The 60,948-nt window shown below is 44.9% G+C and overlaps 2 protein-coding genes across 3 annotated transcripts in view; both read left to right on the top strand.

Annotated features, from left to right (window-relative positions):
- NKX2-6 (NK2 homeobox 6) overlaps positions 1–2,496 on the top strand; it is a 4,448-nt gene extending 1,952 nt beyond the window's left edge. The window contains exon 2 of the mRNA XM_005899025.2: positions 1,871–2,496. Coding sequence (XP_005899087.2) covers positions 1,871–2,496 — 626 coding nt within the window. The remainder of the gene's footprint in view (positions 1–1,870) is intronic.
- Positions 2,497–34,653: 32,157 nt separating this feature from the next.
- Positions 34,654–38,486, top strand: NKX3-1 (NK3 homeobox 1). 2 transcript variants are annotated; one of them, XM_070376101.1, is made up of 2 exons: positions 34,654–35,026; positions 37,610–38,486. In XM_070376101.1, the coding sequence occupies exons 1-2, from the start codon at positions 34,714–34,716 to the stop codon at positions 38,026–38,028; spliced, it is 732 nt and encodes a 243-aa protein (XP_070232202.1). In that variant the 5' UTR covers positions 34,654–34,713; the 3' UTR covers positions 38,029–38,486. The 2 variants fall into 2 exon arrangements, with proteins under 2 accessions (XP_070232202.1, XP_070232203.1); XM_070376102.1 differs by having other exon boundaries at positions 37,622–38,486.
- The last annotated feature ends 22,462 nt before the right edge of the window (positions 38,487–60,948 follow it).

Genomic DNA, 60,948 nt, shown 5'->3' on the forward strand with positions numbered 1-60,948 from the left:
CAGCTCCAGGATCTAAGCCCAGGGGCCATGGCAGCCACTGATCACACGTGGAAGAGACACTCCTGGGGGACTCTGTGCTCCTCCTCCACCCCCACCTTGCTTTCAGGGACACAGGGTGACAGGGACTCCAAACTGTGACCAGGAGGGATTGAGGTGGCCTGAATCCCCTCGGCCTGAGTGGTCAGCAACTCCCAAATGGGGTCTTGCTGGCTCCGCAGAGTCACTGAAGGCCAGTAGTTACATTTTGATTTGCTAAGAAAACAAACCCTTGTCAATATTTTTCCTCTTTGTGGGGAGAGATGTTCTCAGTTTGTCTGAACACAAGCTTCGCTGAGGGAAGGTCTTGTTTCCTCAATCTGAAATGCCAAACAGTTCAGTCCCACAGGAGACTGTGCCAGCTGGCTGTGGATTTGAGCCGGTTCCGACAGCACTGGCTCTAATTAGGAGCATCCTGCTCTACCTCACCACGCACACACATGCACTCCCCATTCCGGTTTTCTCCTCTCATGAATTTCATGAAAACTTAGCACTGCCTCCCTGCTTGTTCTTGCTCTGTCACTCAGTTGTCTCTGACTCTTTTCGACCCTATGGACTGTCAGCTGCCAGGCGCCTCTGTCCGTGGGATTCTCCAGGCAAGAATACTGGAGTGGGTTGCCATTTCCTTCTCCAGGGGAATCTTCCTGACCCAGGGATAGAAACCGAGTCTCCTACATTTCTTGCACTGCCAAGCAATGCAAGCAGATTTTTTTTTTTTTTTTTTTTTACCACTGATCCACCTGGGAAGCCTCCCTTCTTATCCTTGGGTAAAAACAGAGCTTTGCCAAAATAGGAGAGATGTACAATAAAAGGAAAGGAAGCTTGCATTTTGTGGGGCTGGGCACAGCTGCCCTGGGGTGATATTCGAGGAGCTCTGCCTCTTCCAAACAGGAAGTCAGGGAGGAGCCAATGCTACCTGCTTGCAGGGAGGTCCCAAAGAGCAAAGAGCCCACTTTTTAAAAAAAGAGCCAAATGTGGATCTCAAATTTATATACTTGCAAAGAGAACCTTAGTTTCTGAGCCAAAAATCAGAAGCCAAAAATTATTTTGTTTTGTTAATTTGGATTACAAAGCATCGTGTTCGAGAAACATGCGGTGGGTCCCTGATGACAAAAGAAGCAAGGATGTCAGTATAGGTGGGTAGCACTGGAGCCCCCAGCACTTGCATTAGAAGCAGGGGCCACAAATAGATAACCAGGCTCTCTCTCTCTCTTCACTATGAGCAATCTAAGGTTAATCTCTATCTAATAGACTGGCAGTAAAAGTTTCCCCAAACTTACCCACACTTGAGAATTGCAGTCAAAGTGAACAGCTCGCATACAGACATTCTAAGAAGAAAATGAAGCTTAGAGTCTTGATCAAGAGTCTAACCTTGGGGAATCGGCTGTACACTGAGAAACACAGAGAGTCACAACTTGCATTATGCTTCCCTGGTGTCTCAGTCGGTAAAGAAGCTGCCTGCAATGCAGGCGACCTGAATTCAACCCCTGGATCCAGAAGATCCCCTGGAGAAGGAAATGGCAATCCACTCCAGTATTCTTGCCAGGAGAAATCCCATGGACTAAGGAGCCTGATGGGCTACAGTCCATGGGATCGCAAGAGTCAGACACGACTTAGGGACTAAACCACTAGCACCAATCATCATCACGGGTACAAAAGAGACAACTTGGGGGAAAGGAACATTTAGAGCGACTTGGGACGGGGTGAGGGGGTAAGCAGAAGGAAGACACCGGCACGCAAGGTGAAGGCTACCAGGGAGGAGGGGCGTCCCTTGGAAAAATCGCTCCGGTGAGCCTTAGGCTGGCGCTGACAGTGTTCCTTCCTGTACTTTTAGAGTCCGTCCTCAGCGGAGCCTCGTTCCCCGGCGGCGGGACCCGGGTGCCTGAGCGCTGCGCAGGGGACAGCGGCGGCGGCGCGCGCGGGGCCGGCGCGGAGCATCCCACGGCACGGCCCCGGCGGAAGCCGCGCGTGCTCTTCTCGCAGGCGCAGGTGCTGGCGCTGGAGCGGCGTTTCAAGCAGCAACGGTACCTGTCGGCCCCGGAACGCGAGCATTTGGCCAGCGCGCTGCAGCTCACGTCGACGCAGGTCAAGATCTGGTTCCAGAACCGACGTTACAAGTGCAAGAGACAGCGCCAGGACAAGTCCCTGGAACTGGCGGGCCACCCCCTAGCGCCGCGCCGGGTGGCGGTGCCTGTGCTGGTGCGCGATGGCAAGCCCTGCCTGGGACCTGGCCCTCCCGCTTTCCCCGGCCCCTACGGGGCGGCAGCGGCGCCCTATTCCTGCTACGGCCACTACGCGGGCGCTCCCTACTGTGCAGGCTACGGCGGCGGCTACGCGGGCGCACCCCCGGGCCCCGCACCCCCAGTCCCCCAGGCCAGTTCGGGCTTCGGCGCAGGTGGGCCGAGCGCCAGCCCTCAGAGCCCTCTGCCCGCCACACTGCAGGGTGTCAGGGCCTGGTGAGGCGTCTTATCTCGGATATGCCACCCTGACCAGAAGCTCAGTCCCGCCTCCCCGCTGTCCGGTCGCGGCCGGGACGAGGGACCGCCGCGGAGGAGGAAGCAGGCGACCCGATGGCACTTCTCTCCCGAGCGGTGCCTGGGACTGCGAATTGCCCCCGGAGCAGCCATCCAGCTGAAGGCCCTGGGGGCGAGCTCCTCCCAAAAGACTCAAACCCTGGCCTCCGCCAGCCGCCCACCCAGCGACACCCGGGAAGGAGAAAAGCCGAGGGTGGCTGACAGTTTCGGGGGTCAGATTAGTACTGAGGCAGGAGACTTTTCAGGCCTCAACCCCAGGGCCTGCGAGGCTCTTTTATTTGTGTGCGGCAGCCCCGGAGGATGGCGAGATGATGGGGATGTTGTAGAGGGTCTCGACCCCTCAATTAAAGGCAAGAGGCGGGAAAGAAGGAGAAAATGAGCCAGGGGAGAGGGATGAAGAGCCTGGAAGAGGAGGACCGAGGAGCAAAGAAGACTTGTGCGAAACACATGCTCCTGTTGGGGTTAGTCTGCGCTGAGCACCCCCTTCCAGGGCTACACTCCCTGGGACTCAGTGTTAATCTAGGCGAGCGCTTTTTTTCTGGAGCCACAGTTGTTCTCTAGAAGGTATCCACCACTCTCTAGTTCTTCCCTCACTGTAAGTGCATCTTATCTCCTGTCTTCAGCTCAGCCTAAATATATGTGTCTGTGTGTTTGTCTTGTGTATATGCCATTAGAATTTATCCACTTCTCGATATCCGCTAAAGAGCTTAGAATAAAGTAAAAATGAAACCCAGAAATTCTAATCTTCAGTACACAGCGAATTCCCTAGAGAGACAAAACTCGCTTTCAGCTCTTGGAGGGGTTACCTCTCTCCACCCCCTTCCCAGCCTGCTCCTATAGATTTTCTTTCAGAAGGTAGCAGGCTTCTAAACTTTCCATCAGGTAAGGAGCTTCCAGTTGTCCTAATATAATGGGCAGGAAACCTGAACTTTAGGGGAAATTATAACTCCCCCAGGCACAAATATGATTGAAACCATGCTCACTGAAGACTGAAAACAAACTCATTTTATTAATGGGGACATGGGTATCAAATAAGTTGTCTTTGGTAGGTATTAGTAGGAAAATCAGACTCATTTCTTTTTTTCTTGGATATATATATTTTTTTTTCTAAGACAATGAAAAAGTATGCATTTTCATCCCCTGGACCACTAACTTATCAAAAGTTGCTGCTGCTGCTGCTGCTGCTGCTGCTAAGTCGCTTCAGTCGTGTCCGACTCTGTGCGACCCCATAGACGGCAGCCCATCAGGCTCCCCCGTCCCTGGGATTCTCCAGGCAAGAACACTGAAGTGGGTTGCCATTTCCTTCTCCAATGTATGAAAGTGAAAAGTCAAAGTGAAGTCGCTCCGTCGTGACTCTTAGCGACCCCATGGACTGCGGCCCACCAGGGTCCTCCGTCCATGGGATTTTTCAGGCAAGAGTACTGGAGTGGGGTGCCATTGCCTTCTCCATATCAAAAGTTAACTTCTATTATTTAATAAATTCTAATATTTAAATTGTACCAGCCCTGCATTTTCTCGTTTCTGAATTTGCCCTAGTTTTGTGTGTGTGTGTGTATGTGTGTGTCTGTGTGTGTTTTACCAATGTGGAAAACACAGACTGCTTGGTACTATGTAAACTACGCCTGACTATTGACAGCTTGTATCTCTTAAAGTTTATGTGTAAGTTAAGAACAAGTGTAATTACTCATATTTCTCTTTACTAGAATTTCCTTACATTCTCTTCTTTTTGCTTCCATCCCTTTTCTCTTTTATTTCTCCATAAAAATCTGTTAATAAAAGTGTGTTTAGAAACCACCCTGTGGGGTCTTTCAATTATAGTCAGTCTTATATGCCTGGGATTAAAAAGTACAGTCTGTATATTTTAAATTGGGAACTCTCAATAAATACTCCTTGGTCAATTAAGCTAAGACTAGAAAAGAGAGTGACTACAATTAAAATCACCATTATGAGAAATCTGTCAGAGTGTTGTCATTCTTCTTTCACTTTGGGGGCAGGAGTTATTCCTTACAAGAGGAAAAGTTACTCTTGGACACTGGCCTTAGATTTATGACAGTTGAGTTAAATTCTGTACTGCCACTGAACAACCATCTCTCTGGCCTTCAGTTGTTCAACAAATTGTATTAAATTTCCCTGAGATCAGATTCTAGACTACTATATGTTAATTTTTAAGACTCTTTTGTTCTTCTTTGGGTAAAGTTCTTACCTAGAAATATAAGTCATCCTTGTATGGATCTAGCAAAGTACTCGGTACAGAGTAGAAAATTACTAAATGCTATTCTCTTCACCCTCCACTCTCTTGCAACCCAACAAGTGGTTACCAGACAGGTGTTGTTCTTTTCGTTTCTTTCTTTTCTGGATATATAGTTGATTTATTAGGTTGGCCAAAAAGTTTGTAAGATTGTATGGGAATTTTTGGCCAACCCAATACAATGTTGTATTAGTTTCCAGTGTACAGCAGTGTTGTTCTGAATAGACCTTGCCTCCCAGCGCCCTCCAGGCTTTGTGCCACATGGAAACACCCAGAGGGAGAGCGATGGCTGTGGTCAAGTCTGCAAGTGAAGAGGACGGGAGCTTAGTTCAATCATTAGTATCTCACTCATCGCTGAACATGGAACACAAGAGAAAATAAGATTTGGCTGCTGCCCTTAAGGAATTTATTATCTAACTGCATGCCAGAGACTAACATGAGCAGGGCATCTAAAAATACGAGGTGGGATATGCTACATGTCAAGGGCAGACAGACAGTAAGCTCTCTAGAAAGAATGAAAATCCCATGTGAGCTGGGATGCCTAGAGAAGGTGTTTAGAGGAGGTGGATTCGCCTGGTGATTGGGGGAAAGACACTGCTTACTGACGAAGGTCTAGGACTTAGGGATGAAGAAAGTAACCCGGCACATACCAAAGCTTGACCCATATTTTCTAGTAGTGGGAGATGCAGTTCAAGGGCAGCTTCTGCGACTTTGTAAACTGCATTCAGTTGGCTAAGGGAGAGCGGGAGGCAGGAGTGGGTCTTGTTTTCACAGACACCCAAGATACTCCATTGACCTGGGACATTTTCTGTTTTGCTGTCTGGATTGCTGTAGCAAGCATATTCACTGGCCCCAGCAAACAAGCAAAACCCATAACAAAACCTCGTCCATTTGCAACCCGTGTGATTTTTTCCCTTAGATAAGAGCTTGGAAATTTGAGATTCACAGGACACTAAGATTTCTTTCCAAAAGGAAAGGAGAGCAAAGGAAAACTCTCTGTTCCCATCTCCCTACTTTAAGTGATCCTGTCAGGATCACTTTAAAACACATCCCTCTCTCAGCTCATCAAGCCCACCCCCATCATCTGCCCATCTTCCGTCCTGTAATCTCTCCTTCACACTGAAAGCTGCCCCTTTTTGTGTGTCTTACCGAGAGCCGCTTATCCAAGGCAGGGCTTTCACCAGGGAGCCGCTCTGTAAGCAATCAGTCTCTTATCTGCATCGTTCAGTCCCGTCACTCCAGCCGCCTCTTAATGTTCACAAGTTTCCCAAATGGGAAGTAATTGACCTCTAAACAAAACAAAAAAGCTCTCAGAGAGATAGCAGAGGTTCCTTTCCTGACCGTCCCAGGGCTAGGGTCTCACCTAGGCCAGGTGGATAAGTCAATAAAATTGCAGACTTCCTGGCTCCCTGTCCTTCCTCCCCCTCAACCCCCCACCCTGGCCCTTGAAGCCAGCTTCATTTGATACTATCTGCAAATCCGATGCAACATGAGTCAAACTGTAGACCTCAGGGTGGCCAGAGATTTCTGGTATTATTTTCCCCATAATTTTGTCATTATGAAGATAAATCATGGAGAAGTGAAGTGAAGTGAAGGCGCTCAGTCCTGTCCAACTCTTTGCAACTCCATGGACTGCAGCCTACCAGGCTCCTCCATCCATGGGATTTTCAGGCAAGAGTACTGGACTGGGTTGCCATTTCCTTCTCCAAAAACTTCGAGGAGCATATTTAAAGCTTTAAAGATTCAATTTGAAAGTGTTTATAATTACTCAGCCATAAAAAGGAATGAAATTGAGTCATTTGTAGAGATGCGGATGGACCTATCTCTGTCACACAGAGTGAATTACGTCAGAAAGAGGAAAACAAATATTGTATATTAACATATATATGTGGAATCTAGAAAAGTGGTATAGATGATCCTATCTGGAAAGCAGAAATAGAGACCCAGACATAGAGAACAAATGTATGGACAGAAAGGGGGAAGAGGGTGGAATGAATTGGGAGACTGGGATTGATATATATACACTATTGATACTACATATAAAATAGAACCTACTGTATAGCACAGGGAACTCCACTCAGTGTTCTATGACATAAATGGGAAGGAAATCCAAAAAAAAGAGGATATATATATATAGATGTATAGCTTTGCTGTGTAGCAGAAACTAACACAACTTTGTAAGGCAGCTATACTCCAATAAAAAATCTTAATGTAAAAAAAGAATATCCATACTTGTTTGAAAATGTTATTAAAATACTGCTTCTTCTTACAGCTACATATTCTATGTGAGCACGGATTTTTTTTCACATACTTATTAAAACAATGTATTGCCACAGACCGAGTACACAGATATGAAAATCTAGCCGTCTTCTATTAAACCAAATATTGAAGAAATTTGCAAAAATGTGAAACAATGCCAGTCTTCTTAACTGTTTTTTTTTTTGTTTGGGATAATATAATTATATTAACATGTACTGTGTTTAACAGTTTTAAATTAATAAACAAATATGTTAATCCTTTTAAAAAGCGTTTGTACTCATCAGTTTATACTAGGTCATCAGCACATCAGTCCACTAACTTGCCCTTTTCCTTTTTCACAAAACAAGGGAACTAATTCCCAGGCATAATAGCTGTGCTCCCAAATCCCACCATCCAGAAAGAGGCCTCTTCAGAGAGACGGAAGATGATGGAGGATCCGAGTTAGGAGTTGCTGGACTTCATTCTTCTGCAGTGTGACTGGGTGTGTCTCCTGCAGACATGCTAGGTGAACTTGAGCAAGCTTTGTATCCTCTATGGGCTTCAGCCTCTTTATAAAATCAAGGAGGTAGATCTCTGAGGTTATTATTCTAATTTGTAGTGGTTCTTTATTGATTCAAATGCTTTTTATGTTCTTTTAATTGTAGGTTAGATCATATATCCAGAAGACTACATATAAGACACACACACACGTAATTACTGCAAAACAAACACAAATGTACACCTTCCCAAGTCAAGAAGTAGGGGGTGCCAGCTCCCAGAAGCCCTTCTCGCCAAAGCCCTCCAAGAATCCAGACCTCTTCCCTCCTTCCTTCCCCAAAGGAGATACCAGCTATTCTGACTTCCGTGATAATAATTCATAGGCTTCTCTTTATGGATTTACTCATATGGAAACATCCCTCAACAATGTGGTTTAATTTTGCCTGGTTATAGATGTTGCATAAATAGACTCATAGTACATGTATTATTTTGTTTGACTGGGGCATAGTTGATTTACAATGTTGTGTTGGCTTTTATATTCACTATAAAATATATTGGCTTATGTATTTTGTATTCTTTGTATTCACTATATAAGGAAGTGAATCAGCTCTGTGTATATATACATCCCATCCCTCTAGGACCTCCATCCCACACCTCTAGGTCATCACAGAGAATGGAGCTGAGCTCCCTGCACTATACTGCAGAGTTCCACTAGCTAGCTATTTTGCACATGGCAGTGTATATACATCAATCCCAATTCAATTCATCCTGCCCCCCCTCCACCCTCCCATTCACACATCCATTCTCCACGTCTGCATCTCTGTTTCTGCCCTGCAAATAGGTTCATCTGTACCATTTTTGTAAGAGATACCTAGACTTCCCAGGTGGCGCTAGTGGTAAAGAACCCACCTGCCAATGCAGGAGACGAAAGAGACAGAGGGTCGGGAAGATCCCCTGGAGAAGGGCGTTGCAATCCACTCTGGTATTCTTGCCTGAGAATCCCACGGACAGAGGAGCCTGGCGGGCTATGGTCCATAGGGTTGCACAGAGTTGGACGTGACTGAAGAGACTTGGCACACACGTACCATTTTTCTAGATTTCACCTATATGCGTTGATATATATTTATTTTCTCTTTCTGACTTACTTCACTCTGTGTGACAGACCCTAGGTCCATCCATTCTTTTTTATAGCCTAGTGACATTCCATTGTATATATGTGCCACATCTTTATCCATTCCTCTGTTGAAGGACATTCAGGTTGCTTCCACGTCATGGCTATCGTAAATAGTGTTGCAATGAAACATTGGGGGTGCATGTGTCTTTTTGAATTATGGTTTTCTCAGGGTACGTGCCCAGTAATGGAATTACTGGGTCATATAGTAGTTCTGTTTTTAGTTAGCATGTGTTCTTTAGTGACTTGCTTCTTTTTTTCAACTTGATATTTGTGAGATTCATCTGTGAGGTAGGTAGAATTTATGTGTGCTCATTCTCATTGCTGCATTATATCCCCATTGAATGTATGTGCCTCAATATACTATTTACTGAAAATGCAACCAGCTGGTTGCTATAAACACAGGATACTGCTGGAAGTCTTTACTCACAGGTATGGCTGCTGTATTCTCTAGCTGGAATTGGTCATGGCTTCTAAGAACTGTTATGCTTTACAAAGCAAGGATCCATCTGCATACAGATTTCTGTGTGTGTGTGTGTGTGTGTTCAGTTGCTCAGTCATGTCTGGCTCTTTGCAGCCCCATGGGCAGCAGCCCACCAGTCCCTTCTGTTCATGGTATTTTCCAGGCAAGAACACTGGAGCGAGTTGCCATTTCTTTCTCCAGGGGATCTTCCCCACCCAGGGATTGAAGTGGCATCTCTTGAGTCTCCTCCACTGTCAGGTAGATTCTTTACCACTGTGCCACCTGGGGAGCCCTTCTACCTATATAACAACAACCTTTTACCTTCTGTATGAGTTCCTTGTGTACGCACCACCTCCATCCAAAAGGCAGAGCATTTTACTGTTCCCATTTGCAGAGAAAGAGTCCGAGGGTCAGAGAGATGACAGCCACCCTTTAAGTTAGGGACAGAACTGGGACTAGACCCCAGACTCCTCCCCCGGTCCTGGGTTACTTCCACTGAATACTCAATAAGCAGTTCATGTCCTCACACAAATCAGGTGACTGTTAGGTGACACTGTTTTCTTTATTTCCTGGGGAAAAAAAAGCTTAAAAGGGATGTTTTGTAAAGCATCCAGAGGGGACAAATATGAAGTAAGAGAGGTGGGATGTGGATGGAGAGACATAACTGCCTTTTTGGCGCTTGTGAGCAGACAGAACGCTGGCTTTCCAGGTCGTGCTAGTGGTAAAGACCCTACCTGCTGAGGCAGGAGAGATAAGAGAAGCAGGTTCAATTCCTAGGTCGGGAAGATCCCCTGGAGGAGAAAATAGCAACCCACTCCAGTATTCTTGCCTAGGAAATCCCATTTTCCAAATCCCCTGCTTCCAAATCCCTCTGGAAACAGAGGAACCTGGTGGGCTACAGTCCATGGGGTTGCAAAGAATCAGGCAAAACTGATGTGACTGAGTACGCAAAAAAACACAAGATGCCAGGGAGGTGGGAGATGGATGGACAGATACAACTGCCTTTTCAGGCACTTGTCAGCAGACAGAATATTTGAGTGCTCTGACTGTGGCACACCCTTGCCCACATTTGTCTGCATTTTCCTCTGACTCTGTGCCCCCAGAGAGGCTGATTCATGTTTTCAGTGGCCAGCTCCTGAGAACAGAGAGAATTTAGACTGAGCTGTTTCTCCTCATTCCCACCTCCCCCCACCTGGGGAGAGAAAGCTCCGTGGGAAGTCCCTCTGCCTTCCTTTTTCTCTGTTTAGACTCTGGCAAGCCCTCCCCAACCCCCCATCCCAGTCATCCTGATAGAAGGATGTGGTCTTAGTGACACAGTCCAGATTCCACTGGAGGAAAAGCTGATATACCCGCAGTTCGGCTACAGACCTCAGAGCGCTTTCTGAGTTAGTCCCTCTGGGGCCGTCCTCATAAGCTGGTCTCAGTCAGACCTGCTTCCTTCCCATGCAGACATCAGTAGCTTTTGCTTCCTCCCGTCACAGGCCCAGCTTAATTGCCTGAAACCCTAGGGCCCAGGAAATTGGATCTGAAATTAGGACTTCAGTGGGCCAAAGGTGAGCCTTTCTTTTTTTTTTTTTCATTTACTTTAATCAGAGGATAATTACTTTACAATACTGTGATGGTTTTTGCCATACATCAAATATGAATTAGCCATAGGCATACACGTGCAGGACAGCAAAGGAGACAGAGACATAAAGAACAGACTTTTGGACTCAGTGGGAGAAGGAGACGGTAGGATGATTTGAGAGCCTTTCTCTTGGTGGCCTCTGTTTCCTGTCCCTCGCTGGGCCCTCTGGCACCTACCCTGGACATTCTCTGTAGCTCAGGTCTCCCAGGACCCGCTCCTAGAGCATCTTGGACCTCCCTATCATAATGCATTTACCCTCTGTCTGTTGTCCCATCTAAACAATCAGCCTCATGTCTGCCTCAGACCCTCGTGTGCTTCTGATACACCCTGTGCCTGTCATGGAGAAGGGGCTCAATACTGTTTGTTGATTGAACAAATGAGTGAATGGTTGCTGTCTGGCTTCCTTGCATGGCCCCACAAAGTCTGCATTAAAGAGTTGGGCTCTGACCTGGCTCCTTGGGAGTCAGTACATTCTGGAAGAAAGACCCCCTATATGTGGATAGAAATCTGACTCCTGGCAGGAATCATCTAATCTCTGACATCAGGGACCCTAAGAATTTCTGTCAGCCAGGGATATGGCCATGGTGAAAAAGAATCCTTCTGTTTAATCCTAGCCACTCTCCTGGAGGTCAACTTAATTTTAATTAATAAATATTAAGGAAGATTAGGGGCTTCCCTGGTGGCTCAGATAGTAAAGAATCTGCCAGCAATGTGGGAAATGCAGGTTCGATCACTGGGTAGGGAAGATCCCCTGGAGAAGGGAATGGCTACGCACTCCAGTATTCTTGCCTGGAGAATCCCAAGGACAGAGGAGCCTGGTGGGCTATAGTCCATGGGGTCGCAAAGAGTCAGACACAACTGAGCAACTAACACTAACAAGGAAAATTAGGTCGAACATTGTGGGGGGACGTACAACCAGTATCATTTTCAAAATATATACAAAATCAGAGGAATTCAAGGATGCAGAAAACAGAGTCCCTATCTTCAAGATCATAAAACTATGGGTAAGACAATTACCTATTCAGCCAAATATGCTACAGGAAAAACTAGAAAAGGTACATTATGAACATATAAATCATTCAATTCACTGAACATGCTGTAGAGGCTTCTAGATACCATCCAATATCTGTTTCCTCCTTTGTTCTTTAGTAATAGAACCCCAGAGTTTTAGTTAAGCACAAAACCTTTTAGCTAAAGATGATATTTCCCAGAGTCCTTTGTAGCTAGGGGTTGCCAAGCAGCTAAGTTCTGGTTAAAGGGATATAGGGCTTAGTGGCTCAGCAGTAAAGAATCCACCTGCAACACAGGAGACTTGCTGGAGACAAACTTTCAATCCCTGGGTCAGGAAGATGCCCTGAGTAGGAAATGACAATCCACTCCAGTATTCTTGCCTGGGAAATCCCGAGGACAGAGGAGCCTGTTGGGCTATGGTCCATGATGTTGCAAAGAACTGGACATGACTGAGTAAGTAAACAACAACAACAAAAGAGGTATAAGCAGAAGTGATGTGTGCAACATTTAAAGACATAGCCTTCAATAGAAGGGACCTTCCCTCCACTTCCTTTTTCTTCCACCTCCTGGCTGGAATACAGATGCAATGGTGGGAGCAGTAGCAGCTATCTTAGAGTATGACAGAGCAACAAGATGGAAGAGGCCTGGGTCCCCAGCACTAGGAAACCACCTTATCAGCTTGGATCTGCTTACACCCCATCTATTATATGAGAGAAAAATAAACATTTGTCTCATGTAAGCCACTGTTATTTTGACCTTTGTTATAGCAGCTGAATGCATATCTTAACTGATAGAAGACACAAGGAGGTAATTAGAAGATTGGCTGATACTAATGCAATAAATGTTTAGAGGAGAAATAAATCAAGGCAAATGAAGGTACCCTCAAAGAGACAGAACTTGAGACAAGCCCCACATTTGGAAGGCTGGAGGAAAAACATGGGAAATCTGTGTAGACAGATGTAGAGAGGGTTATGGGTGCTAAAATGCATGAGGGCCAAGGACTCTGTGAGATGACACTGAAGGCTGGACGTGTCTATAGACATGGAGTTTGGCTTGTCTGAAGGTTACCTACCATTTCTCCCAAATCCCACACCTACAGCTGCAGCTCCCACCTCCATCCTGAATTCCAGATCCAAATTACCCAGTACTCCCTGGACACCTCCATTTGAATGTTTCCCAGACAGCTCAATCGAAAAACAAACCCACCTCTCTCTACCTTTCTCCTGCCAAACCTGCTCCATTTTCCTGAGTGGGTTTAAGAAACTTATCCAAACCACCACCACTAAAGATAGAGGTAGAAGTTGAGCCTCCAGAGTTCATTTACTTTCCATTATATTCTGTTGCTATTTCACACATATTCAGTTCAGTTCAGTTCAGTCGCTCAGTTGTGTCTGTCTCTTTGCAACCCCATAAACCACAGCACGCCAGGCCTCCCTGTCCGTCACCAACTCCCGGAGTTTACCCAAACTCATGTCCATTTAGTCGGTGATGCCATCCAACCACCTCATCCTTTGTCATCCCCTTCTCCTCCTGCCCTCAATCTTTCCCAGCATCTTAGTCTTTTCAAACGAGTCAGCTCTTTGCATCAGGTGGCCAAAGTACTGGAATTTCAGCTTCAACATCAGTCCTTCCAATGAACACCCAGGACTGATCTCCTTTAGAATGGACTGGTTGGATCTCCATGCAGTCCAAGGGACACTCAAGAGTTTTCTCCAACACCACAGTTCAAAAGCATCAATTCTTCTGTGCTCAGCTTTCTTTATAGTCTAACTCTCACATCCATACATGACTACTGGAAAAACCATAGCCTTGACTAGATGGACCTTTGTTGACAAAGTACTGTCTTTGTTTTTTAATATGCTGTCTAGATTGGTCATAACTTTCCTCCCAAGGAGTAAGCATTTTTTAATTTCATGGCTGCAATCACCACCTGCAGTGATTTTGGAGCCCAGAAAAATAAAGTCAGCCACTGTTTCCACTGTTTCCCCATCTATTTGCCATGAAGTGATGGGACCAGATACCATGATCTTTGTTTTCTGAATGCTGAGCTTTAAGCCAACTTTTTCACTCTCCTCTTTCACTTTCATCAAGAGGCTCTTTAGTTCTTCTTCACTCTCTGCCATAAGGATGATGTCATCTGCATATCTGAAGTTATTGATATTTCTCCTGGCAATCTTGATTCCAGCTTGTGCTTCTTCCAGCCCAGTGTTTCTCATGATGTACTCTGCATATAAGTTAAATAAGCAGGGTGACAATATACAGCCTTGAAGCATTCATTTCCCTATTTGGAACCAGTCTGTTGTTCCATGTCCAGTTCTAACTGTTGCTTCCTGACCCGCATACAGATTTCTCAAGAGGCTGGTCAGGTGGTCTGGTATTCCCATCTCTTTCAGAATTGTCCACAGTTTATTGTCATGCCACACAGTCAAAGGCTTTGGCATAGTCAATAAAGCAGAAATAGATGTTTTTCTGGACTCTCTTGCTTTTTTGATGATCCAGTGGATGTTGGCAATTTGATCTCTGGTTCCTCTGCCTTTTCTAAAACCAGCTTGAACATCTGGAAGTTCACAGTTCATGTATTGCTGAAGCCTGGTTTGGAGAATTTTAAGCATTACTTAACTAGCATGTGAGATGAGTGCAATTGTGTGGTAGTTTGAACATTCTTTGGAATTGCCTTTCTTTGGGATTGGAATGAAAACTGACCTTTTCCAGTCCTGTGGCCACTGAAGAGTTTTCCAAATTTGGTAACATACTGAGTGCAGCACTTACACAGCATCATCTTTCAGGATTTGAATTAGCTCAACTGGAATTCCATCACCTTCACTAGCTTTGTTCATAGTGATGCTTCCTAAGGCCCACTTCACATTCCAGGATGTCTGGCTCTAGGTGAGTGATCACACCATCATGATTATCTGGGTAGTGAAGATCTTTTTCATATAGTTCTTCTGTGTATTCTTGCCACCTCTTCTTAATATCTTCTGCTTCTGTTAGGTCCATATGATTTTTTTCCTTTATTGAGCCCATCTTTGCATGAAATGTTCCCTTGGTATCTCTAGTTTTCTTGAAGAGATCGCTAGTCTTTCCCATTCTACTGTTTTCCTCTATTTCTTTGCATTGATCGCTGAGGAAGGCTTTCCCCTCTCTCCTTGCTATTCTTTGGAACTCTGCATTTAAATGGGTTTATCTTTCCTTTTCTCCTTTGCTTTTCGCTTCTCTTCTCACAGCTATTTGTAAGGCCTCCTCAGACAGCCATTTTGCTTTTTTCCATTTCTTTTTTTTGGGGGATGGTCTTGATTCCTGTCTCCTGTACAAGTCATGAACCTCCATTCATAGTTCATCAGGTACTCTGTCTATCAGATCTAGCCCCTTAAATCTATTTCTAACTTCCACTGTATAATCATAAAGGATTTGATTTAGGTCATACCTGAATGGTCTAGTGGCTTTCCCCACTTTCTTCAATTTAAGACTGAATTTTAAGTCAATTTTTACAGGCTTGTCTAACTCAATGAAACTAAGCCATGCCTTGTGGGGCTACCCAAGACTGACGGGTCATGGTGGAGAGGTCTGACAGAATGTGGTCTACTGGAGAAGGGAATGGCAAACCACTTCAGTATTCTTGCCTTGAGAACCCCATGAACAGTATGAAAAGGCAAAAAGATAGGATACTGAAAGATGAACTCCCCAGACTGGTAGGTGCCCAATACACTACTGGAGATCAGTAGAGAAATAACTCCAGAAAGAATGAAGGGATGGAACCAAAGCAAAAACAACACCCAGTTGTGGATGTGACTGGTGATAGAAGCAAGGTCCGATGCTGTAAAGAGCAATATTGCATAGGAACCTGCAATGTTAGGTCCATGAATCAAGGCAAATTGGAAGTGGTCAAACAGGAAATGGCAAGAGTGAACATCGACATTCTAGGAATCTGCAAACTAAAATGGACTGGAATGGGTGAATTTAACTCAGATGACCATTATATCTACTACTGTGGGCAGGAATCCCTTAGAAGAAATGGAGTAGCCATCATAGTCAACCAAAGAGTCCGAAATGCAATCTCAAAAATGACAGAATGATCTCTGTTCGTTCCCAAGGCAAACCATTCAATATCATGGTAATCCAAGTCTATGCCCCAACCAGTAACACTGAAGAAGCTGAGGTTGAATGGTTCTATGAAGACTTACAAGACCTTCTAGAACTAACACCCCCTAAATATGTCCTTTTCATTATAGGGGACTGGAATGCGAAAGTAGGAAGTCAAGAAACACCTGGAGTAACAGGCAAATTTGGCCTTGGAGTACAGAAGGAAACAGGACAAAGGCTATTAGAGTTTTGCCAAGAGAATGCACTGGTCATAGCAAACACCCTCTTCCAACAACACAAGGGAAGACTCTACACATGGACATCACCAGATGGCCAACACTGAAATCACATTGATTATATTCTTTGCAGCCAAAGATGGAGAAGCTCTATACAGTCAGCAAAAACAAGACTGGGAGCTAATTGTGGCTTAGATCATGAACTCCTTATTGCCAAATTCAGACTTAAATTGAAGAAAGTGGGGAAAGCCACTAGACCACTTCATACATATTACAGACTGCTTACTGTTATTCAACTAGCTAAACATACAGCTATGTTTGCTAGTGATTGAGCATCCAACACATGCTTTCTGACTGTGATTCTTTTTTTTTTTAATCTTAAACTTTTTATTTTGTTTTGGAGTATAGCCGATTAACAATGTTGTGATGGTTTCAGGTGAAAAAAGAAGGGGCTCAGCCATACATATACATGTGTCCATTCTCCCTCAAATTCCTCTCCCACCCGGGCTGCTGTGTGACATTGAGCAACTGTGCTTCTTTCTGATCCTGATGTTGCATCCCAGCCTCAGAGAGAGTGCTAAGCGGGAAAAGGTCTGGCCTGAGAAGCCCATTCAGATGTTTGGGATGTAAGAGATCACAGATATTCCCATGGGGCCCTGCTGTCTGCCAGGGACATCTGCATTTTGAATCAATCCTGTAGACATATAATATAAAATATTACATGTAACCCAAGTGAAGGACAGGGAACCCTGGCGCACTGCAATCCATGCAGTCACAAACAGTTGGATACAACATAGTGACTGGACAACAACAAAAATCCAAGAACATTTGTGTGGGAGGTAACAGCATAAATATGCTTCCTTGGTGGCTCAGACAGTAAAGAATCTGCCTGCAATGCGGGAGACCTGGGTTCGATCCCTGTGTTGGGAAGATCCCTTGCAAGAGGGCATGGCAATTCACTCCAGTATTCTTGCCTGAAGAATCCCCATGGATAGAGGAGCCTGCCCGGGCTATAGTCCATGGAGTCGCAAGGAGTTGGACACAACTGAGTGAGATGGAGAAACAATGGAAACAGTGAGAGATATTATTTTCTTGGGCTCCAAAATCACTGCAGATGGTGACTGCAGCCATGAAAAAAAAGACGCTTGCTCCTTGGAAGAAAAGCTATGACCAACCTAGACAGCATATTAAAAAGCAGAGACATTACTTTGCCAACAAAGGTCGGTCTAGTCAAAGCTATGGTTTTTCCAGTAGTCATATATGGATGTGAGAGTTGGACTATAAAGAAAGCTGAGCACCAAAGGATTGAAGTTTTTGAACTGTAGTTTTGAAGAAGACCACAGTTTGAGAGCCTCTTGGACTGCAAGGAGATCCAATCAGTCCATCCTAAAGGAAATCAGACCTGAATATTCATTGGAAGGACTGATGTTGAAGCTAAAACTCTAATACTTTGGCCACCTGATGTGAAGAACTGACTCATTGGAAAAGGCCCTGATGCTGGGAAAGATTGAAGGTGGGAGGAGAAGGGGACGACAGAAGATGAGATGATAGGATGGCGTCACTGACTCGATGGACATGAGTTTGAGTAAGCTCTAGGAATTGGTGATGGACAGGGAACCCTGTCATGCTGCTCTTCAAGGGGTCGCAAAGAGTCGGAAACGACTGAGGGACTGAACTGAACTGAACTGAGCGACTAAGCACAGCACACAATAGCTCCAATGAAGTAACCCTCTGCCTATGACTGCAGCACTTAAACTGCCCACTAGGGGACACTCTTGCCTCCAGTTTCCCCGCTGTGCGGTGGTCGGGGAGGGGGGCGGGGGGGGGAATTCCCCAAATTCCTTGGGCCTCCACCCAAAGCCTTTGCTTCCAACGCAGTGTTTCAGATTTCTTTTTCAGGTCAACCCCTTTGTCTTCCGGTTTGGATGTTGACAGTTGGGAGTGGACAGAAGGAGACAGTGAATCAAGGATTAAGGGCTCCGTAGATACCAGCTGTTGGCCGTGGTTTCAATGTGACAAAGATGCATAACATTATGATAGCATTATGATACTTGTGGCTACAAGATCTGTGGGGTGCTTTCCAGGGCTCAGATATCCTCCATATAAACGGCCTCATTTATTAGTCATATGCGGAAGTACTATTCTCACACAAAGGAAACCAGGGAAAGTGAGGGAATTACCCAAGGTCATAGAGTTTATAATTTGAGTCTGAATATAAACCCACTGATTCTATTTACAACTGCTGGGCGAACTTGGGTATCTATAATAAAATATAACTGTCTGGGTGTGGAATACTAGCTCTGAAGGGCTGATAAAGTAAATATCACTAGATTAGCCTGCAACCTTGTCTTCTTTTTCACTTTTCTCCCCAGGCTCCAAACACCCTGGGAGGAAACTAATCTGATTGGCTCTTTTCACATTGAACTGTTTTTTTGTTTTTAAACACCAAAAACATTTTGTATTGGGGTATAGCTCATTAACAATGTTGTGGTAGTGAGCAGCAAAGGGACTCAGCCATTCATACACATCCAACAAAGTCCTACTGTGTAGCACAGGGAACTCTGCTCAATGCTACATGCCAGCCTGAATGGGAGAGTGGTTTGAGGGGAGAACAGATACATATATACCCTGAACTGTTCTTGACTCACAGCAGTTTCCTGACTCCTTCAGTTAATGACTGCTTTGAGCATTCATGTCATTAAATCTACTGGATCTGTCTTGGCTTTGCCACTGACCCACTCAGCCAGGGAAGGCAAAATTACTTGGTTACTTGATCTCTTCCAGCTTCAACTTCATCTTGGATGAAATGGAGTTAGTTAAACCGGTGGTGATCTGTGACTCTCTGAGTTGTAAGTGATAAGAACCCAACTTACACCAGCCTTAGCAAAAAAAATTCCAGGCAATTTCTTGACCCCCAGAGCTGAGTGGCAGGAAGGCTTACGGTGAAACTGGCTAAAAGCAGGGATTGGAGTTCATCCAGTCTTTCCCAGCCACTTCTCATTTCCGTTTCTCTCTACCTGGTCAATTTCATTATCTTGGGCCGGCTGAAATTATGGCCAAGTACACAGTCCCTGGCAGCTCAGAATCACATCCTCACAGCTGCATAGTCAGAGACAAAATGGCATTTTCCTTCCAACTCCAGGCTGAAAGACCAAGCCAGATCCTTTTCATCACAGGACATAGTGAGTACCAGGCAAGATAACAAATATGAGAGGGCATTGGGAGGTCTGCCTCAGCTGCAGAATCCCTTCTTCTTGAGGGTTATCCTGCCCCAGGGAAATTCACTTGCCTATAACCATCATTTTTGATGGTTCCTGTGAGAGCAGATATTACAGGGGAAGGGGATGAATGGCAGTGCAGTATATTTTGCTGGGTGGGTTGGGTTGGGTTAACCCCCGCCCTGGGCCTCAGCCTCGGTGTAAGGAGGTGCTTCCACGTGTCTGTTGTTTCTCAGTCCCTGAGTTGTATCCGATTCATCGTGACCACATGGACTGCAGCACACCAGGCTTCCCTGTCCTTCACCATCTCCCAGAGTTTGCTCAAATTCATGTCTGTTGAATCAATGATACCATCCAACCATCTCATCCTCTGTCACTCCCTTCTCCTCCTAACCTCAATCTTTCCCAGCATTTTCCAGTGAGTGGGCTTTTCATATCAGGTGGCCAAAGTATTGGAGCTTCAGTTTTAGCATCAGTCCTTCCGATGAATATTCAGGGTTGATTTCCTTTAGGATTGACTGGTTTGATTTTCTTGCTGCCTAGGAGACTTTCCATAAATCCAAAGTGAATGATCCAGTCTCTCAGAATGATGTGAATGACTTTGCATCCTTTCAGTCTGTCTCTGGGGTTCACAATATCATCCGTGAAGCAACAAATAGAAAACAGGGGGCAGTGAAAACGTCCTCGTGGCCAAAGACCTGCCACTAATGCCACCTTTATATTCCTCCATCGCTCTGGGAGAAGTGGATTTTGTCTCTTTTCAGCATCTTCCCCATCCATGGGTCTTGTAACCTGCCATCCGCTCATGGAATCCCATTAATCACAGCCCTTTAATAGCAGCATCTCTCATCTGAGAGGTGAAGAAATGAGGCAGTACAACTCTTGGGCCCTTCATATGCTCCTACCTAATACTGTAAAATCCTCCTGATATAAAACTACCCTGACTACAGAGCAGGCCCACGGCTCCAAGGGTGGGCCAGGCTGTGATGCTGCTAAAAGCTTGCTCCTAGGCTGCAGGCAGTAGCAATAGGGCAGTGATGTAGAGGAACCATGAGTGGATCAGAAGAACATGGCTCCCCCCAGAGGATCAAAATTGTCCGAGGGTGATATGCATGAACACCAGCATATCTTACCAGCTTAAGCCATAACTTACCGGCTACAGTGTGTACACACACCCACTGTCCCCAGGGTAGCCGGACACACCCTGAGGGATCCACACCAGCCTCCGGGTCTTCAGTGTTGTCTGCTGACTGTCTTAGCATTGATTTTGTACAAGTGGTGGTAAGGGAACACATAGGCCAGGACTTGCTCTGTCCCCCACACCCACAGAAGTCCACTAAAACACGAATTTGACAGTGTCACTTCTCTCTGCTCCAAACTCTCCACGGCCCTCCCATGGCCTGTGGGTATAAACTCTGTGTGGTGGTCGAGGTTGCTACCCTTCCCAGGCAGGCCCTTCCTCCTGTGCTCTACTTACTCCACTCTTCTTGATGTGCCTGCTCCTTAAAAGGCCCACCTCCTCCATGAAGCCTTCCATCCTGAAGCTGCCAGTCTTTGAGAGTCAGTTGCATAGGCCCCTCGTCGAGTGGTTTTCCAAGTAGCTTCTGAAACACCACGAGGGTTCCCAGGACAGCACTGGGACAGACAGATGGATCTGAGTGTGTTTGGAGGGGAGGAGTCACCGGCCCCTTGCCTCTGTTCAGCGGCTCCAGGTTTGCCTTCATCTGTCATATATTTGGCATCCAAGTAAAACTTCATCTGAAAATGATCTTGCTGCCAGGATCCAGGGCCAGTCTGCTTGGTGTGCTTCTTGTTTGGGCACCTATTAGCTGAGTGACTGCAGACAAGTTAGTCAACCTATCTGTGCCTTGTTTTCTCCTCTGTAAAGTGGAGGTAGAAGAGTATCTATTCAGGGACTTCCTGGTAGTCCAGTGGTTAAGAATCTGCCGTCCAATGCAGAGGACATGGGTTTGACTCTTGGTCTGGGAACTAAGATCCCAGGTGCCTTAGAGGACTTGAGCCTGTGCATCACAACTAGAGAACTCCAAGCCACAATGAAAGATCCAGAGTGCTGTGACTAAGACCCAATGCATCCAGGAATAAATAAATAAATATTTTGAATAAAATAGTGTCTATTCAGAGGACTGTTGTGAGGACTAAGTTAATATAAGAAAAATATAGTACTTGGAGGGCTTCCCAGGTGGTACTAGTGGTAGAGAACCCGCTCCATGCAGGAGACATAAGAGATGAGGGTTCAGTCCCTGAGCTGGGAACATCCCCTGGTGGAGGGCATGGCAACCCACTGCAGTATTCTTGCCTTGAGGATTCCATGGACAGAGGAGCCTGGCGGGCTACAACCCATAGGGTGGCAAAGGGTCAGACACGACTGAAGCCACTTGGCATGCATGCACAATACTTGGAACACTACATTTTAAATGTCAGGTAACTTTTAGCTCCTATTGTTTTAGTGCCAGGTCAATGATTTCTGTATCATTGAATCTTGCTGGTTTAGAAAGATCTTTCATGCCATCCACATGAAATGCTGGGTGGTCCTAACACGGCTAGACATTGGATGGGCCGGTTTCCCCATTCAGTGCTGAGCCCTCATTGGAGGAGGTGGGTAAGTCTGTTTATCAAGATAAGCATCTTACCCAGCCTTCTTCCCCATCCCCAGCCACTCTCTCCACACTTTTTCTCCTGCTCAGAACACAGATGACACCAGTGGCTTCTGTGTTTGAGGGAGAGAGCCATCAGGGATGCACTGGGCCCACTATGCCCACAAGGGTTAGTTTCTGAGGGGCCTTGAGCCAAGCTCAGCAACAAGAGGTCAGCAGCCTCCACCCCCAGCCTCATCTCTTAGACCACCTGGTTAGCCTGGACTTCTCCTGCTACCCCACTCCCCCACCCCAGCCCGCCCCCTGCCTCTTCTACCCAGGTGGATTCTGTCCAGAGTCTCCAGGGAGAAGCAATGTCATGCTTGAATTGACCCATCAGTTTTTCTACTTATCAATCAGCTACCTGCTGGCACTGCCAACAGGAGCCATGAACAGTTTTTCTTTTTTTTAAAGGTCTTACCATCCATTGGTATGTCATAGAAATAAAATCCTGGCAAGGACACTTTGGCTGTGCCTGTAACATTTTATTTCTCAAAAAATAAAAATAAAAATCTGCCATAAGTTACATGATCGCAATTATCTCTGCATGTTTTGATCCCTTAAAACATCTTATAATAGAAATTACATGTTTTAAGAGATAGAAATAAAACTGACCTAAGATTGAGACACATGGATTAAAGTTTCCTGACTTGGTCACTAACATGTGATTTTGCATGAGTTATTTTGATTCTCCGAACCTCAGTTTCCACACTTCTAAAATGACTCCCTGGGTCTCTCAACACCCAGTTCTGTGCATTTTAAATAGGAATGCAGCATTGACATATATACATTACCCCGTGTAAAATAGCTAGTGGTGAGCTTCTGTATGGCACAGGGAGCTCAGCTCAGTGCTCTGCGATGACCTAGAGGGGTGGGATGGGGGCGTGGAAGGGAGGATTAAGAGGGAGGGGACACATGTGTACTTACGGCTGATTCACATTGTTGTACAGCAGAAGCTAACACAACATTGTAAAGCAATTATCCTCCAATCAAAAATAAATAGATAGGAATGCCAGATGCCTCCTGGTCCTGAACATTTCCCTCTCTAGCACGTCCTGCCTCCATACCTTCCAGCTCATTTTCTATCTCCTCTCTTTCCCCTCCCTAAGCCCCTTCAGAGGAAATGGAAACTTGGGTAAATATATTAATGGGATGAAAGCCTTTGCGGATGCCTAAAGCATTTCCAGCATCAGGGCACTGCAGGGTGGTCTAGAAGTACTTCCCCATCCTTCCCTCTATGCCTGGGTGGTCATTTCCCTTGTGAACTGTGAAAACAGCATGACCGTCCTTGCTTGTATTGGGCAAGACTTGTCTCAGGCCAAATATGAACCACTGGCTGAGTGACTTTTTTCTTGATCAGTGGGTCTCTGGCTATATTGTCCTGAATGACTGTCAGAAAAATGTCTGTCAGAGACACCCCATTTGGTAGTTCTGGAAGATGGGAGTTTTTGTTGTGGGATAGTCTCTCATGTCCTCAGCCCCTGTGCAGTCAAGGGAATCAGTAGAACCCTCTGGAGAGCCAAGCACAGTCTTAGCCTCCAGCCCCTCACTCTAGAGGGATGTGCACCCACCGCATCCTCAGAAATTGGTTCTGCCCCTTCTCAGATGATGTGTGCATACATGTGTATGAAGTCGAGTCTGACTCTTTTACAACCCCATGGACTGTAGCCCACCAGGCTTCACTGTCCATGGGATTCTCCAGGCAAGAATGCTGGAGCGAGTTGTCATTTCCTTCTCCAGGGAATCTTCCTGACCCAGGGATCAAACCCAACTCATCTCCTGCATTGGCAGGTGGATTCTTTACCACTGCATCCCCCATTGGATACCATCATTCTGATGCACCATCTATGATGGCCTGCCCAGTTTTATGGGGAAGGGGCTGCTGAGAGCTGGGAGTGGGAGAGAGTCTGTCTCAAATTGCTTGTGGCAGCCGGAGCACTGTGAGAAGGTCACAGCCTCCTTCCCTAGACAAACAGCCCCCAGCACATGTCCCTGTGGGGGCCTTTGTTAAGCTGTGGAGCAGACTAAGTGCAGAGGGATGACGGCCACCCAGTTAGAGCCCATGGAAACTTCTGCAGACCCCCCTCCTCAGCCTTGGGCTCCCCAGAAGCAAGCAGCCATGGAGGGCACAGGGAGCAGGTGACCAGGGGCACCGTTAACAAAATACTCTTAGGTTCCCATTGCCCAATAAATCCTCCCTAATGGCTTTTCTTGGTTGATCAGCACTCATGGAAGCAGAGCAAAATTGAGTCATTCTCTGTTACCGAACTTTCCCTCAGACCCAAAGCCCTTTTGCCATACAGAGAAGTCTGCAGAGAAAACTGGCAGAAATAGGTACAGAGTTGGAGGAACAGATCTTTTCTTTTTCCCCTAAATTTGGCTGGCTTTGTCGAGTCTTAGTTGCCCCATGGCATGTGGGATCTTAGTTCCCTGGCCAGGGATCAAACCCACGTCCCCTGCTTTGGAAGGCAGATTCTTAACCATTGGACCATTAGGAAGTACCTACAGACATTTTCAAAGGGTCTTGGGATGGAGGGAGAGAGAGGTATTTTGGCAAGTGTGGCATCTGAAACATGAATGGGCTTCAAAGCAGAGAGATAGGGCACAGGCACGTGTAAGGTCAGCAGTTCCTGCAAAAGAAGTGGAGTCGATTATGCAGGGCTACAGCAGCCTCCATGCCCTCTGCTCAGTGTCCTCCACTCCCCGTACTGCTCCCGGAGCCCTCAGGCCCTCACTACTGGTGGTGGTGGGCAGGAGGCAGGTTCTTGGACCGGAAGCAGGTGCATCACTTGTTAGAGCTGTTAGAAATCAGAACTCTCAGGGTCCACCCAGACCTAAAGCAGAGTCTGCCTTTGAACAAGATACCTGTATAATCTCTCTACATCCTGAAAGTCCGAGAAGCACAGGTCCAGCCTCTCGGGGGTACTATCCACACCCCACACCACCTCCAAGGCTAGTTTTCCTGGGCCACAGACTGGCCCCCTTGCCCTCTGTTCTCATGCTACATCCTTCATATCCTGCATTTATGCACTCTGCCAACCAACAGTAGAAAATAATGTCTGATTAAATCATGCCATTGGGTAACTGAGGGTAGCTTAAACTGTCATCAGACTCACAGAGCATCTTCATATTTACACATAAGAGTCATCTCTCTCTTTAGTTTATTTGGCCACGCTGGGTCTTTGTTGCTGTGCACTGGCCTTCTCTAGTTGCGGTGAGCAGGGGGCTCCTCTTAATTGCGATGCACAGTTTTCTCATTTGGGTGGCTCCTCTTGTTGCAGAGCACCAGCTCTAGGCATGCAAGCTCAGTAGTTGTGTCCCACAGGCTTAGTCTCTCTGTGGTATGTGGGATCTTCCCAGAGCAGGGATTGAACCTGTGTCTCCAGCATTGGTAGAAGGACTCTTAACCACTGGATCACCAGCAACATCCCCAGGAAAATCATTTTAACCTAAATGCCATAGGGAAAAAATGTACTACTGGAGTGATATCCATGGGGTAGGAAATGCCTTTGAACCGCTGGGGGGCAGTGCCTCTGATCCAAGCTAACTATGTGGAAAGAAAAGAAAGTCAAGTCGCTCAGTCGTATCCAACTCTTTGCAACCCCATGGACTGTAGCCAATCAGGCTCCTCTGTCCATGGGATTTTCCAGGCAAGAATACTGGAGTGGGCTGCCATTTCCTTCTCCAGGAGATCTTCCCAATCCAGGGATTGAACCCTGGTCTTCCGCATTGTAGGCAGACACTTTACCGTCTGAGCCACTAGGGAAGTCCACTCTGTGGAGAGTGGTTTAATTCATCCTCTTGTCCCTCGTTTTGGTGGTGCTATCATGCTCCCATGGGAGAAGAGAGAGAGAAGCAAGGAAACAGGGCAGACAAAGCCAGGGACTCTGTAAGAAGCCATGGAAGACACCACCGCAACCTGCACATAGATGTCTATGGATTGTGCTATATGCCTCTTGCTAAGTCATGTCCAACTCTTTGCAACCCCATGGCCTGTAGCCCTCCAAGCTCCTCTATCCATGGGATTCTCTCAGCAAGAATACTGGAATGGGGTAATATTTCCTCTTCCAGTGGATCTTCCTGACCCAGGGATCGAACCCGCATTTCTTATGTCTCTGGCAATAGCAGGCAAATTCTTTTCCACTAGCGCCACCTGGGAAGCTCTGCTTTGTGCCCAGTGTATGGCTTATGAGGAAGACACTGGCTTTGGAGCCTGAGCAACCTGGGTTAGCTGTGAGAACCTGAGTGTGTTATCTTCATTCTCTCAGCTTCTGTCTACTTATCAGTCAAAAATGATCCCCAGTGGGTTGCAGTGCAAATGAAATGTCCATAGTGAGCCAGTTCAGCATGGGCACTCAAAACGTGTGAATTCTCTTCCCTCTCCTTGCAGGGAGCAGGACAAGGAGAGCTGACACACAGCCCTGACCTTCAAGAAGGCCAACCACACAATGGAGAAGCAGAAAATGATGAAATCCTCCAAGGCCGTAGAGGATCAAATGCTCCAATGAGCAGCAGAGCCAGCGATGGAGTCTGGAGAAGTCTCCAAAGTCTCTGGGTAGAAACAGAACTGGTGAAGATGAACAAGAGACTGTAAATGCACACACAGCAGGCTCAGACGCCTGGAGATAGGACCAGGCAGGACGCCAGTGGGAACCATGACAGAAGAGGCAGTCAAGGCAAGGGACCATGCTGGCGAGGAAGGAAAGTGGGAAAGAAGGCATGGAGGCTGAGGCCTGTGCATGGGAGGCCTTGAAAAACCGAGACGAAGAGTTGGGATATTGGGTTTTATTTTGGTCTTTTCTTGTTTTGTTTTTTAATTGATGGATAATTGTTTTACAATGTTGTGTTGGTGTCTGCCATACATCAGCATGAATCAGCCATAGTTTTTTTAAACAAAATTTCTCAAGCTTTGTTCCATTTGATTGGATCAGTTTGTTTTAAACAATTTCATTTACTTATTTTTTTAAAAAAGTTTATTTGGCTGCACCTGGACTTAGCTGTGGCATGTGGGGTCTAGTTCCCCATCCAGGGATCGAACCCTGGCCCCTGCATTGGGAATGTGGAGTCTTATTCCCAGACAAGGGGGGACCGGGAATACTGGGTTTTTATGATATAGACACCTCAAGAATGTTTGTTTATTCATCATACTCTCCTCCCCAGTTTTACTAGGGGCTTCCCTGGTGGCTCAGGCAGTAAAGAATCTGCCTGCAATGCAGGAGACCCAGATTTGATTCCTGGGTCTGAAAGATTCCCTGGAGAAGGAAATGGCCACCCACTGTAGTATTCTTTCCTGGAGAATTCCATGGGTGGGGGAGCCTGGCAGGCTGCAGTCCATGGGGTCACAAAGAGTGACCGACTAACTGATCGAGACTGATTGACTAACACAGACACATCTAGATTCAGAGCTCCTATTTGTTTGGGGAGTGTGCAGTGCGCCTGGATAAAGCAAATTTGATTTACTGTGGGGACCTTCCTGGTGATCCAGTGGTTAAGAATCTGCCCTTGAGATGCAGAAGACGCAGGTCTGGTCCCTGGTCAGGGAACTGAGAGCCCATATGCTGCAGAGCAACTAAGCCTGTGCACGTAACCACTGAGCCCATGCACTCTGGAGCCTACATGGACCCACAAGGAAAGATCCTACATGACACAAGGAAGAGCCCAAGTGCTGCAACTAAGAGCTGATTGATATTGCCAAATAAATAAATAAGTGAATAAGGTTTACTGTGCAGGTGGGTCTAGAACCTAACCCTACTAATAGAAACGACCCATTTCTGGGCATTCTCTACATGCCAGCTGCTGAGGTTCTTTATTGTGAAAGGCCTCACCTTTCCTTTCAATAATCCTTGGGAAAGTGTTTATCTATCAGTCATGTCCAACTCTTTGAGCCAGGCTCCTCTGTCCATGGGATTTCCCTGGCAAGAATAATGGAGAGAGCTGCATTTCTTCCTCCAGGGGATCTTTTCAATCCAGGGATCAAACCTAGGTCTCCTGCACTGAAGGCAGATTCTTTTCTGTTTGAGCCACCAAGGAAGACAATTGTTTTCATGCCCATTTTGCATGAGGAAACTGAGGCATGCTCAGAAAGGCTAAGTAACTTGCCCCAGGTCACACATCCAGAGCTACTTTACTAGCCACTGTCCTCTTTTCAAAAAAAGCAACTCTGTCTCTCACCTCCCAGAGGGCTTGGTTCTAAGACACACCGAATTACCAGAAGCTGCTTCCAAACAATTCTTTTCCCACATGTGCTAGAAAATCTTTGGTTTTACTAAAGGGAGGACATGAAGGTGGGGAAACAAACTTCTGGCTTTTTTCAGCTCCTAGAGGCTGCCCACATTGCTTAGCTCACACACCCCCTGCCTTCCGTTTCAAAGCCAGCAAAGGCCAGTTGGGTTTTTCTCACTTCCCATCACTCTAACCTTACTTCAGTGTCACCTCTCCTCCTTTGACTCTGACTCTCTTGCCTCCTTCATTCTTATAAAAGCCCTGTGATCACAGGATCACAGATAATCTGGAATAATCTTCCCATCTCAAGGTCAGATGGTTAGCAACCTGAATTCTATCTGCAACCTAACTCGCCGTTGCCATTTGCAGGTGTTGCAATCAAGGCATCTTGGGTGCTTCGTCTTCTCCAGAACTCTATTCCATCGAAAGAAGCCTGCAATAGCCCCTTGTGCCTTCCTATGCCTGTCATTTTCACTCAGTTTAAGCTGCACTGACATAGCAAGGAGGGGATTTCGCAGGCAAGAATACTAGAGTGGATAGCCATTTCCTTCCCCAGGGGATCTTCCTGACCCAGGGACTGAACCCGTGTCTCCTGCATTGGCAGGTAGATTCTTTACCACTGCACCACCAGGGAAGTTCCTGGCTCCTTCTTGGGGAATCGAACCCCAGTCTCCCTCATGACAGGTAGGGATACTCATCACTATCAGTTCAGTTCAGTTCAGTTCAGTCACTCAGTCATGTCCGACTCTTTGCGACCCCATGAATCGCAGCACGCCAGGCCTCCCTGTCCATCACCAACTCCCGGAGTTCACCCAGACTCACGTCCATTGAGTCAGTGATGCCATCCAGCCATCTCATCCTCTGTCGTCCCCTTCTCCTCCTGCCCCCAATCCCTCCCAGCATCAGGGTCTTTTCCAATGAGTCAGCTCTTCGAATGAGGTGGCCAAAGTACTGGAGTTTCAGCTTCAGCACTAGTCCTTCCAATGAACACCCAGGACTGATCTCCTTCAGAATGGACTGGTTGGATCTCCTTGCAGTCCAAGGGACTCTCAAGAGTCTTCTCCAACACCACAGTTCAAAAGCATCAATTCTTCAGTGCTCAGCTTTCCTCACAGTCCAACTCTCACATCCATACATGACCACTGGAAAAACCATAGCCTTGACTAGACAGACCTTTGTTGGCAAAGTAATGTCTCTGCTTTTGAATATGCTATCCTGGTTGGTCATAACTTTCCCTTCCAAGGAGTAAGCGTCTTTTAATCTCATGGCTGCAATCACTATACAAACAAGGAAAACATCTGAAATACTAAGCACCAAAGGAACACATGTGAAGCGATGTAAAGGAAAGTGCTGGGGCTGTGTCCCCATCCTGAAGGCACACCTGATATCTGAGGAAGAGGTGATGGAAGAAAGGAGCCCAAGCTCAGTTCTGGCTCTCAGTTTTTAATTTTAAAAATTATAATCAGTACAAGGAAATGCACTCTGTTCTGCTCCTCTTCTTCCAATCTGCTATCTCCAACTCACTGACCAGAGGAAACTGAAACTGCTCTATTGAGATATTTATACTCTTCCAGAATTTTCTGTATGTTAAAATGCTCATATGTAAAATATCCTATAGATAACTGGTGACTACTTTTTTTTTTTACACAATGAGTTCATTTTATAACTTTTTTTCAAGTTGAATCTCACTCCGACCAAATTAAAGACACATTCCCAAGTCTGTATGTTGTCTATTTGTAGATTTTTAGGGTAAATCTTGGGCTTTCCTGGTGGCTCAGATGGTAAAGAATCGCCTGCAGTACAGGAGACCTGGGTTCCATCCCTGTGTTGGGAAGATCCCCTGGAGGAGAGCATGGCAACCCACTCCAGTATTCTTGCCTGGTGAATCCCCATGGACAGAGGAGCCTGGTGGGCTACAGTCTCTGGGGTTGCAAAGAGTTGGACATGACTGAGTGACTAAGCACAGCATAGCACAGGGTAAATCTCAAAGCATGGAATACCTGTGTCAAAGGATACACCCAGTTTTAATTCTGACAGGTTTTGCCAAGCTGGCATCCAAATATACAAAACTGACTTACTCTCCAACAGTATGGGAGCAACTCTTCCTCATACACCCACAAACACTAGACACCATCCGTCTTTCTAATCTCTATTGATCTGGTAGGTGGAAAGAAGGTATCTAAACATGGTTTTGATTTGTATTTCCAAAATGATGAATGTGGTTAAACTATTTTTTTTTCCTGTGCCTGTTTATGTTTTAAATCTTTGAGTCATCTGGGGTTTATTTTGTTATAAGGATAGAACTTTATTTTTTCCAAGTGGCAGTGAAAGTGAAAGTGAAGTTGCTCAGTCGTGTCCGACTCTTTGGGACCCCATGGACTGTAGCCTATCAGGCTTCTCCATCCATGGGATTTTCCAGGCAAGAGTACCGGAGTGGGTTGCCATTTCCTTCTCCAGCAGATCTTCCTGACCCAGGGATCAAACAGGGTCTCCTGCATTGCAGGCAGATGCTTTACCCTCTGAGCCACCAGGGAAGCCAAGTGGCAGTACTGGATATTAAATAATTTACATTTCCCCACACTGATTTGAAATGCCACCCCGCTCTAAATTTTAGAAATGAGAAGAGGCCACTCAACTTAAATATCGTATCATATGCAAAGAGTAAGTCAAATGGATCATGAGTTTAAAAGTAAAACCTAAAACTTTTAGACGGTAACACAGGAGTGCATCTTTAGACTTAGGAATAAGCAAAGGGTTCTTAGGCTTTGTTCTTAGACTTACAATAACAAAATTTGTAAAATAAAAATTCACCAAAATAAAGAAGTTTTGTTCTATGAAATATCCTGTTAAAAAGATGGAAAGACATGTTACAGACTAGGAAAAAATAATTGCAATCACATATTCAACAAAGCGGAGAAGGCAATGGCACCCCACTCCAGTACTCTTGCCTGGAAAAATCCCATGGACGGAGGAGCCTGGAAGGCTGCAGTCTGTGGGGTCGCTAAGAGTCCGACAAGACTGAGCGACTTCACTTTCACTTTTCACTTTCACGCATTGGAGAAGGAAATGGCAACCCACTCCAGTGTTCTTGCCTGGAGAATCCCAGGGACGGGGGAGCCTGGTGGGCTGCCATCTATGGGGTCGCACAGAGTCGGACACGACTGAAGTGACTTAGCAGCAGCAGCAGCATTCAACAAAGACATATATAGAATATGTTAAAAAAAAATCAAAACTCAACAACAACTCCCCCCAAATTTAATTACAACATGTGTAAAGAGTTGAATGGATATTTCACCAAAGAGGAGATATGCAAGGCACAGTACATGAAAAGATTTTCAACATCACTAGCCATTTGGGAAATACAAATTAAAAATTAAAATCCCAATGGGCTATTACTACACACTTATTCAGTTCAGTTTAGTCGCTCAGTCACGTCCAACCCTGTGAACCCATGGACTGCAGCACGCCAGGCCTCTCTGTCCATCACCAACCCCAGAGATTACTCAAACTCATGTCCATTGAATCAGTGATGCCATCCAACCACCTCATCCTCTGTCATACCCTTCTCCTCCTGCCTTCAATCTTTCCCAGCATCAGATTCTTTTCTGAGTTAGTTCTTAGCATCAAGTGGCTAAAGTATTGGAGTTTCAGCTTCAGCATCAGATTTTCATGCTGAATAGTCAGTACTGATTTCCTTTAGCATTGACTGTTTTGATCTCCTTGCCGTCCAAGGGACTCTTAAGAATCTTCTCCAACACCACAGTTCAAAAGAATTAATTCTTCAGTGCTCAGCTTTCTTTTTTATTAGAATGGCTAAAATAAGAAATAACAATAACACCAAATGCTGCTGATGAAATGTGGAGAAAGTGGAACTCTCATACATTACTGGTGGAAACCTAAAAATGGTACAACCACTCTGGAAGACAGTTTGGCAGTTTTTACAAAACTAAACATATAATTACCATATGGCCCAGCAATGCATCCCTGAACATTTATCTGAGAGAAATGAAAAATCATGTTTATACAAAAATCTGTACATGAATATCTACAACACTTTCATTCAAAATAGCAAAACAGAGCAAAACAAAAAAAAAAACCAACCCTGGACACAAATTATTTGTCTTTCAGTGAGTGGACGATTAACAAACTGGCAGATCCATACAGTAGAATACTATTCAGCAATTTAAAAAAGCATTCACTATTAATACATGCAACAGTCTGAGTGGCCTTAGAGACATCATCCTCAGCAAAAAAATCCCCAATTCCACAAGGTCACATGCTGTATGATGCTTGATTCCACTTACAGAATATTCTCCTGGTAGTAAATTATACAGAATAGATTAGTGTTACCAGAGGTGCCTGATGGACAGAAGGGGTTTGGGTACACAAAAACAAAGAGATAGCACAGGGAGTACTTTTGTGGTGATGGGACAATTCCATATCCTTTTTTTTTTTTTACTTTCATCATGTAATTAAAGACAAACACCATTTACAAAGTTGAAATGCAGATAATAAAGTCAAAATAGAATTTTGAATATGACAGAAAAAGACAAAGTGAATATTTAATGTAAAAGGGGATGTACCAGTAATAATGTTGGTAAAATTCTAAATCAGGGTGGTTTTCTGTGTGTGTGTGGTGGTGTTTTTTGGAAAAATACAATCTGTATCTTAATTGTGGCTTTACAAGAATCTATCCATGTGATAAAATTGCATAGAGCTACATACACACACAGACACACACGAATGCAGGCTTTTTAAATGGTAAAAATAAAATAAGGTTTGTAGGCTAGTTAATGGTGTGTATCAATGTCAGTTTCCTGTTTTTTAATATTATACTACAGTCATATAATATGTCACCATTGGAGGAAGTTAGGAGTGCTGATTTTGAAGCTTCCTGGGAATTTATAACTATTTTGAAAGAAAACATAACAATTTTTTTAAATGAAAAAATGAGAGAAGAAAACTATCTTTGCCAAAGACCTTCCCTTTGTACAGTGTGGATCTCTTTAGCAATTGCTTTATCCACGATAACCTGCTTCCTTTCCCTCCTTCCCAGACACACAAACATATGATCGTCTTGAAAAGTTTTCAGTTGAATGAAAGGTGTCTTAGACTAGGACCCACAGAAAAGTTGCTTATATTAAAATAGTTCAAAAGAACATCGATATACCCTTTCTTGGATTCACCAATTAATATTTTAAGCCATTCACTTTATCATATAGAATTTATCTATATCATTGGTTCCGAACCAATTGATGGTAAGTTACATACATTATGGGTCTTTGCCCCTACATACATTAGTGATTATTTCCCAAGAATATTCTTTTATACAATCACAGTACTGTTCGTAACTTCAGTAAATGTAGCACTGATTCAACACTTTAAGCCATTGGTCTTATTACCACTTTCATTGACTGTCCCAATAAAGTGCAAGAGAGAATCCAGCCAGGGTCAGGTCCTGCACTTAGCTGTCACGTCTCTTTGACAGTCTTAGATTTAGTAGATGTCTCCTTGTCGACGGGCACCCAGAATTCTCAGCTGTAAGGTGGGATGAAGGAAACTGCCCCACCTACTTCTTTGTGAGTAAAGGCACTTTGGACTTCCCTGGTAGCTCAGCTGAAGAATCCTCCTGCAATGCAAGAGACTCTGGTTCGATTCCTAGGTGGAGAAGATTCCCTGCAGAAGGGATAGGCTACTCACTCCAGTATTCTTGGGCTTCCCTGGTGGCTCAGATGGTAAAGATTCCGCCTGCAATGCGGGAGACCTGGGCTGCATCCCTGGGTTGGGAAGATTCCCTGGAAGAGGGCATGGCAACCCACTCCAGCATTCTTCCCTGGAGAATCCCCGTGGACAGAGGAGCCTGGGGGGTGGCTGCAGTCCATGGGTTCACAAAGGGTCGGACACGACTGCACGACTATGCACGCAGGTAAAGACACTTTAACAATCTCTAAGAGCTAAGGAAATGGCAACCCACTCCAGTGTTCTTGCCTGGAGAATCCCAGGGACGGCGGAGCCTGGTGGGCTGCCGTCTATGGGGTCGCACAGAGTCGGACACGACTGAAGCAACTTAGCAGCAGCAGCACCAAGAGCTAAATAGAGTATTTCTCTTCTGCATCATGATTCCCCAGAAGCAGCTAAACATATTGTGTGTTGGAGCAAAGGAGATCCGCTTTGCTTTTCTCTCCCAGCCTGGTAAAACGAGCCAGGATCCTGAAGAAGGAACTTGTGAAAGAAATCCTTTATGGTAAAGACTGGACCGAGACCGTGCGAGGGACTTCCCTTTTCGTTCACCTGGAGCGCCGGGCGGCCAATCAGCTGCGCGGTTCGGGCGCGCGGCCAATGGGAAGGCGGCGCGGCGCGCCCCAAGGGCTATAAGTGCGCGGGGCCGCGGAAAGTGAAAGTGGTGCGGGAGCGGCGGGCGCAGCTTGGGCGCTGCTTCTGGGGCCTGAGGGCGGGCGCCGGGGCCAAGACGCCGGGATGCTCCGGACTCCCGAGCCACAGTTGGGGAACGCGGGGGCCGCGGGCTGCAGCCCCCCGGCTGTGCCGCCCACCCAGACCAAGCCGCTCACCTCCTTCCTCATCCAGGACATCCTTCGGGACGGCGCTGACCGGCGCGGAGGTCACGCGGGCAGCCCACAGCCGCAGCCTTCGCGTCAGCAGTACCCGAGGCGAGACCCAAAGCCGGAGCCCGAGGGAAGAAGAGGCTGCGCCCGGGCGCCGGAGGACCAGCAGAGCGACCAGCCCCGCGCCGGTAGCGAGGAGGCCGAGAAGCCGGTGGAGACCGAGCCAGGTAAGCCGGCGAGGCTGGAGAGACCTGGCCGGGCCGGGCTGGGTCCCCCAGGAAGAATGGGCAGGCCCACAGGCTGCAACCGCGTGAGGGCGGGTGCTAGGCGGACCTCCTGGAGCTCCGGCGGCAGGGTTGCGGGGCCCCGCGGCGACAGGCGAAGGGACTTCATGGCCTCCGCCACGGGCAAGCCTCGGAGCTTAACCCTGAGCCCCGGCATCAGGGCTGCTCAGGATTTAGACATGGACTTGATTCACCCCTCAAGGTGCCCTGCGCAGCGGGTTCTTGGTGCCCAGAGCTCAAAGGCGAGCACGCACACAGCGCCCACCACGCTCCAGTCCCAGATGAAAACCCGAAACCAATCCCAGCCACCTCTCAACCCTTAATCCTCGCCAGCCCTAGTTACCTCTTGGCAATCACAATAACTAACATATAACAAGTTATTGATAAATAATATATTAATATTAATAAGTCAGGGTTTGATCAGCAAAGATGCCCTTTGCTTCCCAGTCCCATGGGCAATAAAACACGATAAGTCTTGGGGACTTCCCTGGGGGTCCAGTTAAGAGTTCACCTTCCAACGCAGGGGGTACAGGTTCCATCCCTGGTAGAGGGGCTAAGATCACAGTCAAAAAACCAAAACAGAAAACAGAAACAATATTGTAACAATTCCAATGAAGACTTAAAAAATGGTCCAACTAAGCCCCCTCCCCCCAAAAAAAAAAAAAAAAAAAAAAACAGACTAGCAAGTCAAGGAGCCCCTCTGGTCTCCAGGAGCTATATATATAACTTCATGGGAACATTTAGAGTAGACTTTTTTTTTTTTTCTATCAGTTTTTTAACTGAGGTAAAATTGGAACATAATATGTTATGAGTTTCAGATGTACAACATAATAATTTGATCTTTGTATACACTACAAGGTAATCACCACGATAAGTCTAGGTATCCACCCTCACCATACAATAGGCACCTTTCCTATGAGGTATGGCAGGGGCTCACTGAAAATCCCATTGGACAGAGGAGCCTGACTACAGTCTGTGGGGTTGCAAAGAGTTCAGACATGACTGCAGAGCGAGAGAGAAAGAAACAGTTTATTGAGGGAAAGTGAAGTGAAAGTCAATCAGTTGTGTCCAACTCTTTGTGACCCCATGGACTATACAGTCCATGGAATTCTCCAGGCCAGAATACTTGAGTGGATAGCCTTTCCCTTCTCCAGGGGATCTTCCCAACCCAGGGATTGAATCCAGGTCTCCCACATTGCAGGCGGATTCTTTAACCAGGTGAACCACAAGGGAAGCAAAAGGGGATTAAACCCAGAGAATGAACTCTCCTACCACACTAGCCCTCTCATGTCACCCAAATGTTAACTCTGGATGACCCTCTGGATGCCTTGGGGGCCCCACTTTACTGATATCTTATTTCTCAGTCTTTCTTGCCTCCCATCTCCCATTCCTCCAGACAGATACAGAATCCCTATTTAACTCTACAGGGCAATAGGGCAGAAAGTTCTAGCACTAGCCTCTCCTACTTTGCAGACCTGATGACTATTAAGAAATTAACACGGAATCTACATGACTGGCCAGCAGCCCCACTCAGGGAGTTCCTTACTCCTAAGCAGTTCTTAGGAGTTAGAACTCTTCAGTTCAGTTCAGTTGCTCAGTTGTGTCCGACTCTTTGCGACACCGTGAACTGCAGCATGCCAGGCCTCCCTGTCCATCACCAACTCCTGGAGTTTACCCAAACTCATGTCCATTGAGTCGGTGATGCCATCCATCCAACCATCTCATCCTCTGTCATCCCCTTCTCCTGCCTTCAATCTTTCCCAACATCAGGGTCTTTTCCAGTGAGTCAGCTCTTCACATCAGGTGGCCAGAATACTGGAGTTTCAGCTTCAACATCAGTCCTTCCAATGAATACCCAGGACTGATTTCCTTTAGGATGGACTGGTTGGGTCTCCTTGCAGTCCAAGGGACTCTCAAGAGTTTTCTCCAACACCACAGTTCAAAAGCATCAATTCTTCGGCACTCAGCTTTCTTCACAGTCCAACTCTCACATCCATACATGACCACTGGAAAAACCATAGCCTTGACTAGACAGATCTGTGTTGACAAAGTAATGTCCCTGCTTTTTAGTATGCTGTCTATGCTATGCTAAGTCACTTCAGTTGTGTCCGACTCTCTGTGACCCCATAGACGGCAGCCCACCAGGCTCCCTGGTCCCTGGGATTCTCCAGGCAAGAACACTGGAGTGGGTTGCCATTTCCTTCTCCAGTGCATGAAAGTGAAAAGTGAAGGTGAAGTCGCTCAGTCTTGTCCGACTTGTAGCGACCCCTGGACTGCAGCCTACCAGGCTCCTCCATGCATGGAATTTTCCAGGCAAGAGTACTGGAGTGGGGTGCCATTGCCTTCTCCGAATATGCTGTCTAGGTTGGTCATAAGAACTAAGGAGTTCCTTAGTGCAATGTATCCAAACTGACAGTGGGCTGTTTGTTCACTCAGAAGAGATGAGGGTAGATAGAATTCTGTTCTCTTTGCTGCTACCATGTAACGTTTTCCTTCCCCTCCCTGCTTCTCCCCTCTCCTTTCCAGATGGGCACTTAGAAACTTATCTGCTGGACTGTGAAAACCCTCCCAGCGCCTTTCAGAGCCTACCCCCAGCCACCAAGCAGCCTCAGAAGCGCTCCCGGGCTGCCTTCTCTCACACTCAGGTCATTGAGTTGGAGAGGAAGTTCAGCCATCAGAAGTATCTGTCTGCCCCCGAAAGGGCTCACCTGGCCAAGAACCTCAAGCTCACGGAGACCCAAGTGAAAATATGGTTCCAGAACAGACGCTATAAGACCAAGCGGAAGCAGCTCACCTCGGACCTGGGCAACCTGGAGAAGCACTCTTCCTTGCCAGCTCTCAAAGAGGAGGGCTTCTCACAGGGCTCCCTCATCTCTGTGCACAATACCTACCCTTACTACCCCTACGTTTACTGCCTGGGTGGCTGGAGTCCAGCTTTCTGGTAACACCAGCTCTGACATCCACAGTAGATCAAGAACTGTCTTCTCTAGGTGGCCCCTCTGGAAGATGGAAGGGCCCCGGGGTCAGGAAGGGCTGGGCAGTGAGAGACAGACAGACCAGAACACATGGAGGTTTGTGTGGAAATCCCAGATTCTTCACTGGTGGGCCAATGAAAGATCTGGGACAGGGAATGATTTCATATCCAAATTGTTCCCCCAACATAGAAGGGGGGATTGTTTTTGCTTTTAGACCCCTGCTTGAAGTAGGGAGGGATAGAGCCAAGTGTTCTTTCTGGCACTTGGGTGACTTTTCAGGATCTGTCCACATCACTTCTGAGGATTCTGTTCCTCCAACTCCATCCTCTTGTGTAACTGAGCATCCACTCGGAAAGAGGTCACCTGAAGGGGGAGGGGGAGGATGGCTCAGGATGTCACCTACTGAAATAAACTGAAGGTCAAAAGCCTCTCATTGGCCTTGGACTACAACCAAGGTTTCTCTTTGTCTCTGGGACAGACAGAAACAGAGGACCTCACAGAGAAACCTTTCGTGCCCAGCACAAGTTGGCACAGGATATGGAGATGGGAAGGAGGAGACGAAAATAGAAGCTTCTGATTATTCCTTTTAAAATAATATGCCAACTTAAGTATTTACAGAGTGGCCCATGTAGAACAAGAAGCACTCACTGTGGCCTTAAGACAAGCTGTATAAACCAAACTCTATTGCGGGAGGTGAGCCCAGGCCAGGAGAATCTCTGCATATCCAAGACAGTGATCTAAGGAAGAGTCCTTAGCAAAAGGTGAAAAAAAAAGAAAAAAAATCCTCTTCTGGACCTTTTGCTCTGGGCCTGAGAATTTAGAATAAGAAGGTTCCTGGAGTTTTTGGGCTGTAATTCATACTACAGTGTGACAGATCACATAATTCTTTAAGTTCCTTCCTTCCTCCTCCTCTTATTTTTTGTTCCTTTTCCATGGCAGTCACCCACTGAAGCACTTCTTTTCAGTCCAGACTTTTATGACTGCACCTAACATACACCTTGCTTATATAGCCTTGAGATCTTGTCTCCCCCACCCCCCACCAAAGCTTTATCTCTTCCTGGGTTTAAAAAAAGAAAAGTAGTGGGGGAGCAGATTCTGAATTGGCTAAAAGACATGCATGTTAAAAAAAACCCTAACAATTCTTATGTCTTTTCTTTAAAAATATACAGCATTAAATACCAAATCTATTTAAAGACATGACAGTTTCAGAAGGTCACTGCTGCTTTTATAGGACTTTCTGGTGGCTCTGTTGTTACAGTTCAAAGTCAAAACCCTCTGGGATCCCTGCAGGCAAAGGAGGTAAAAGGTAGTGAGCTTTCACACCGTAAGGAAGAACACAGCAGAGTGAAGGGTCAGGTGCCATGGAGCTGTCTGGTGGGAATCCAGGGATGAGGGGCGGGGTGTGAAGGAAGGGGGCGTGGACCTTAGGAAGCCCCACCCATGAGCAGGCTGATGGGGCTGACTGGCACTTTGCTGGAAGAGGCTAAGAAAAAAAGGAAACCATTTTCAGAACACATCATAGTGGCTTCCATCACCAAGCCAATGAAACTGTCCAGATGTTTCAGGAACTGTGTTTAATGCTTATCAAAAAAGTGGAGGTTCCCCCCAAGTGAGTTACCTGGTGACCTCAGAATGAGAAGAGGGCACAGGAAAACTCTGGCCATGCTTCTGTTTTTATTCTGTTATCTCAGGTGACCTGGGACAGGGGAGACATCAGCATGAAAAAAAAAAAGCCAGTTACTAATGAGGTATCCCAAGCCCTGGAAATCTCTTGATCCTGCTACTTAATTCTGTTCAGTGAAAAACCTTTTAATTTCCTCCTTTTAAAAAAGTCCAATTTACTGTTGTGGCAAAACTGCCAAAGTTGATAGAAGGTTGGCTCATTTCACCTCATTTTCTGTTGTTTGAGCTCCACATTGAAATACTGTCCAGTGCCATGTGTTGCCTGCACAGAAATGGAGGCACAGAGGCAGGGCTTTCTCCTACTTACATGTCTTAAGCGTTCAGTGCTCACTCTCTGGTCAGGGCCCTTTCTCTGCCTCCCTCTGCATTGAATTATTTCAGCCCCCAAACCTGCAAGTGTTAAACATTTTACTGTGATATACATTGTATTGCAAAAAGGAAAAAAAAAAGTCTTTGTTTAGAATGATTTGTTTTGGTGAATCCATCTTGTTTTTCCCCCATAGTCACTCAGCCATAGCCAAACTAGTAGAACAACATCTGAAGAGCTAATATATCTATTCCTGATGGGTACACTGGGGGGTGCACCCCGGACCCAGACCTGTGTCTATCCTATTTAATAAATCGGTTTAGGTTCTCCATGTGTATAATGGACTCTGCTCCAATCTTAATACACAAACCTGTGAATCGAAGTTCAGCCAAATACCGCAAACTTTATTTTTCTATGTATTTTTTGTAACACCTGAGTGTTTTTAAAATAATAAAGTACAGTGTCATTTTTAGACATATCTGTGTGTGATTTTCTGCTTCCTAAAGACTGCATGCTACTGAGTTTTTCTTGTTACCATGTTCTCCTACCTGCCTGCCTGACTAATCTATGGAGAGTAAATAATGGAAATTAGTAGCTTAGTGAATAGCAGAGGATGATCATTCTTTTATAAATGTTCTACCCTCCGTTACAGGCTTTCCTGATGGCTCACTGGTAAAGAATCCACCTGCCAATGCAGGAGATGTGGATTTGATCCCTGGGTTGGGAGGATCCTCTGCAGGAGGAAATGGCAACCCACTCCAGTATTCTTGCCTGGGAAATCCCATGGACAGAGGAGCCTGGGGGGCTACGGTCCATGGGGTTGCAAAAGAGTTGGACACAGCTTAGCAACTAAACAGCAACACCACCACCACTCTGTTACTGGTTAATCACCTGGAGGGGAAAGAAATGTCTGTGTCATTTTAATAATCACCTCCTTCAGCCCAGGGATACATTTGGAAAAATTGAGAATGTTGAGTATTTACTTTTATTTCTTGAAGACCCTGAAGGGAACATGGGAACCACTTCCAAAGAAGCAACCTTCTTTTGAAATTCATTGGCGTATATATGCTCGTATGTATCTGATTGGCCTCACCGATTCAATGGACATGAGTTTGAGCACACTTGGGGAAATAGTAAAGGACAGGGAAGCCTGGCATGCTGCAGTCCATGGGGTCGCAAAGAGTTGGAGAAGACTAAGTGAACAATAACAACAAATGGATAAAGTAGTTAACTAGTGAGAACCTACTGTATAGCACAGGGCACTCTACTCAGTGCTCTGTGGAAATCCCAAAAGGAGGGGATGTGTGTATACGTATATCTGGTTCACTTTGCTGTACACCTGAAGCTAACACAGCATTTTTTGGGGGTGGGGGCTGTGCTGGGTCTTCTTTGGTCCTCAGGCTTTTCTCTAGTTGCAGCAAGTAAGGGCTACTTTCTAGTTACGGTTTCTCTTGTTGCAGAGCACGGGCTCTCAGGCAAGCAGGCTTCAGTAGTTGCAGCACATGGGCTCAGTAGTTGTGGCTCCCAGGCTATAGAGTACACGGGTTCAGTAGTTGCGGTGCATGGGCTTAGTGCTCCGCAGCCTGTGGGATCTTCCCACATCAGGGATCGAACCAGTGTCTCCTAAAGGGGATTCTTTACCACCAAGCCACCAGGGAAGTCCCTAACACAGCATTTTAAAGCAACTATATTCCAGTTTAAAGAAAAAGTTTTAAATTTTACATAAGAAAGAACACACAGAGTTTTAACCCAAGACAGAAAAAATAAAAAATTCCCCTTTGTACACTCACTAGCCCCTTAGACTATGACTGCTTCCCTGGCCCCTTGGTCTCTGTATCTCCCTGAAAATGTCATTTTCATTCAGGGCACAGGCAAGCAACACCTTGGAACTGGAATCACAAGTATTGAAAATAGGTTTAAAATTAAATATATCAATAATGCATCTTTTATCCACCTGCACTTAAATCTTCATTAAGTCCCACAAGCAGAGAGTCTTATGCACCTGAGTACCTGAGAGAATTGATGGTTTTCTTTCCTCCCACCTCCTTCAAGGAAATAACAGCTTAAAGAGTAAGGTGCCTGCTCCAGGTAAAACATATCATAATTCCAAAGTTTGCTCTAATCCTTTAAGTACATTGTACACACAGGTGGGGCCTCCCGTTGCGTGTTCATGTCATGAGATTTAACTCTCTGTATAAATCCACAGCCATCCTCCCCTCTCCTGAAAGGCTCTCAAATTACAAGAACTCTTGCAGTAAATGAACAGATGAGGATAATTTTTTAACCATTAAAAGTAATCCAGGAAATTAGAGAAAAATCTCTCCCCTCGAAAGTTCCCCACCTCCTTGTCACTTTCCTAATTTACCTTCAAAACTCTGCTAACCTCACCCCCGTCTTCCAGCGTCTCACCTTAGCGAGTCTGTGGAATTTGGAATTTCTTTTCAATCTGTCTCTCAAGTTATTTTATGTACAGATTTTTAGAGTCACTGGAACTTTGTCACTGGAAGTCCCACTGGTCCTCCCCAGGCCTCCGTAGGAAAGCCATAGCCTCCAGTGCGTGGGTGCTCAGTCCTTCAGTCGTGTCCAACTCTTTTCGATCCCATGGACTATAGCCCGCCAGGCTCCTCTGTCCATGGGATTCTCCAGGCAAGAATGCTGGAGTGGGTTGCCATGCCCTCCTCCAGGGGATCTTCCCAACCCAGGGGTCGAACCCACATCTCTTGCATCTCCTGCATTGGAAGGCAGATTACCACTCAGCCACCTGGGAAGCCCTAGAGCTTCCAGAAAGGGAAATAAATATCAAAGATATACATCTGAAAAATTTTTTCCTTCTAACTACAAAACAAGTCATTTTTTCTGGCATGATGTTAATACCTTATGTCTTTTTTTAAGTACCTTTTAAAATTTCTTAATTGGAGAATAATTGCTTTACAATGTTGTGTTGGTTTCTTCTCTGCAACAGGAATCAGCTACATATATACATATAACCCCTCCCTCTGGAACCTCCCTCCCACCCGTCTAGGTTGTCACAGAGCACCAAGCTGAGCTCCCTGTGCTATATAGCAGCTTCGCGCTGACTGTCAGCTTCACATGCGTAAGTAATACCTCGCGTCTTAAAGCTGACCTCTGAGGGAATGGTGGCCATGAAGAGAAAGTCACTTAGTTTGAGTGCCCTGGGTGGGAGAGCTGCAGGCAGTAGTTCCGTTGAGGCGAGCGCAGGAAATTCTCCTGCCTGTGAGGAAGTGAGTATGACATGGTTGAGGACTCGGAGAAGCTGACCCCTAAGGCAGGTTATGACTGAGTCCTCACCTGATACTTTAAGAAGCCCCAAAGCCCACATGTCCCAGGTGAAGAAAAGGATGGGCACTCGTATCCCAGCATCAGCCACCTCCTGAAAGTGGCAGTAACCTTGGGCGATCCAGTGCCTTTCCCGGTGAGGTGCTGGCCCCTGAGGGATACGCTGTGGGTCATCACCATTGATATTCCTGGCAGCTGTGGGGCTGTGACTCCCCTGTATTGGAGCCTGGAGCACCACAGGATTCACTGTGAGACATCTGACCGCGGCCTTGGTCACTCTCAGGGCCACAGTTACCACCATCTTTGCAATGAGGAAATAGGAGTCGAGAGGGTGAGACTAGGCTCAGAGCCCCAGGCTCTGCTTGGAGACACCCAGACTCTGCCCCACCCACAGCCATCACCAATGTGTCACCAGGCCTGGTTTGTCAAAGCCAAGAGTTATTTACTGTCCAAGAAAAGGGTCAGGAATGATAGTCCTGGAACGTGAGGAGCTCCGAGTTTAGCCATAGACTTGGCCTTCGTGCAAACTTTCCCAGACAGTCTAGCTTGTCAAAAGTCAGCAAGGGAAAGCAAAACCCTGGTCTCCCGTCGTGTGTCCTTCTCTGACCTGTACAAAGGCTCCAGACACAGCCTGGACTTACTTCCTGAGCTTACTTGGGGCCTGATGCGGGGTTTAGGAGAGATCTAGGATACAGATCTGGGTTGGGAGCCCTGTGCAGCCCCGTCTAACTGGACCATCTTCACCTGTTTCCAGCCAATTCAGTGATGGGCACAGTCCTTGACACGGAGGTGTTGGGGCAGAGAGGAAGGGGTGACAGCCAGAGGAAAGTTCCGTTTTCTCCTTGGAACATTTAAAGGATAGTCATGGATTGTTTTAAGCCTAAAAATCCATGTTGGTAAACAATAAATGCTGGAGAGGGTGTGGAGAAAATGGAGCCCTCTTGCACTGTCGGTGGGAATGCAAATTGGCACAGTCACTATAGAGAACAGTGTGGAGATTCCTTAAAAACCTAGGGCTAAAATGACGCTATGACACAACCACTCCAGTACTGGGCATGTGCCCTGAGGAAATCATAATTGAAAAAGACGTATGTACTCCAATGTTCATTGCAGCACTTTTCAGTCTCACGGGTGCCAGGACAAGAGAGAGCTACCCGGAGAAGCCAGCCAGGAAGGGAGGAGTTAGGAGTGCGGCTTGATCGGTTTTGTTTGTTTTGTTTGCTTATTCTTTTTACAGAGAACAGATGTTCAGTTTTTCTTACACTCTTCTCAAGCCTCCTCCTCTTAAACCTTCTGACATCTTCACAAGGCTCTCTGGGGACTTCCCTGGTAATTCAGTGGTTAAGACTCTGAGCTTTCACTGCAGGGGGCACATGTTCGATCCTCTACTGGGCAAGTTCCATGTGCCCCACAGTGCAGCCAAAATGAAAGAAAAAAACCCTCGAGAGAGTTAAGTCCCCTACATATGAATGAGTTCCATTCTGAGAGCAAGTTTGTGAGTCCAGTTTATTTCTAAGTCCAACAAAGTTAGCTTAGGTACCCAATGAACACAATGGGCTCTATAGTACAGTACTGTAATAGGTTTTTATAATATTTTTCAAACAAATAATGCATAAAAACATACACAAAAAATTAAGAAAACATAGTTCATCATACAGTCTACACCTTGAAAACTACAGTAATACAGATATGTCACCACCGCTTTTACACTTGCTTCCAGATATCCTGGGCTTGAAATAAAGACACTCTATGACTATACTCTATAAAGTATTGTAAGTACGAAGTACACAAAAGCACAGTCACTTGTCTACACATGACAGTGTACACCAGACACTCGAACTAACTTAGGTGATTGGACATGCTAACATGTGTTCACATCTTTGAAAGTTTACAACTTGAAGATTCATATATACGGGACTTAACAGTAATCCAGGAAAACCCAGATCATTCTATTTAATCCCTTACTCAAAATTGAAAGGATCCAGGACTTCTCTAGGGGTCCAGTGGTTAAGAATTTGCCTGCCAATGCAGGGGACATGGGTTCAAGCCCTCGCTGGGGAGATCCCACATGCTGCAGAACATCAAAACCCATGCACCACAACTACTGATCCCGAGCTCTAGAACCCACGAGCCGCAGCTACTGAGACCAGGCGCCACAGCTATTGAAGCCCACGTGCCCTGGAGCCTGTGCTCCACAGCGAGAGAAGCCACTGCAATGAGGAGTCTACACACTGCCACTAGAGAGTAACCTCAGCTCGCCGCAACCAGAGAAAATCCACACAGCAACCAAGACACAGTGCAGCCAAAATTAATTTTAGAAAATCCTGAAAGGACTCAAATTTTCTGGATATTTGGCTACCCTGGTAATCCAGAAGCATTTATTACCCCTCTCCAACTCGGAAGAGACTGACAACACACTCGGACTACCCTGGAAGACAGGAAAGACTACTCTTCCCCCCACTCCTGTGGAGCAGTTTTTACCTGGAAATACCTAGTTTGTGCACCACTGGGAACAGTGGGTGTCATTTAACATCTGTCAGTCACTGTCATGCTTCCGTGACAACACATTTTTCAGGACTAAGTCCTGTCTTAACAGTGACATAATTTTTACACCTCTTCCTGCCAAATCAGTAACATTAAACTTTTTACAAAAGGGTGTGTACAGAGATGGATAAGGTGGCTAAGATTCACAGGGTGAGGAAGGCACTATGCCTTGTGACAGCACAATTAAAAAAAAACTTTTTATATTGGATTACAGTTGATTAGTGGGCTTCTCTGGTAGCTCAGCTGGTAAAGAATTCACCTGCAATTCAGGAGACCCCAGTTCGATTCCTGGGTTGGGAAGTTCCCCTGGAGAAGGGATAGGTTACCCACTCCAGCATTCTTGGGCTTCCCTGGTGGTTCAGACGGTAAAGAATCTGCCTGCAGTGTGGGAGGCCTGGGTTCAACCCCTGGGTTGGGAAGATTCCCTGGAGGAGGGCATGACAACCCTCCTCAGTAATCCTGCTTGGAGAATCCGCATGGATAGAGGAGCCTGGCGGACTACAGTCCGTGGGGTCACAAAGAGTCAGACACAACTAAGTGACACAACTAGGTGACAACTGAGTGACTAAGCACAGCAGTTGATGAACACGTTGTGTTCGTTTCAGGCGTACAGCAAAGTGAATCAGTTACACATATACACATTCTTGTTTGTTCATTTGCTCAGTTTTGTTTGACTGTTTGTGACCCTATGGACTGTAGACCCCCCAGGCTCCCCTGTCCAAGGGATTTCCCAGGCAAGAATACTGGAGTAGGTTGCCATTTCCCTTCTCCAGGGGATCTTCCCAACTTAGGGATCAAATTGCATCTCCTGCATCGGCAGGTGGATTCTTTAGCACTGAGCCACCTGGGAAGCCCATCCCTATATCTATTCTTTTGCGAAATCTTTTCCAATTTAGGTTGTTACATAGTATTGAGCAGAGAGTTCCCTGAGCTATATGGTAGGTCTTTGTTAGTTGCAAAGACTTGGCGTCAGAACTCCAACTCAAAACTAGAAAAGCTTAAACTTGATCTAAATGACAACTGAAAACAAAATTGATAAAAATGATTTGGCTCTGCTGAGCTCTTTTATGGAAAAGAATGCGGGGAATATTCACAGCACGAACTTGGAGGATGGGGAAGAAATGTCTCTCTCTCACGAAAAAGTTTGGAATCTCCCCCTCAATCCATGCTGAGAGCTTGTTGATACTGAGATTCTTGACAACCTCCCCGCCCTTCAAGGAAGATCTGACTCCTCAGAGGTGAACACGTGCGGGTCCCATGCCTTGCACAGTGAGGTGAGGAACGGGTACTGGGAGGCTTGCCACAGCACCTGCACACGAGGAGATGCTGATTTAGCTTTAGCAGAGACTCAGTTAGAAGGTCCACGTCTCCTTCCTGTGACAAGAACCGACAAAACAAAGATACAAGAGTGAGAAGCTTCTGAACTGAAGAAGGGAGGTGCTTCTGGAGGGTGCAGGCTTTTCTCTTGAGAAGCTCTTTCCCTTCATGAAATGTACAAACTGAAAGAGTGAATTGATGATGGAAGCTTAGGACAACAGTCCCAGGGTCTTCGGCATTGCTGTGCAGCTGCTAAGTTGTGTTCTATTCTTTGCGACCCCATGGGCTGCAGCGTGCCAGGCTCCCCTGTCCTTCACCAGCTCTAAGAGTTTGCTCAAACTCATGTCCGTTGAGTCGATGATGCTAAAGATGTTAACAACATTTCTTTGAAATGTATATACATCCTTTTGAAGACTAGACAAGCCTTTTGTCAATATTATGATTCAAGAATGTCTTTGTCAAGAACCTGGTAGCCATCTCTTTGAAACGAAGTATGAAGGATCCAGCACCCCTATCTCCAAGTGTGTGTCAATGGGTAAGAACCTCCTTCTAAGCTGCAGAACTACCTCCTGTCATAAAGATAGGAGAAGCTTGTTATTCCTCTTGCAACAAGTAGGAAGGGGAAGGGGATGACCATTAAAAGCAGTTCATAGGGTCAAATGATTTATTTCTCTGGAATTTAAATCTTGCTTATCTGATTAATGGGTAGACAATACCCTCCATAAATGTGGAAATAGCATCAAGAGATTCCATTGAAAGGAGCTCTTTCAATAGAGAAAGGGAAAAGAGCAGGGCGAGGAGGGATGGTGTGAGTGAGGAAATACACAAGCAAGGTAGGATAGTACAGATGGCAAAGTTCCGCAGCCTCCTGTTTCCAGAATCCTGGCTCCAGAAATGCTATTTGGACCTGGACTTAAATCATGTGCCCTTTTACTGGGCTATTGCCTATTTTTGCTCGCAATCAGTTCAAGTGCATGTGACAAGCAATGGCAGGGAAGGAGGGATAACAGAGTGGGAAGCCACGGGAAACGGACTGGATGGGTAGTTTTCCACAGCCTGCAGAAGCATCTGTGTGTACATGTGAGCATGGCTCCTGATCGACCCCCGAGTGCAGAGATGGCTCCCGGTCCTGGCAATTAGGTTTTATTACAGAGATAGATTGGGGATATGTCAACTTTGGCATCAGGAAGGAAAAAAAGCTGGACTGGGATCTGAGGAAAGGTGTTTTCACTACAATCCAAATGGGTTTTATAAAAGCCTGTGTAGGCACACGCCCCAGAGTTGCAGACTGGGTCTTCGTACAAATAGGGGAAGTTTCCCACACAGAGGAACAGAGTGGTAGAGACTGAGGCACACGCTGCAACAGGAGGCCATGGGAAAGAACCTAGGAGAGCTAGCCGACCATAAACCCTTAAAACCAGAATGAATTTGATCTTGGATAGCAACCAAAACCATATCCTGCCCTGAATAATGGGGTGAAGCATCTTTCTTTACTCTGTGCTGAGCTGAATGAAGTTTAGCACTGATCAAACAGATGTCTGTTGAATGAAGGTCTGAATGAATGAGTCCAGACCTCACCTGCAGCTCTAGGTTTGGTTCTGAGCCCCATATTTGGAGGTAAACTGTAGCAAGTTCAGAGAAGTACAACTGGAATAGGCAAGGATTTGAAACAGAGGGGTCAGAGAAGAGACATTTTAGACTTTTCCTGTATCCTAGTGGAGTCATCAAGGTGACATAGTACTCAGAACAGCAATGTCTGAAAAATCATTGGGCTGATGGAGGTTCCCTGTCACGGGGAGGTGACAGCTATTTGGTGAGGAGGTCTTAAGGAAGATAGACATGCATGTTGCAACTTTAAATCTTTGCCAGCCCTCTGGTTCTATAATTCTAAGGAGAGGTGTGCGTGCGTGCTAAGTTGATCCAGTCATGTCTAACTCTTTTCAACCCCATGGACTGTATAGCCTTCCAGGCTCCTCTGTCCATGGGATTCTCCAGGCAAGAATACTGGAGTGGGTTGCCATGCCCTTCTCCAGGGGATTTTCCCAATCAGGGATTTAACTCATGTCTCTTAAGTCTCCTGCATTGATTGGTAGATTCTTTACCACTAGTGCCATCTGGGAAGCCCCATAGGAAGAGGTATTGGGTTCTAACCCATTTATCACCTACAAACTGTGAGATGCAGGGAAATTTCCACAGCTCCTCCGAGTTTCAGCTGCTCCTTGTCAAATGGATCAATTAACCCTTATGGCGGTGAACTGAATCAATTCAGCTTTCCAGGTCCCATGTCTGATTCATAAGGGAAACCAAGTTTGTAATTTCAGGAGCAATGGAGGCATGTGGATTAATTGATACCTGCTGATTGATATCTGAAATCCCACCCTTAGAGATTCATTCTTGAACCCTAAGAGTTCCATCTCCAGCTAAAATATAAATAATCTTAGGAAAAGAAGTGAATTAAACTTCAATCATTTATCCCCTGATATTAATGTTTATTTTTTTAAATATACTGACTTGTTTAATAATTCAAATTTAATACCAAGCCAAACTTAAAGAACCCAAAAGGTAGCTCTAGAATCTTCTTCACTCTTCCTAGAGTCACCCTATTATTCAAAACTTACGATGCATGCCCCTCACTCATTAGGGTAGCTGGTGAGATCTATGTGTGTGCATGCTAAGTTGATTCAGTCGTGCCTGACTCTTTGTGACCCTAAGGACCATAGCCTGCCAGGTTCCTCTGTCCATGGGGATTCTCCAGGCAAGAACACTGGAGTGGGTTGCCATGCCCTCCTCCAGGGGATCTTCCCAACCCAGGGATCAAAGCCCACATATCTCGTGTCTCCTGCATTGGCAGGTGGGTTCTTTATCACTAGTGTTACCTGGGAAGCCTGTGTTAGTGGGATCTATAGCAGCTTCTAAAACCAAATTATCTTCAGGGAACCACTCAGAAGTCTGGAATAAATTTATTAATTTCAATAGAGACAGCTTGTGGTACTGAAAATGGATCCCTATAAAAGAGAGGGGAAAGAATGCTGAAGGTTTAGAAAGAAAAAAAAAATTCTATTTCTAAATTGCATCTAAGTTTAGTCCTGACCATACTGATTGCTTTATTGCTCTGTCTTATGTTTAGGGCTTAAATGATTGCATTCTTTTCATAGAAGCCTTTTGACTTTAGACCTCAGAGCCTGTATATTGCTGCCTGGGAAATGGATGTCCAGAAAGGGGTAACAGTAAAAAGACGGATGACGATTTCCCTCCATGGTACCATTCTTGTTTCCTTCCCTCACTCAGAAATCAGTTACTCAGCGAATACAGAGAGCAAAAATATCTTTGTATTTATTTTTATTTTAATTTTTAACCAAAAAATATCGTAATTCTAAGCTCTTTACCTAAATCAATAATTGATTGGGTTTCTCTCAGTGCAGCATGGCATAGTAAGAACAACATGGATTTTAGCTTTAGGACTGACCTGGAACACTGGTTGTACCTTTATATTAGCTATCTCACCTTTGGCAAGTTATTTGACCTTGTTGGAACTCAGATTCTTCATCTTTAAATGGAGGCAATAATGCCTTTTTACAGGGTTATTCTAAGCATTAAGTGAGATAACTCAGCATATATTAGGTCATCAAGAATTGTTAGCTCAGGGACTTCCCTGGTGGTCTGGTGGTTAAGACTTTGCCTTCCAGTTCAGGGATGTGAGTTCAAACCCTGGTTGGGAAATTAAAATCCCACATGCCCCAAAAAACTAAAATATAAAACAGAAAAAATATTATAAAAAATTCAATAAAGACTTAAAAAAAGAGATTTGTCAGCTCATTTTCTTCTTTTTGAAAAAATTGTCCAAATTTTACCCAAATGTATAAATAAAATTTGCATACTATAATTATATGCAATGGTCACTTAACTTATCTTACATATGCTTTTCCATGAAGTGACATAGCAAATACTATCTGCCTTTTCATTTTTGTGGCCCTTTTTAAAAATAATTTTTAAAATTTATTTACTTTATTTTTGGCTGTGCTGGGTCTTCATTGCTGCTCAGGCTTTCTCTAGCTGCAGCGCACAGGCTTCTCATTGCAGTGGTTTCTCTTGTTAGGGAGCACATGGGCTTAGTTGTCCCATAACATGTGGGATCTTTCCAGATCGGGGATCAAACATGTGTCCCCTGCACTGGAAGGCAGTGGCTCAGATGGTAAAGAATCCACCTGCAATGCAGGAGACCTGGGTTTGATCCTTGGGTTGAGAAGATCCCCAGGAGAAGGGAACAGCTACCCACTCCAGTATTCTTGCCTGGAGAATCCCATGGACAGAGAAGCCTGGCAGGCTACAGTCCATGGGGTCCATGGAGTCCATGGAGTCAGACACGACTGAGTGACTTTCACTTCAATGTATAACCACTGTATTATTGGACATTGGAGTTACAGATAGAGAGATTGAAAGACAGATGATATGTAGATAGGTAGATAAGATTTCAAAACAGGCATGGGGAGAAGCAGACCAAAGTTACCACGAAGGGAACTGAATATGATTCTCCAACAGGTAGTAGTTTCTCCTGGTCTGAGCTATAACTCTGTGGGATTCCAAATGGGGTCTTTCCCACAGGAGAGAGACTGTGTTCCCTGAGTTTACATCATTTGAGGTAAAGGTCTAGTGCCCAGGGCTGCTTGCTTCCATGCCCAAAGCTGGACTGCACAAATACAGACGAAGAAAATAAATCAACAAAAATAGCCAAGAGGCATTTCTAAACATATCCAGCTGCAAAAATTTATGGCTATTAGCTCTTGGAAAAGGTCATTTCAGATAAGACAACTATTTATACAGAAAACAAAAGTGAAACATATATTGATTGGTTTTCAGTTGACTATCTTCAGTCCTGGGAGACATAGTAAGTGGGAAAAAGCCTACCTAACTACTTCACTGTCTGCCAGCACCTCATTCACCAATGTCCTCCAAAATCTGGACTCAGAGAGGGGGGTACTTCTGAAAAAACTAAAGTTCAGTGTTTTATGATCATGTGCATCATTTTTTTTCTCCAGTATTATTTTATTTATGTATTTTTTTATTGGTGGATAATTGTTTTACAGTGTTGTGGTGATCTCTGTTATACATCAATGCTAATCAGCCGTAATTATATATATCCCTTCTCTCTTGAGCCTTCCCTCCCTCCCCATCCTCCAGTATTATTTTATGAAACAGAGGCAAGGATCTAAAGACATAAACAGTCTTGACTTGGTCAAGTTCTCTTCCAAGGCCAAGTTAGGATCTTTAAGTACTAAGTACTATAGGGAGGTGGTCCACTGTAGAAATTCCTGTAGCAGAGAAAAAAAGACTTTCTCTTCACATTGATCCAGTAAACCTACTGCTCAAAAGTTGTGTGACTGTGGGAAAACTATTCATTCCCTTTACCTTAACTTCTTCATCTGTAAGACAGTCCCTAACTTTTCTTCCAGCTCTGTCAGTCTATATTCAATGACTTCTCTTCCATTTTTGAAGCTCTTAGGCCTTTCCTACTGCCATATGTTTGAATGCATTAAAACATAAAAATTAAGCTTGCATATGACTTGTCATGGACTTCCCTGGTGGCTCAAATGGTGAGGAATCTGCCTGCAATGCAGGAGACCTGGGTTTGATCCCTGGGTCAGGAAGATCCCCTGGAGAAGGGAATGGCAACCCACTCCAGTATTCTTGCCCAGAGAATTCCATGGACAGAGGAGTGTGGCAGACTGGGCCTATAGTTCAAAGAGTTGGACACAACTGAGCCACTAACACTTTCACTTTTAACTTTTATAGGATGTCATACAAGCAGATTCTCAGCAATTTGTCACAATGTCCAGTTTAATGTAGGTTGAGTTAAATTTATACAATCTAAAGAAAAGATTCCCTTTACATGATTGTTGATGGAGTCAAAGAAAAAATACTATTAGAGTAGTTTGAGAAATATAAAGGAGCCTTTATTGTAATATGTATAATGCCGATGCTAGCTTGGCTGGGGTCTCCTGGCCCCTTGAGAGCTGCATAGGCTTAGCTTAAACTTCCATTCCTGCCCAATTAAAATCCTAACATTCAGTAAGATGGTTACCAATTTCTAGGTGGATTCATCTTATTTTCAATTTCCACATTTGCTATCTCTGTTCTTCACGGCAGAAGCAAAACTTGAATTCCTAAAACAAAATAGAGCTTGTCACTCAAAGTATTCATAAGTGTGGTCAGCTTCACTAAAAATGAGGTGAGAGACAAAAATAGGTGTTACACCATAGCAACGTGAAGATTTTCAAATTGCTCCATGGACTATACAGTCCATAGAATTCTCCAGGCCAGTATACTGGAGTGGGTAGCTGTTCCCTTCTCCCGGGGATCTTCCTAAACCAGGGATCAAACCCAGGTCCCCTGCATTGCAGGTGGATTTTTTACCAGCTGAGCCACCAGGAAAGCTCAAGAATACTAGAGTGGGTAGCCTGTCCCTTCTTCAGCAGATCTTCCCTACCCAGGGATCGAATCAGGGTCTCCAGGTGGGTTCTTTACCAGCTGAGCTACAGGGAAGCCCAACTTAACACTGAAAGTCCCTAATCTTAAATTGTGGAATTTCTACTGCTTGTTTCATCGAATGTGGACCTCCTTTAAACGAATTCCTTTTTCCTTTCTCTTTCTTTCCCTCTTTCTGGACCGTCTCCCTGAGAACAGAGAGAGTGCTCTCCCTGTTTCAATCTCAGCACATTGTCACCACTTCTGTTGTTTTGTCTCATGCCTTCTATATTTTCCCAAACAACGCACATTTTTCTCCAAGAATAATTCTGGTGCCTAGTACTAATAATAATCCATTTGCATTACATACAAAATTTATAGTGTTGAGAATGTCTCAGAAGGAAAATTTAAGACAACTTAAAAAAAAAAAGAATCTTTTCAAGCAATATTAAAATGGCTTTAGCTGTACCCTGGGGTAGACACACAGTTAACAATTAACTTAGAACTTGTGATTATTTAAGGCTCTGAGCTAGGACGCAAAGAGTCAAAGAGGTTTGAAACACAACAGGAAGGCAAAATACCCAGAAGAGCCGACACGATACTGATCAAGAACAAAGTTGAAGGATTGACTCTACTTGACCTCAAGACTTACTGGTGAAGTCATGTCCAGCTCTTTTGACCCCATGGACTACAGCCTGCCAGGCTCCACTGTCCATGAGATTTCCCAGGCAAGAATATTGGAGTGGGTTGCCACTTCCTTCTCCAGGGGATCTTCTCAATACACAGAAGGAACCTGAGACTCTTGCTTCTGCATTGCAGGTGGATTCTTTACCGCTGAACCACCAGGGAAGCCAAGAAATAGACCCCCACAAATATAACCAACTAATCTTTGACAAAGAAGCATCAAAGGAAATTCAGTGCAGAAAGGATAGTCTTTTCAATAATGATACTGTAACAATTAGACATCCATATGCAAAACAAAAGAGCATCTAGGCACAGACTTACACTTTTCACAAAAAATTAACTCAAAACTGATTATAGACCTAAATATAAAATGCGATACTAACAACTTCCAAAGAAACATAGGAGAAAAGCTATGTGACCCTGGGTTTGCAATAAGATTTTATTTTTCTAAGAATGATTGCTTTATTTATTTTTATAATTTATGTTTTGGCTGTGCTGGGTCCTTCTTTCATTGTGTGGGCTTTTCTCGAGTAGCACTGGATGGAGGCTGCTTTTTGCTGTGGTCCGTGGGCTTCTCATTGCAGTGGCTTCTCTCGTTGCAGAGCATGGACTCTAGGCACTCAGCCTTCAGTAGTCGTGGTTCCCAGGCTCTAGAGCTGGGAACTCAGGTTCAGTAGTTGTGGCACCTGTGCTTGGTTGCTTCACAGCATGTGGGGTCTTCCCAGATCAGGGATCAAACCCATGTCTTCACCATTGGCAGGGAGATTCTTTACCACTGAGCCACCAGGGAAACCCTAAAATCAATTTTATTGTTGTCATTCTAAGATTCTCTAATGGATTTGCTTTCATTCATTGAGCAAACATAGATTAAATATCTTCTACTGTTTGGGTGCTGTGTTAGACATTTAATCTGCATTCATTCATCCATGACATTTTACCAGGTTTGAGGTAGCAGGTGTAGCCCATGGCCATGAAACAGCACAAAGCTAAGTGGAGCACAAGGGAAAGGACCGGCACTTTGCCCTTGTTACTGTGCTTCCAAGCAGCTGTGCCAGCCAGGCAGACCCAGGAGATTCTGGAAGGACTTCAGCTATATACACTCTTTGAAGGGTTCTTACTGGACTCTGAGTGTTTGGGAAAGAAAACCAAGCAATCAGCTCTGGTTTGGTCCTTAAACTAAGACAAAACAGCAAAAGAAGGTGGGAGCCATGGGCTCCCAGGAAATGTTACATTTACAAGGCCCCAGCACCTCCCACGGACTCAGAGATGCCCACTACCCCATCAGAGCAAAGTAGCAAAGAACAGACAATGCAATCTGTCATCCCTGGCGAAGGACCTTGGCAGGGCTGTGCTCCACTTTCAACACACTTGTGCCTCCTTTGAAAAAGTGCAGCGCCTGTTAAGAGCTCTAAGCTCCCACGCACCCAGGTCCTTTTAATGCTGGACTGTTCTCCAGCTTGACAGAACAGTAACAGAGTAACAAACACAACTGCTAACCTCAGCTCTTCAGGGGAGCAAGGGTTCCGGCTGACAGGATCAATCCAGCAACTGCTACTGTTTTGCTATTTTCAAACCAGCTCCTGCCGCAGATGGTCAAGCAGAAGGGCTCTCTGCTGCCCTCTTCTCCCCCTAAAAAGTAATTTCCCAGGACAGGGAACCTCCCCTGGGCACTGGGAAAGAAGCGCGGGCTCTCTGCATAGTTCACATCTGATTTCCTCTGCTCTTGCGTTCAGAACACAGCACCTGAAGGGGGAAACCAAGTGATGCTGATCCTGTCTGGGAGATTTTAGCTCAAATATTTTCATGGCGCTACATGCCCAAGGTCTAAATTGAATAGGAGCCCATGGTCAAAAGGAAAAGACAGTAGAAGATGAGATGGTTGAATGACATCGCCGACTTAATGGGCATGAATTTGAGCAAACTCCAGGAGATGGCAAAGGACAGGGAGGCCTGGTGTGCTGCAGTCCATGCGGTCGCAGAGTCAGACATGACTGAGCGACTGAATAACAACCACCATGGGTACTTAGATTTGAGATTTATATAGAGAGAGAGAGGAAAGGGAGACGTGAGAAACAAATTTGGAGGTTTATGGTTTGCTTGGGGAAATACAAATATTCTGAGAGCTCTTACTTTCCCTTCAGAGCAAATGCCAACATGAAGTCCTCAGATGCAGAAGAACCAGGAAAACAAAGCTACGTGCTCTAGGAGGAACGGGTTGACTCCTCCACTCTTTGTCAGCTTCTTCTTGGTAAGGTCAGTACAAGGAGAAATCAACTACTGAATATAAGGTAACAATCTACAAAACTGGTCTTCCAAACAACTCTCTGTTAGTATCAGAATGTTATTTATAATCTTCCTTCCAGACTTGAAATGCAGCAGCCAAAGCAATGTTAGCACTGTGAGGGCTTTGTGGGGATGGTTTCTTTGTAGTAATATTGCCACATACTAGGAGGGGAGGAGGCCCCATAGGAGTTTCATAGAAGAGCTCTGTCCTGGAGTGGAGTCTGGGGTGTTCCATCCGGCTCCATACTACTCCCTTATCATTAAGTTCTTCAGCCAACGCCCTTTCTCCTGACTTAGGTTTCAACTCCAACCCAAGTACCTATGGAACTTTTCATCTACACCAACAGAAAACAAATTCTTGGGCTCTGCTCTTCTGAAATTTTAAGGAATTGATGTGAATACTGAGTGTCTAGCTTTTAAAGACATTAATCCCAAGGTAGCCTGATACTAATAATTAGAATTTAGAAGATCATTTTATATTATTTATCTTCTTATAATTACTGTTTTAAGCCTCCCAGTTTCTATGAAAAAGTCACTTCCCACATGGCCCTAGTGGTAAAGAACCTGCCTGGCAATGCAGGAGGTATAACAGTTGAAGGTTTGATCCCTGGATCAGGAAGATCCCCTGGAGGAGGAAATGGCAACCCACTCCAGTATTCTTCCCTGGAGAATCCCATGGACAGAGGAGCCTGGTGGACTATGATCCATGGGCTTGCAAAGAGTCGGACACAACTGAAGCAACTGAGCACGCATGCATATACTTAATGAGATGCTATTATCATCATTATTATCATTATTATTACTATTTAACAGAGAAAGAAACAGGCTTAGTGGAGCTGAGACTTGACTAGAGTTACACAGCAAATCACGGTTGAGGCCAAGCATGAAATTCTGAGTTTCTGACTCTGAGTATATCAAGTAACTATATACAGAAAACCCAACCTGTGCCTTTGTGAAAATGATACCAAAGCTTTATAACAGAATGCCCTTTGCTCCTTTTCCAAAATATCTGCTTTCTTAACTAAGTGTATTCCAAGCTGATGACCATGTGTTAGGGATACTGCACAGGAGATTCCTGCATTGGACAGAATACAGCTTAAGCAATTAAGTCTCTTCTAACTATAGGACTCTGCAATACCATGTAAACTGACAAGCAGCACAAAGTAAAGCACTGAGCACTCCCCATTATTAGGAATCCATCTGGTTATTTGAGAAGTGGTTCTGAATTTGTTTCGGCTCAGAGGGTAAAGTGTCTGCCTGCAATGCAGGAGACCTGGGTTCGATCCCTGGGTCAGGAAGATCCCCTGGAGAAGGAAATGGCAACTCATTCCAGTTCTCTTGCCTGGAAAATCCCACGGACAGAGAAGCCTGGTAGACTACAGTCCATGGGATCGCAGAGTCGGACACGACTGAGCGACTTCACTTCACTTCTTCTGAATTTGTGGTTACAGGATTTGAGATTTACAGCAGCATTTCAAAACAACCAAGAATCCACTGTTGTGAACCAACCAGTCTGTACACTGAAGAAATAATGTTTCCTGACTGCGTGGATGCCATTGCTATTAATGGGCTTCCCTGCTGGCTCAGAAGGTAAAGAATTTGCCTGCAATGCAAGAGACTTGGGCTTGATCCCTGGGTGGGGAAGATCCCCCAGAGCAGGGAATGGCAATTCACGCCAGTATTTTTACCTGGAGAATTCCATGGACTGAGGAGCTTGTCAGGCTACATTGTGAACCAATCAGTCTGTACACTGAAGAAATAATTTTTCTTGATCATGTAGATGTCATTGTTATTAATAATACAAATTTATTAAAAATTTGAGTGAAAAACAAAAAATCACATGAACATCTTAATAAATGCAGAAAAGGCATTTTTAAAAAATCAACACCGTTTCACGATAAAAACACTGAACAACTAGGAATAGAAGGGAACTTCCTCAACCTGATAAGAAGCATGAGTAAAAAACACAGAGCTAAGACCACACTTACGGTGAAAGAGTGAATGCTTTTCCATTAAGATCAAGAATAAGACAAAGATACCTGTTCTTACTACTTCTATTCAACATTGCACTGGGGGTCCCACACAGGACATCAAGGTAAAAAAAAGAAATAAAAGTTGTCCAGTTTGGAAAGAAATATTAATATAACTATCTCTATTGTGAATAATATTATCTTATATATAGAAAAGTCTAAGGGATACACTAAAAAGTATTAAAACTAATGAATTCAACAATGTTGCAGGAAACAAAATCAATATATAAAAATCAATTGTATTTCTATATGCTTACAATGAACAATCCAAAAAACAAAATTTCAGAGACAATTCCATTACCATAACATCAAAAAGAATTAAAAGACTAAGGAATAAATTTAACAAAGGAAGGGCAAACTTATACTCTGAAAACTTTAAGACATTGTTGAAAGAAATTAAAGGAAATTTAAATAAATAGAGAAACAGAAGATTTAACATTGTTAGGATGGCAATGCTTCCCAAATTAATCTAAAGATTTAATGCAATCCCTATAAGAATCCTATCTGACTCTTTGTAGAAAATGGCAGGCTGATTCCAAAATTCATATGGAATTGCAAGAGACAATCAAGAGCCAAAACAGTCTTGAAAGAGAGAACAAAGTAGGAAGACTCACACGTCTCAATTTCAAAACTCACTACAAAGCAATGTAATCAAGACAATATGCTACTGGCATGAAAATAGACACATAGACCAATAGAATGGAATTGAGAGTCCAGAAATCAATCTATACATCTCTGCTCCACTGATTTTTGACAAGAGTACCAAGACCATTCAATGAGCAAAGAACAGTCTTTTCAACAATTGGTGCTGGACAACTGAATAGCCCCATGCAAAAGAATGAAATCAGACCCTTATTTATAAACATAATTAATACAAAATGGAGCAAAAATATAATGTAAGAACTAAAGCTATAACATTCTTAAAAGAAAACATAAGGAGAACTCTTCATGATCTTGAATTTAGCATGGAGTTCTTAGATATGACACACAAAAAACACAAGCAACAAAGAAAAAAGTAGATATATTGGGCCTCGTCAAAAATAAAAGCTTTTGTGCTTCACAGGACAACATCAAGAAGGTGAAAATGCAATTCACATAATAGGAAGAAATATGTGAAAATCATATATAAAAGACTTTTATCCAGACAATTAAGGAATTCTTATGATTCAGTAATAAAAAGACGAAACCCTAATTTTTTAAGTAGGCAAAAAATCTATTAACAAATAGACTTGTCAATGGAAGGTATAAAACCAGACAATAAACGACCTCCTTAGTCATCAGGAGAATATAAATCGAAACTACAATGGAATCTCTTCATATCCACTCTGTGTATGTCAGTTAGTTGCTCAGTCTTGTCCGACTCTTTGTGCTCCCATGGACTATAACCCCCCAGGCTCCTCTGCCCATGGGATTTCCCAGACAAGAATACTGAAGTGAATTGCCATTTCCTCCTCCAGGGAATCTTCCCATCCCAGGGGTCAACCTGCATCTCCTGCATTTGCAGGTGGAGTCTTTACCACTGAACTGCCTGGGAGGCCCTCAGATAATAATAAATGTTGACAAAAATGTGGAAAAACCAGAACCCTCACTCTCTGCTGGTGGGAAACTAAAATGGCGCAGACACTTTCTATAGCAATCTGACAGTTCCTCAAATGATTAAACACAACATTACTATATGATCCAACAATTCTATTCCTAGTTGTATACCCAAGAGAAATGAAAGCGAATGTCCAAACAAAAACTTATTCACAAATGTTTCCAGAAGTATTGTTAATAATAGCCAAAACATGGAAACAACCCAAATGTCCATCAGCTGATGAAACTAAAAACAAAGTGTGACATGTCCATCAATGTGCCATCATTATACAACCATAAAAAGGAAAGGAAGTACTGATATATTCTGTAACATGGATGAATATTAAAGACATTATGTTAATTGAAGGAAACCAATCACAAACTATCTATTATATTATTCTACTCACATGAAATATTGAGAACAGAGAAACCTATAGAGACAAAAAGTAGGTTAGTGGTTGCCCAGGCCTGGGGAAAACAATGGGGAGATGAAAGAGTGATGACTAAAGGGTATGGGATTTCTTTTTGAGGTGATTAAAGTGTTCTAAAATTGACTGTGGTTACAGTTACATGTTATCTGTGAGTATAATAAAAAGACACTGAATTTTTTTTTTAAGTTTTTTTTATGTGGACCATTTTTAAAGTCTTTATTGAATTTGTTACCATATTGCCTCTTTTTTTTTATGTTTTGTTTTTTTGACCAGTAGG

Source organism: Bos mutus, chromosome 8 (assembly GCF_027580195.1).
Source record: "Bos mutus isolate GX-2022 chromosome 8, NWIPB_WYAK_1.1, whole genome shotgun sequence".
Taxonomy (NCBI): Eukaryota; Metazoa; Chordata; class Mammalia; order Artiodactyla; family Bovidae; genus Bos; species Bos mutus.

Excerpts from the sequence above, each read along its gene's own strand:
- NKX3-1 (XM_070376101.1), top strand. The coding sequence starts at position 34,714 with ATGCTCCGGACTCCCGAGCCACAGTTGGGGAACGCGGGGGCCGCGGGC. Across the intron at positions 35,027-37,609 it reads GCCGGTGGAGACCGAGCCAG|ATGGGCACTTAGAAACTTAT; the intron begins GTAAGCCGGCGA and ends TCTCCTTTCCAG.